Consider the following 71782-nt stretch of genomic DNA (forward strand, 5'->3'; position numbering starts at 1 on the left):
AGCCGGTAGTCCGCGAGCCACAGCTCCGGTCTCGTCTCCCCCGAGTACTTTGTGATAGTAGCCGGGGGTCGGAACCGGGTCGAGAACGGCGCCCGTCGTATGGCCCGGCTGAAGGCCTGCGGACCGGGCGGTTCGGGCGAGGGACTTTGATCCTCCCCACTGTCGTAGCGTCCTCCCCGCCTGGGGTGGTAGCCTCGGCGCACCCTCTCGTCGAGATGGGCCCGACGGTCGCGGTGATGGTGCTCGTTGCCGAGGTGACCCAGGGCCGCAGGCGCTGTGTTGCGCGTGCGCCCGGTGTGGACCGAGGCTTCCCGCATAAATCGGGAAGTCACGGCACGATGTTCCGAGGGGTACCCCTGCCTTCGGGAGGCGGAGCTCTCGGCCCGTCGGACCGCGGCGCCTTCCAGGAGATTCTTGAGCTCTCCCTGGATTCGCCGCCCCTCGGTGGTTGATGGCTCTAGCATCGCACGAAGAAGCATTGCTGCTGCAGCCAGGTTCTGGTCGACCCCACTGGATGCGGGTGGCGGCCTGACCCTGACATCATCGGCGATGCGGTGCTAGAAGCCCTGGGGTAGATGACGTGTTTCTCCGGCCGGAGGCTGGCCTGCCCATTCCTGCCCGACGTCCCGGCGGATCGGCTCAAGTGCTCCTGCCCCTCGTTGAGCCTGGCCTGCACCCCGCGGATTTGCTCGAGCTGTGGGTCGTGACCCCCCACCGGAACGGGGACCACAGCTAGCTCCCATGGGATGTCAACGCGAGGCACCGGCCTAGGGAGATCACCGTCCTCCGGCATGCCGAGATGGTTGCCTTCGGAGGGACCCCCTAGATCGACGTGGAAACATTCGCGGCTTGGGCCGCAGTCCTCGTCGCCGAGGCTGCGGCTACCGTCGGAACAGTCGGAAAGGCAGTAGTCGCATGCAGTCATAAAGTCCCGCATGGCACTGGGGTTGCCAAGTCCAGAGAAATCCCAGCAGAAGTCGGGCGCGTCGTCTTCCTCGGACCCAGAGGGCCCGTAGGTCGAGACGTCCGTCAGCCGGTCCCAGGGTGACCGCACACGATACCCCAGAGGGTTTGGACTCGCCTCTACGAGAGCGTCCGCCAAAGCGGGGTCGCTTGACGGTTCGAGGCTGAATCTGAAAGGCGTGAGATGGGAATCGGTCGGTACCTCTTGGTCGACGGGCGGTGAAGTCACGTCGGGGACTGACCGCACCGTCGTCTCAGGTACGAGGGTGACGTCCAGCAAGCCTTTCGCGAGCGCGCTGGCGTCGTCCGTTTGCTCGGAATCGGCGTGTTGCGGGGAGACGGCGCTCGTCTTCGTCTCAAACGCGAGGTCGATGCCCGACGCGCCCCCCCGTTGGGGCGCTGGCGCTGTCGCTGTCGACTCGCTCGACAGCCGACGAGGCGCTGCCTCCTGCCTGGCCTTGGTTGCCCCGCCTCCTCCTCCGTCGGCGGGGGAGAGGACGGGGTGAGCTCGAACGTTGTTCTTCCACCACGCGGGGAAGACGTCGTCGACTCCGCCGCCGGCAAGCGGGCTGTCGGCCGCCATTGTCGCTGTCGCACGGCGGTGGAAGGAGCATCATGTCGTAGCTGCTGTCGAGGGACATGAACTCAAGACTCCCGAAACGGAGCATTGTCCCGGGTTGGAGAGGTTGCCGGAGACTGCCCATCTGGAGCTTGACGGGATGCTGTTTGTCAACACGCACCAGTCCCCTACCTGGCGCGCCAACTGTCGGCGTTTCGAGACCGGGGGGTCCCTGGGCCGACGAGTGAAATGTTGCTGCGTGCCCCAGCCCAGATGGGTCGGCGCGAGGCCGAGCGCGAAGGGGGGAGAAAGGTGGCCGGAGACGTGCGTGAGAGAGGTGGAAATCCCGCGGCCTTCGTGTTCGTCCCGCGCCCAGGTCGGGTGCGCTTGCAGTAGGGGATTACAAGCGTCCACGCGGGAGAGGGAGCGAGCGGCCTCACGCGAGCGCCTGTCTCGTCCTCGTCCCCACTCGGCCAACCCCTGTAAGAGGGCCCTGGTCCTTCCTTTTATAGATGTAAGGAGAGGATCCAGGTGTACAATGGGAGGTGTAGCAGAGTGCTACGTGTCTAGCAGAGGAGAGCTAGTGCCCTAAGTACACGCCGTCGTGGCAGCCGGAGAGGTTTTGGCACCCAGTTGGTGTGATGTCGTGGCCGTCGGAGGAGTGCTGGAGCCTGGCGGAAGGACAGCTATCGGGGCGGTTGAGTCCTTGCTGACGTCCTCTTGCTTCCGTAAGGGGGCCGAGAGCCGCCGTCGTCAGGGAGCGTGCGGGGCGCCATCATTGCCTATCTGGCGGAGCGAGCCAGATGGGACGCCGGTCTTGTTCCCCGTAGCCTGAGTCAGCTCGGGGTAGGGTAATGATGGTGCCTCCTATTGACGTGGCTGGCTCGCGCCCTAGGTTGGGTGATGTGGAGGCTCCTCCGAGGTCGAGGTCGAGTCTGTCTTCCGTGCCCGTGGTCGAGTCCGAGCCCCTAGGTCGGGCGAGGCGGAGACCGTCGGCTGAAGCCAGTGCTGAGTCCGAGCCCTGGGGTCGGGCGAAGCGGAGTTCGTCGTCTTCCGGGGCTTAGCCCGAGTCCGAGCCCTGGGTCGGGCGGAGCGGAGTTCGCCGTCTTCCGGGGCTTAGCCCGAGTCCGAGCCCTGGGTCGGGCGGAGCGGAGTTCGCCGTCTTCCGGGGCTTAGCCCGAGTCCGAGCCCTGGGTCGGGCGGAGCGGAGTTCGCCGTCTTCCGGGGCTTAGCCCGAGTCCGAGCCCTGGGTCGGGCGGAGCGGAGTTCGCCGTCTTCCGGGGCTTAGCCCGAGTCCGAGCCCTGGGTCGGGCAGAGCGGAGCTTCCTATGGCGCCTGCGGGCGGGCGTGACTACCTGTCAGCCTCACTCTGTCAAGTGGCACCGCAGTCGGAGCGCCGCAGGCGGCGCTGTCTTTCTGTCAGGCCGGTCAGTGGAGCGGCGAAGTGACGGCGGTCACTTCGGCTCTGTCGACTGAAGGGCGCGCGTCAAGATAAAGGTGTCAGGCCACCTTTGCATTAAATGCTCCTGCGATTTGGTCAATCGGCGTGGCGATTTGGTCAGGGTTGCTTCTTGGCGAAGACATGGCTTCGGGCGAGCCGGAAATATGTTCGCCGCTGGAGGGGGGCCTTGGGCGAGGCGGAGATCCTCCGGGGTTGGCTGCCCTTGTCCGAGGCTAGGCTCGGGCGAGGCGTGATCGAGTCCCTCGAATGGACCGATCCCTGACTTAATCGCTCCCATCAGGCCTTTGCAGCTTTATGCTGATGGGGGTTACCAGCTGAGAATTAGGAGCCTTGAGGGTACCCCTAATTATGGTCCCCGACACAAACTTTTCGAGTATTTCCTCGGGCGTCATCTTGATGTACCTAGGATTCTCACGAATAGAGTTTACAAGATGAGGATCAAGGACAGTGAAAGACCTTAGCATAAGTCGGACGACGTCGTGGTCCGTCCATCTCGTGCTTCCATAGCTTCTTATCTTGTTGACCAGGGTCTTGAGCCTATTGTACGTTTGAGTTGGCTCCTCTCCCCTGATCATTGCGAACCTTCCTAGTTCGCCTTCCACCAACTCCATCTTGGTGAGCATGGTGACGTCGTTCCCCTCATGTGAGATCTTGAGGGTGTCCCAAATTTGCTTGGCATTATCTAAGCCGCTCACCTTATTGTATTCCATTTTTACCCTACACAAAGATGCTAAAAGAACAGTAGTAGCTTGTGCATTTTTATGGATTTGTTCATTAATAAACATGGAGTTATCCGAACTATCAAATTGCATTCCATTTTCTACTATCTCCCATATACTTGGATGAAGAGAGAACAAGTGGCTACGCATTTTGTGACTCCAAAATCCGTAGTCCTTTCCATCAAAGTGTGGGGGTTTACCAAGTGGAATGGAAAGCAAATGAGCATTGGAATTATGCGGAATACGAGAATAATCAAAAGAAAAGTTCGAGTTAACCGTTTTCTTTTTCTCCTCGTATTCGTCGTCCTTTTGAGAAGAGGAAGATTCGTTGCTGTCGTAGTAGACAACCTTCCTGATGTGTCTCTTCTTCTTTCCGTCCTTCTTCTTTTGTCTTGAGCCAGAGTCATTGACTTTGTCGTCCCTTGGCTCGTTGAAGATGGACTCCTTCTCATTGTCGTTGACCACCATCCCCTTTCCCTTAGGATCCATCTCTTCGAACGATTAGTCCCTTTCTTGAAGAGAACGACTCTGATACCAATTGAGAGCACCTAGAGGGGGGGGATGAATAGGTGATCCTGTGAAAACTTGAAACTTAAAGCCACAAACTTGATTAAGTGTTAGCACAATAAAATCAAGTGGCTAAGGAGAGCTCTTGTGAACCACAATTGACACAGTGAGAACAAGCACAAGAGACACAGAGATTTATTCCATGGTTCGGCCAAGTACAACACTTGCCTAGTCCACGTTGTGGCGTCCCAATGGACAAGAGTTGCACTCAACTCCTTTCAAGTGATCCAATGATCAACTTGAATACCACAGTGTTCTTTTTCCTTTACTTTTTCCCGTTTGCGAGGAATCTCCACAACTTGGAGCCTCTCGCCCTTACACTGAGATGACCACAAAGAAGCACAGATGTAAGAGTGGGAAAAGCAACACACACACAAGTCCACAGCAATACGCACACACACAGCCAAGACTTGAGCTCAAATGAATAACACAAGGTTCACCACTAACATGAAGCTCAAATCACTAAGAATGCCAATTGAGTGCGCAAAGACGGAGTGTGAATGATCAAGAATGCTTAGAGTGTGCTTGGTGTTGTCCTTCATGCGCCTAGGGGTCCCTTTTATAGCTCCAAGGCAGCTAGGAGCCGTTGAGAGCAATCCAGGAAGGCAATTCTTGCCTTCTGTCGACTGGTGCACCGGACAGTCCGGTGCACCACCGGACACTGTCCGGTGCAGATCTCTTTCCTATTCTGGCGCAGCCGACCGTTGACGTTTTGGAGCCGTTGGTGCACCGGACAGTCCGGTGCACACCGGACAGTCCGGTGCCCCCTTCTAACCGTTGGCTCGGCCACGCGTCACGCGCGGATTGCGCGGCCGACCGTTGGCTCGGCCGACCGTTGGCTCATCGGACAGTCCGGTGCACCACCGGACAGTCTGGTGATTTATAGCCGTACGCCGCCGTTCAATTCCCGAGAGCGGCCTTTTCACCAGAGCCAGCCTGGCGCACCGGACACTGTCCGGTGCACCACCGGACAGTCCAGTGCACTCAGACTGAGCAGAGTCTTGGCTGCTCGAGCCAAGTCTTTTCCATTTGTCTTTTCTCTGATTCTAGCACTTAGACCAATATGTTAGTACACAAAAACCAATGTAATAAGTCTAGAATCATACCTTTGTATTGATTTGCACTTTATGCACCATTTGGCATAGTTTAACACATAACTGTTTGTGTTGGACACTTAATCACCAAAATACTTAGAAATGGCCCAAGGGCACATTTCCCTTTCAACTAATTAGCTGGGGCAGAAGCTGAGCAACAGGTGGCTGTGAACGACAACAACGACTGCAACAATATTTACCAGCGGTGTGGCAACTTTCTAAATACTACGACGCAGCAAAGATTGAGCTAGGCCCTTGACGTCACTAGGCGCTCACCAACGACCCGAGACGCACATCGTTGAGGGCGGTAGAATTCGTAGATGGTCATCGACGCTGAGGCGGAATACAGAGGCACTCTCCAACCGGCGAGGTGATGTTCTGGCACCTTAGCTGCGATAGGGACCAAAATAGTTGGTCGATAAGCATTACGGTGGTACTACAATGCTGAAACACGCGACGGAACAGAGAACCCCTCACCATGGAACGCTGGCCACGACAGCAGCCCCACGGCGGCGATGGCGAACGTGATGGGGAAGGCAACAACACCTGTACTATTTTTGCGTGATAGCTCGAGCCAAACAGCTCACTAATGCGCAAGCCAGAGGCGAACGCGCGCGGCTAACTGGAGTGGACAGGGAAGGATGGTGCTATGCAAATTTTGCTAGCAAGGATGGTTATGGCTGTTGGCACCGAAAAGCAGAAGAAAGAGTCGACGCCGTCCTGCCAGAGCTTATCCTCACAAGGAACTCTCCAGGACGTTACCACGACACTTGAGGATGACACAACAAAGCAACTGCGTGCCATCATGCAAGGACACGATGATTTCATTCGGTGGCGCCATACAGAAGGCAAGTAGGCAGAGAGGTCATCGGTTGTGGATAAACTCTACACCCTTCTAGGCGTAGATATTTGAAGCACTGGTGTTACCCTCTATTACCATCTCGCCAACACCCATCCATATCTCAACCTTGGTCCGAATCATGACGCAAGAGAGCGACGTTGACGAGCTCTGCCCCTACTCATGCATTAACTACAGAAGTTTTAGTTTTCTGAAACAGAACCGAGCACTAACCGGCTGAACCCCATCTTTGACCCCCTTTAATCTCACGATTTCAAGTGGTGACAAAGATATCACCCCTAACTCAATTTGTTCACCAAACTATCCCCTAACTTTTTCTATAGGGACTGCAGCTCGAAACGTCATGGACAAAGCAAAGGAGAACTCCAAAGTCAGATGAAAAACAATGAACTTCAGCTTCAGTAAACGGAACCTAGTGCTGAAACTCCCAAAGTCTGACAGCACAACTACAAGCAATCTTTCTCCCGGTTCTTAGTAACAACAAGCCAACCTTGGTTCACAAAACATGTTCACAAAGCCAAACTCTACAAGTTTTCTGCAGAAGCCCTAAGTCAAATACTCACAGATCAAGAGTTATAATGCCCCGAAGTTGAGTAAAAACACTAGAATTCAGCTGCAGCTAACTGAACAAGAAACTGAACACACATGCCTGACAAAGAATGTTTGGGCACAGTTTACTCAATTTTTGTGCAACACCAAACAAAACTTTCTTAAGAAGATTTGATCACCATTATATGGTCTTCAACTTTGTTATATCGTTCCTAGACTAAAACATGATGGAATGGTCACAAAAGTGTTCCCAAACTGACACCACACACTGTAAATTCAGTTTTCAGGCAGCTGAATGAAATTCAGTCTCTGCAACTGAAAGTCCATCTTTGGGCAGTCTTCACACCACTTTGTGTGTGGGGTCAAGCCCAACTTACTTAAAGGATATTGTTCTCTAACACATGGTCTTCAAGCTTGCTGCAGAAACTTTGGTTCAAAAGCACCTAGAACAGGCACTACACAGCTCCAAAACTGCACTAAAAATACTGATTTCAGATTTTCAGTTCTGAATAGACTAAGTCACCAACCACCTGACAGTCAAACTTTGAGCAGCTGTTACACCACTTTTTATGTGGGATCATGTCCATTATCCTTTAATAAAGTTGTTCACCATTAGGTGGTATTTAGTTCATTTATAAAAACCTCAGTCCAAAACCTTATAGAACAACCACAAAAGGGCTCCAAACTTGGCACCATACAACAAATTTCAGATTTCAGAACTGAACCAAATGCAGTTAAAGCACTGTCTGTCAGTCCAACCTTGAGCAAGCTTTCTCTCCAACTTTTGTGTAGGATCAAACCAAAGTCACTTAAGGAGACTTATTCACCATCATATGGTATTTAATACCTCTATATATTCTACAGCCCAAAACCTCATGGATTAGGCACAATTGAGCTCCAAAAACAGCTATATATATTGAAATCTCAGTTTCAGTCACTGTTCCAAATCTGAAAACTCAAAAGTCTGTCAACCCCACTTTGGATCACCTCTTCTCCTAGTTGTATATAGTTCCAGGGCTGTCACACTTAATAAAAGTTGTTCTCCTATACGTATCCCACAATTTTTCTATAGTGGTCATTAACCAAAACCTCTTGGATTCCAAACTACAATAGCCCAAAGTTTGCTCCAATTGCTGAAATTCAGACTCCGAATTCTACCAAGTCTGAAATCGAGAAACTCTGTTAGCTCTACTTTGGACCAGTTTTTCTCTAAGTTCCAAATAGTTTTAGAGCTAGATGACTTAACCAAACTTATACTCCTCATGTAGCTCTATGACTTTGTTATAATGATCATCTTCAAAATGGTCCTAGATCAGAAGTTACAAGGGTCCAAATTTGACTAGTTTATATATTTTCAGAAGTTCCAAAATGAACCCAAAACTGAATTTTTGTGAATTACTCCAATTTTCTCTATAAAACTTGGAAATATCCAAATAAGAATTATTCACTATTCCAAGCTCTACAACTTTGGTATATGAACTTTTAACCAATCCTTTCTAGATTTTAAATTCCACCTTTGGGCAAGTTTAGGGCTTATAGATACTCAACCACCCTAAGTGCTTCACCACTTCTAATCCACATATCAAAAGCAAACTTATCCATCCTCCTAAAGCAAAGTTGCTCCTTAATCTCAAATCCAACTTTGGCTTATAGAACTCAGGTCCAAAGTATCCTTGATTTAGGAGTTGTTTGCTTACACTCAATTCCAATAAAGGTTTTCAAGCCTTAGGATTTTGCAGTTAATCCTTCGGTCCAAGTATTTCTTCCACTTGATCTATCTTTGAAAACAAATTTTCTATAGACTCTAGAAATTGCCTTTAGCACTTCAAGACTCAAAGTCAATTTGTTACTTGCTCAAGGGATGACCTGCTCTTGTTTAGCTTAGATCCTTAACTAGGTCCTCTACTCTGTAGTCTGCACACAACATCATCTTATTGTAAAATTTTTGATCTAGTGAATGCATTCTATGTGTAACAAGCAGTTAATGCAAGTGCAGATGATGACATACAAAAATTTTTAGTTATCGTAACACCAGGGGTGTTACATTAACCCTTCTGTTAGATGCACTAGAGCTAATTTTGACTAATTTATAGACATAGCTAAGAATTGGTCTTTATATCTAAAGAAGTCATAAATTGAATCACAATTCTAGGTAAATCCTAGACTATTATGTGATCGTCCTGATGTTTTCTTTTTGGCTATGAGAATAACTTTTTTTTGCTATGTCATAGAGTTCTATAAATTGAAGAGAACTCAAGACTTCTGCAGTTCTGTCACAAATGTGAGTCCACTCTTGTTTTTTCTTGCATAATTTATTTCATAATCTTTTCGTAGATCGGTACCTGCTAATAGCTGCTTAGCAGTTCAGTTGCTTCTCTAGAAAAAAAACTGAAATCAGATAAAGTAGAAGTTGTTTTTCACCGATCATTAGCTTCTTAGATAAGATCTATGCGAAACATGCAACTCTCAAGGCACAAACTGATAATCGTGCCCTGCGTCCCAGCCCTTTTAAGCCGCCGGCGGCCGGCAGCGTCTTCCTCTCCTCCTCCGCCCGCGGAGGCACAACGCACTAGCGCAGTGCGCAGAGGGGAGACGCGAACGCAAACGCGAGCGGCAGTCCCACGAAGGCGCGGAGCGAGCGAGCGACGGCCGCCGGCGCCGCGGCGGAGAAGCGAGCAACTCCGTGCCTGTGCGTCTGTGCGAGCAGAGAGCGGCGGCGGAGCGGAGAAGACGGAACGCTCGCGGCCTAAATCACGCTGCCAAATCTTTTTGATTCCAACTAACCCAATCATCTAATCGCACCTCCTACCGAACCCCTGCCATGGCATGCCACGTACGCGACCTGGCCACCCAATCTGTGGCCTGTGGCCTGTGGCTGTGGGCAGTAAGACGACAGGCATAAGTTTTGACTGTATTGTAGTTGTAGCCTTGTAGGCTTGCCGGCTGCGGCTGCTCAGCTCTACGTTGTTCCGGAACCTTCTGCTTCGCCCGCCGTCACGCGACCGCGAGCACCACCGCTAGCATAAACCGGCGACGAACCCAAAAGTCAGGCATCACTGCGAGCCAAGTATAGCAAGGCGCGGAAAGGCGTCGAGTGGAGTGGCTGCGGTGCCTGCCCGTCTATCTTCGGGGAGCGTCTGGGGTTGCCGGCGGGGAGGCCATGGACCGGGGTCGAAGCGAGAGCGGCCTGCGGTCGCACGGGTCCGGCAAGGTCTCCTCTCGGCCGGGGTCGGGGTCGCTTGTGTTCCCGGAGGAGCAACGGTGCAGGCACGACGAGTTTGGCGACCGCCGCAGCATGACAGATGCGACGGCTCCGCAAGGCGGCACGGCTGCGCCGACGTCAGCGCACAGCACCGCAGCCCGCACGAGAGAACCTGCCCTTGCACGGGAGCACCGCGCGAGGATGGGCCTCGGACAAATACTGTTCCCCACAACCACAAGACTGAACTGCACCAAAACGTGGAGCTCGGACACGGACTCTGGACTCGGACACGGACTCTGGACTCGGACACGAACACGGACACCGCGTGGAACAGGAGCTCGGACCCGGACTCGGACACGAACACGGACACCGCGTGGAACAGGAGCTCGGACACGGACTCTGGACGCTTCAATCCCGTGTGACTAGGTACTATATATTTAGCGTGTAATCCCTTCAGTTCGTAGTCTCTCTACAACGTCTGCAGTTCCGTCTCTCGTGTTTAACGGCAGTCTCTCTATAACTTTACTAGATTTCTTTGTTACAGCAAGATGTTGGAATACCAAAACGTCGTTGGGGGACGGTTGAAGTTGAAGGGTAAAGCGCTGGACGTGAAAGATTGTGGAGTAAAGAAAAAGAAGAAAAAGTACCAGCGTGAGGAGTCGTCTCAGACTGAATCTGATAAGAATGTAGATGAAGGGAACTCACATCTTGACTATGACCATCTCACACCAGCAGAGCGTCGATACATGGAACAGAAGCAGAAGATCGACATGCAGAAGATAGCCAAAGTCGCCAACAAGTCACACAAGGACCGCATGCAGGACTTCAACCAGTACCTGGCTAAGCTGAGCGACCACTACGACATCCCCAAAGTTGGCCCTGGCTAACATGGCCAATCTAGCTGTGTTACGCACAAATAATTGTATACTGTGTGGGTTCATCTAGTTTTCTGTTAGCATTTTATGTATCGTTTTACAATTGTTATAAAACGACTTGTTGCCACCAGCAGACAATATTTATTTTCAAAGGCTTGTTCCAAGTATTTTGATCCCGTGTTTAAGCCTTTTTTTGTTGCCCGATTTAGTTGCATTCATTTTATTCAAAATACGACCCGCTTTGATATTTCAAGGGAACTCATTTTCTTTCAATATATTGGCAGAGCTTAACAACAGATTAAAAACTAGAAAGTACAACTTCTGATGCAACATGAAGTTGGCTGAATCGAGGCCCACCTGAAGCAGTCTAAACCAAATCGAATTGATTGATGTTTGATGCAAAGAATTATTATTGAGTTTGTATATATTATTTCGATTTTCTCTGAATCGGAACAAACGCTCATGGACGTGAGAACCAATTGGAAATCCTTGCCCACCTAACCGAACTTGGCTAAATTGTCGAGCCGACTTCGCTAATCGGGCGTGAACCAATAGGATAGGCGCCTTTCCCTACTACTCTATAAGCACGGTGTGTAGGCGTCCACACCGTGCACCATGTTCTGCCTCCATCTCCCATCATCCAAGTGAGTCCTCCGTGAATGTCGCCCCTTTCCTTGAGCTCCAACACAGTCGCTGCGCCGTGCCGGATCCGTCCGCTTCCCCCACTCGCGATGGCAGCCCCAGCTATGCCCGCGCCGAGCCCTCACCCACGGATCCGAGGTTCTCCTACCCCTCTGCGTCGGATCCGCTCCTCCCTCCGCCCGAGATTGCCGTCATTAGTCCGCTCTGCGCCGGATCCGTCCTCTCCCCCCGCACCCCCTGGGTAGGTCGGCTTCCATGCACCCTGGATCTTGGTCCTCGACCACCCTCCATGGAAGGGGATCTCGTGTATCGCGAGCAGACTGATAGTCGCCTAGAGGGGGGGTGAATAGGGCGAAACTGAAATTTACAAATATAAACACAACTATAAGCCGGGTTGGCGTTAGAAATAAAAATGAGTCCGCGAGACAGAGGGTGCAAAACAAATCGCAAGCAAATGAAGAGTGTAACACGCGGATTTGTTTTACCGAGGTTCGGTTCTCGCAAACCTACTCCCCGTTGAGGAGGCCACAAAGGCCGGGTCTCTTTCAACCCTTCCCTCTCTCAAACGGTCCCTCGGACCGAGTGAGCTTCTCTTCTCAAATCAAAGCCGGGAACAAAACTTCCCCCGCAAGGGCCACCACACAATTGGTGCCTCTTGCCTTGATTACAATGGAGTTTTGATCACAAGAACAAGTGAGAAAGAAAAGAAGCAATCCAAGTGCAAGAGCTCAAAAGAACACGGCAAATCTCTCTCGCTAGTCACTAAAGCCTTATGTGGAATTGGAGAGGATTTGATCTCTTTGGTGTGTCTAGAATTGAATGCCTAGCTCTTGTAAGTGGTTGAGAAGTGGAAGACTTGGATGCCATGAATGGTGGGGTGGTTGGGGTATTTATAGCCCCAACCACCAAACATGACCGTTGGTGGAGGCTGTCTGTCGAATGGTGCACCGGACAGTCCGGTGCACACCGGACCTGTCCGGTGCCCCAGCCACGTCACCAATGTCGTTGGATTCTGACCGTTGGAGTTCTGACTTCTGGGCCCGCCTGGATGTCCGGTGGCGCACCGGACATGTACTGTTGAGTGTCCGGTGCGCCAGTATGGGCACGCCTGACTTCTGCGCGCGCTGCGCGCGCATTAAGGGCCTGTTTGGTTTGATGGCTAACTTGCCACACTTTGCCTAACTTTTGTGCCTAAGGTTAGTTCTTCAATTCGAACGACTAACCTTAGGCGAAGTGTGGCACATTTAGCCACGAACCAAACAGCCCCTAAATGCATCGTAGGTAGCCGTTGGCGCCGAAATAGCCGTTGCTCCGCTGTTACACCGGACAGTCCGGTGTACACCGGACATGTCCGGTGAATTATAGCGGAGCAGCCGCTGCCCGTTCCCGAGGCTGGCGAGTTCCGGAGGCCGCGCTGCCTTGGAGCACCGGACACTGTCCGGTGTACACCGGACAGTTCGGTGAATTATAGCGCGCCGGCTCTGGATTTTCCCGAAGGTGGCGAGTTCGAGTTCGAGTCCTCTGGTGCACCGGACACTGTCCGGTGGTGCACCGGACACTGTCCGTTGTACACCGGACAGTCCGGTGCCCCCAGACCAGAGGTGCCTTCGGTTGCCTCTTTGCTCCTTTGTTGAATCCAAAACTTGATCTTTTTATTGGCTGAGTGTGAACCTTTTACATCTGTATAATCTATACACTTGGGCAAACTAGTTAGTCCAATTATTTGTGTTGGGCAATTCAACCACCAAAATTAATTAGGGACTAGGTGTAGGCCTAATTCCCTTTCAATCTCCCCCTTTTTGGTGATTGATGCCAACACAAACCAAAGCAAATATAGAAGTGCATAATTGAACTAGTTTGCATAATGTAAGTGCAAAGGTTGCTTGGAATTGAGCCAATATAAATACTTACAAGATATGCAAGGATTGTTTCTTTCATTCTTAATATTTTGGACCACGCTTGCACCACATGTTTTGTTTTTGCAAACTATTTTGTAAATCCTTTTCAAAGTTCTTTTGCAAATAGTCAAAGGTAAATGAATAGGATTTAGCAAAGCATTTTTAAGATTTGAAATTTTCTCCCCCTGTTTCAAACGCTTTTCCTTTGACTAAACAAAACTCCCCCTAAATGAGATCCTCCTCTTAGTGTTCAAGAGGGTTTTGATATATCATTTTGAAATACTACTTTCTCCCCCTTTTAAACACAATAGGAAAACCAATTGATAATATTCTTGGAAACACGAAGTTTTTGAAATTGGTGGTGGTGCGGTCCTTTTGCTTTGGGGCTCTTACTTTCTCCCCCTTTGGCATGAATCGCCAAAAACGGAATCATTAGAGCCCTTGAAGTACTATCTTCCCCTTTGGTCATAAATAAATGAGTTAAGATTGTACCAAAGACGAAGTCCTTTTGCTCTCTCCCCCAAAGATGGAGAGTGACATGGAGCGATGGCGAAGGATGAGTTACGGAGTGGAAGCCTTAGTTTTCGCCGAAGACTCCAATTCCCTTTCAATATTCCTATTCACTTGAAAACACATTAGTCATAGCATATAAAAGAGATATGATCAAATGTATATATAAATGAGCTATGTGTGCAATTTTAACAAAAGAAGTTCATAGAATCAAGAATATTGAGCTCATGCCTAAGTTTGTTAAAAGATTGTTCATCAAGAGGCTTGGTAAAGATATCGGCTAATTGATCTTTAGTGTTAATGTAAGAAATCTCGATATCTCCCTTTTGTTGGTGATCCCTAAGAAAATGATACCGAATGACTATGTGTTTAGTGCGGCTATGCTCGACGGGATTATCCGCCATCTTGATTGCACTCTCATTATCACATAGCAAAGGGACTTTGGTCAATTTGTAACCGTAGTCCCGCAGGGTTTGCCTCATCCAAAGCAATTGCGCGCAACAATGGCCTGCGGCAATGTACTCGGCTTCGGCGGTGGAAAGAGAAACCGAATTTTGCTTCTTTGAAGCCCAAGACACCAAGGATCTTCCCAAGAACTGGCAAGTCCCCGATGTGCTCTTCCTATTGATTTTACACCCTGCCCAATCGGCATCCGAATAACCAATCAAATTAAATTTGGATCCCCTAGGATACCAAAGCCCAAACTTAGGAGTATAAGCCAAATATCTCAAGATTCGTTTTACGGCCGTAAGGTGAGCTTCCTTAGGGTCGGCTTGGAATCTTGCACACATGCATACGGAAAGCATAATATCCGGTCGAGATGCACATAAATAGAGTAAAGAACCTATCATCGACCGGTATACCTTTTGATCCACGGACTTACCTCCCGTGTCGAGGTCGAGATGCCCATTAGTTCCCATGGGTGTCTTGATGGGTTTGGCATCCTTCATTCCAAACTTGCTTAGAATATCTTGAGTGTACTTGGTTTGGCTTAGGAAGGTGCCCTCTTGGAGTTGCTTCACTTGAAATCCTAGAAAATACTTCAACTCCCCCATCATAGACATCTCAAATTTTTGTGTCATGATCCTACTAAATTCTTCACAAGTAGATTCGTTAGTAGACCCAAATATGATATCATCAACATAAATTTGGCATACAAACAAATCATTGTCAAGAGTTTTAGTGAATAAAGTAGGATCGGCCTTGCCGACTTTGAAGCCATTAGTAATAAGGAAATCTCTAAGGCATTCATACCATGCTCTTGGGGCTTGCTTGAGCCCATAAAGCGCCTTAGAGAGTTTATAGACATGGTTAGGGTACTCACTGTCTTTAAAGTCGGGAGGTTGCTCAACATAGACCTCTTCCTTGATTGGTCCATTGAGGAAGGCACTTTTCACGTCCATTTGATAAAGCTTAAAGCCATGGTAAGTAGCATAGGCTAATAATATACGAATTGACTCAAGCCTAGCTACGGGTGCATAGGTTTCACCGAAATCCAAACCTTCGACTTGGGAGTATCCTTTGGCCACAAGTCGAGCTTTGTTCCTTGTCACCACACCATGCTCATCTTGCTTGTTGCGGAAGACCCATTTGGTTCCTACAACATTTTGATTAGGACGTGGAACTAAATGCCATACCTCATTCCTAGTGAAGTTGTTGAGCTCCTCTTGCATCGCCACCACCCAATCCGAATCTTGTAGTGCTTCCTCTACCCTGTGTGGCTCAATAGAGGAAACAAAAGAGTAATGTTCACAAAAATGTGCAACACGAGATCTAGTAGTTACCCCCTTATGAATGTCGCCGAGGATAGTGTCGACGGGGTGATCTCGTTGGATTGCTTGGTGGACTCTTGGGTGTGGCGGCCTTTGTTCCTCATCCTCCTTGTCTTGATCATTTGCATCTCCCCCTTGATCATTGTCGTCATCTTGAGGTGGCTCATTTGCTTGATCTTCTACTTCATCAACTTGAGCCTCATTCTCATTTTGAGTTGGTGGAGATGCTTGCGTGGAGGAGGATGGTTGATCTTGTGCATTTGGAGGCTCTTCGGATTCTTTAGGACACACATCCCCAATGGACATGTTCCTTAGCGCGATGCATGGAGCCTCTTCAATACCTATCTCATCAAGATCAACTTGCTCTACTTGAGAGTCGTTAGTCTCATCAAACACAACGTCACAAGAAACTTCAACTTGTCCAGTGGACTTGTTAAAGACTCTATATGCCCTTGTGTTTGAATCATATCCTAATAAAAAGCCTTCTACAGTCTTAGGAGCAAATTTAGATTTTCTACCTCTTTTAACAAGAATAAAGCATTTGCTACCAAAGACTCTAAAATATGAAATGTTAGGCTTTTTACCGGTTAGGAGTTCATACGATGTCTTCTTGAGGATTCGGTGAAGATATAACCGGTTGATGGCGTAGCAAGCGGTGTTGACCGCCTCTGCCCAAAACCGATCCGAAGTCTTGTACTCATCAAGCATGGTCCTTGCCATGTCTAATAGAGTTCGATTCTTCCTCTCCACTACACCATTTTGTTAAGGGGTGTAGGGAGAAGAGAACTCATGCTTGATGCCCTCCTCCTCAAGGAAGCCTTCGATTTGAGAGTTCTTGAACTCCGTCCCGTTGTCGCTTCTTATTTTATTGATCCTTAAGCCGAACTCATTTTGAGCCCGTCTCAAGAATCCCTTTAAGGTCTCTTGGGTTTGTGATTTTTCCTGCAAAAAGAACACCCAAGTGAAGCGAGAATAATCATCCACTATTACAAGACAATACTTACTCCCGCCGATGCTTATGTAAGCAATCGGCCCGAATAGATCCATGTGGAGTAGCTCAAGCGGCCTGTCGGTTGTCATGATGTTCTTGCGTGGATGATGGGCTCCAACTTGCTTTCCTGCTTGGCATGCTCTACAAATCCTGTCTTTCTCAAAATGAACATTGGTTAGTCCTAAAATGTGCTCTCCCTTTAGAAGTTTATGAAGATTCTTCATTCCAACATGGGCTAGTCGGCGGTGCCAGAGCCAACCCATGTTAGTCTTAGCAATTAAGCATGTGTCGAGTTCAGCTCTATCAAAATTTACTAAGTATAGCTGACCCTCTAACACATCCTTAAATGCTATTGAATCATCACTTCTTCTAAAGACAGTGACACCTACATCAGTAAAGAGACAGTTGTAGCCCATTTTGCATAATTGAGATACAGAAAGCAAATTGTAATCTAAAGAATCTACAAGAAAAACATTGGAAATAGAATGGTCAGGAGATATAGCTATTTTACCAAGACCTTTGACCAAACCTTGATTTCCATCCCCGAATGTGATAGCTCGTTGGGGATCTTGGTTTTTCTCGTAGGAGGAGAACATCTTCTTCTCCCCTGTCATGTGGTTTGTGCACCCGCTGTCGAGTATCCAACTTGAGCCCCCGGATGCATAAACCTACAAAACAAGTTTAGTTCTTGACTTTAGGTACCCAAATGGTTTTGGGTCCTTTGGCATTAGACACAAGAACTTTGGGTACCCAAACACAAGTCTTTGACCCCTTGTGCTTGCCCCCAATATATTTGGCAACTACCTTGCCGGATTTGTTAGTTAAAACATAAGATGCATCAAAGGTTTTGAATGAAATGTCATGATCATTTGATGCATTAGGAATTTTCTTCTTGGGCAACTTAGCATGGGTTGGTTGCCTAGAGCTAGATGTCTCACTCTTATACATAAAAGCATGGTTAGGACCAGAGTGAGACTTCCTAGAATGAATTTTCCTAATCTTGCTCTCGGGATAACCGGCAGGGTACAAAATGTAACCCTCGTTATCCTGAGGCATGGGAGCCTTGCCCTTTACAAAATTAGACAATCTTTTAGGAGGGGCACTAAGTTTGACATTGTCTCCCCTTTGGAAGCCAATGCCATCCTTAATGCCAGGGCGTCTCCCATTATAGAGCATACTTCTAGCAAATTTAAATTCTTCATTCTCTAAGTTATGCTCGGCAATTTTAGCATCTAATTTTGCTATATGATCATTTTGTTGTTTAATTAAAGTCATGTGATCATGTATAGCATCAATGTTAATATCTCTACATCTAGTACAAATAGAAGTGTGTTCAACGGTAGATGTAGAGGATTTGCAAGATTTTAATTCAACAACCTTAGCATGTAACATATTATTCTTAGTTCTAAGGTCGGAAATTGTAGCATTGTAAACATCAAAATCTTTAACCTTAGCAAGTAATTTTTCATTTTCATTCGTAAGGCTAGCAAGAGAAATGTTCAATTCTTCAATCCTAGCAAGCAAATCATCATTAGCATCTCTAGGATTAGAAGTTGAAACATTACAAACATGAGAATCAACCTTAGCTAACAAATTAGCATTTTCATTTCTAAGGTTGTCTATTGTCTCATGGCAAGTGCTTAGCTCACTAGATAATTTTTCACATTTCTCAATTTCTAGAGCATAAGCATTTTTAACCTTAACATGTTTTTTATTTTCCTTGATTAGGAAGTCCTCTTGGGTGTCCAGGAGATCATCCTTTTCATGGATGGCACTAATCAATTCATTAAGTTTTTCCTTTTGTTGCATGTTGAGGTTGGCAAAAAGAGTACGCAAATTATCTTCCTCATCACTAGCATTATCATCATTAGAGGATTCATATCTAGTGGAGGATTTAGATTTAACCTTCTTTTTGCCGTCCTTTGCCATGAGGCACTTGTGGCCGACGTTGGGGAAGAGAAGTCCTTTGGTGACGGCGATGTTGGCGGCGTTCTCGTCGTCGGAGGAGTCGCTAGAGCTTTCGTCGGAGTCCCACTCCCGACAAACATGGGCATCGCCGCCCCTCTTCTTGTAGTACCTCTTCTTTTCTCTCCTCTTGCCCTTCTTGTCGTTATCCCTATCACTGTCACTTGATAATGGACATTTAGCAATAAAGTGACCGGGCTTACCACATTTATAGCAAACCTTTTTGGAACGGGATTTGTAGTCCTTCCCCTTCCGTTGCTTGAGGATTTGGCGAAAGCTTTTGATGATTAAAACCATCTCCTCATTGTCGAGCTTGGAGGCGTCAATTGGTTGTCTACTCGGTGTAGATTCCTCCTTCTTCTCCTCCGTCGCCTTAAATGCGACGGGTTGAGCTTCGGATGTGGAGGGATCATCAAGCTCGTTGATCTTCCTTGAGCCTTCGATCATGCACTCAAAACTTACAAAATTCCCGATTACTTCCTCGGGGGTCATTAGTGTATATCTTGGGTTGCCACGGATTAATTGAACTTGAGTAGGGTTAAGGAAAATAAGAGATCTTAGAATAACCTTAACCACTTCGTGGTCATCCCACTTTTTGCTCCCGAGGTTGCGCACTTGATTCACCAAGGTCTTGAGCTGGTTGTACATGTTTTGTGGCTCCTCTCCTTTGCGAAACCGGAAGCGACCGAGCTCCCCCTCGATCGTTTCCCGCTTGGTGATCTTTGTAAGCTCATCTCCCTCGTGCGCGGTTTTGAGCACATCCCAAACCTCCTTGGCGCTCTTCAACCCTTGTACTTTGTTATACTCCTCTCTACTTAGAGAAGCGAGGAGTATTGTTGTTGCTTGAGAGTTGAAGTGCTCGATTTGGGCCGCCTCATCCTCATCATAGTCTTCATCCCCTACGGATGGTACCTGTGCACCAAACTCAACAACATCCCATATGCTTTTGTGGAGTGAGGTTAGATGAAATCGCATTAAATCACTCCACCTAGCGTAATCTTCACCATCAAAAGTTGGTGGTTTGCCTAATGGGACGGAAAGTAAAGGTGTATGTTTAGAAATGCGAGGGTAGCGTAGGGGAATCTTACTATACTTCTTGCGCTCTTGGCGCTTAGAAGTGACGAATGCCGCGTCGGAGCCGGAGGTGGATGGCGATGAAGAATCGGTCTCGTAGTAGACCACTTTCCTCATCCTCTTTTTCTTGTAACCACTCCGACGCGTCTTGTGAGAAGAGGATTTCTCCTTCTTCTCTTTTTGGTGTGAGGAAGACTTCTTCTCCTTCCCTTTGGAGGAGTTCTTCTTCTCCTTCCTCTTGGTGCGGGACTCTTCCGATGAAGTGCTCCCGTGACTTGTAGTGGGCTTTTCGCCGGTCTCCATCTCCTTCTTGGCGTGATCTCCCGACATCACTTCGAGCGGTTAGGCTCTAATGAAGCACCGGGCTCCGATACCAATTGATAGTCGCCTAGAGGGGGGTGAATAGGGCGAAACTGAAATTTACAAATATAAACACAACTACAAGCCGGGTTAGCGTTAGAAATAAAAATGAGTCCGCGAGACAGAGGGCGCAAAACAAATCGCAAGCAAATGAAGAGTGTAACACGCGGATTTGTTTTGCCGAGGTTCGGTTCTCGCAAACCTACTCCCCGTTGAGGAGGCCACAAAGGCCGGGTCTCTTTCAACCCTTCCCTCTCTCAAACGGTCCCTCGGACCGAGTGAGCTTCTCTTCTCAAATCAAAGCCGGGAACAAAACTTCCCCCGCAAGGGCCACCACACAATTGGTGCCTCTTGCCTTGATTACAATGGAGTTTTGATCACAAGAACAAGTGAGAAAGAAAAGAAGCAATCCAAGCGCAAGAGCTCAAAAGAACACGGCAAATCTCTCTCGCTAGTCACTAAAGCCTTATGTGGAATTGGAGAGGATTTAATCTCTTTGGTGTGTCTAGAATTGAATGCCTAGCTCTTGTAAGTGGTTGAGAAGTGGAAGACTTGGATGCCATGAATGGTGGGGTGGTTGGGGTATTTATAGCCCCAACCACCAAACATGACCGTTGGTGGAGGCTGTCTGTCGAATGGTGCACCGGACAGTCCGGTGCACACCGGACCTGTCCGGTGCCCCAGCCACGTCACCAATGCCGTTGGATTCTGACCGTTGGAGTTCTGACTTCTGGGCCCGCCTGGATGTCCGGTGGCGCACCGGACATGTACTGTTGAGTGTCCGGTGCGCCAGTATGGGCACGCCTGACTTCTGCGCGCGCTGCGCGCGCATTAAATGCATCGCAGGTAGCCGTTGGCGCCGAAATAGTCGTTGCTCCGCTGTTACACCGGACAGTCCGGTGAATTATAGCGGAGCAGCCGCTGCCCGTTCCCGAGGCTGGCGAGTTCCGGAGGCCGCGCTGCCTTGGAGCACCGGACACTGTCTGGTGTACACCGGACAGTCCGGTGAATTATAGCGCGCCGGCTCTGGATTTTCCCGAAGGTGGCGAGTTCGAGTTCGAGTCCTCTGGTGCACCGGACACTGTCCGGTGGTGCACCGGACAGTGTCCGGTGTACACCGGACAGTCCGGTGCCCCCAGACCAGAGGTGCCTTCGGTTGCCTCTTTGCTCCTTTGTTGAATCCAAAACTTGATCTTTTTATTGGCTGAGTGTGAACCTTTTACACCTGTATAATCTATACACTTGGGCAAACTAGTTAGTCCAATTATTTGTGTTGGGCAATTCAACCACCAAAATTAATTAGGGACTAGGTGTAGGCCTAATTCCCTTTCACAGACCATGGTCGGGAGAGGAGGCGGTATCCGAAGCGCGAGGAGGACGTCTGGGTAGGTCTCATTCATAGGCACTTAAGAATAATAGCATTTATGCATGTTGCTAATTGCATATGAGAGCGGGTTGTTGGTTCTTTGGGATGTATCTGAGGACCATGCAGTTTCTGTCAGAGGCTATGGGGATTTACGCATGAAGGGTCAAATCAATGGTGCTCAGGGGATTCTGGTGAAGATCAACTAAATACTACTATTGATGACAGTGAAGAAGAAAGAGAAATTTGCTCTCTTTGTTGGGCTTCAAGAGAGGGCTCAACTATTGCGGTGGGCATACTTCTATGGTCTTGTCTTGCATTAATAACAGGTGAAATACTCTAATGTTATTAAGCTACAGCTGGTCTCAGGGAGTCGTAGGCTTCCTGTTTTTGTCTTGCATTGGTCTGCTGGGTCAGCAGTACATTCTAATAAAGGAGGGCATCTTTTTGTTTATGGCGACGATGATATGGGATCTAAAGAAGTTCTCAGGGTTTGCCTATTTTTTCTTACTCATTATTACAATTTCTTTTGCTTGCCATCTTAAAGGATGATGTGCACACGGTATGCCTTCTTAGGTTTGTCGCTTTACAAATTTGGTAAAGTGAATTCCTAGCTTCCTGAACTGAAATCATGGTCACCTGGCTGTGAGCCTGTGACATGTGTTTAGTGTAGAGACACAGTACTAGCTTGGCATGGCGATAGGGCAACACAGGTTTGCATGAAACATGATCAACCACGAGAGTTTCCTGCAAGTATAAGAACTGTTTCCTCAGACAGAACCCATGTTGTAGACCCAAACAATTCTGAAGATATTTTTTAGTTCAGGTCTCAGCATCCAAATAATGTATACATACCTATCGGAATCACTTCCCTGAACATGGAAGAACATAATTGTTTCCCAAATATTGCACTGCAGAAAACTCAGCCTCCATCGATGACAAAATTGCTCATTCTCTTGCAAGTTCTTAGCCTGGAATCAACTGCTGGATTAGAATCAGTGAGATGCATGTCACGAACTGATCTCAAACTTGATGGATCATTTGCTGATATGATTCTTATTCCTGATATTGGGGTTCCTGATAAAAGCAGAACTTCTGCACTTTTTATTTCGACAAATCCTGGACAACTGAATTTTTATGATGGTGGCTATCTATTTTTTGTGCAAAACTCAAAAGAGGGAAATCCTCTTCCTGAATCACACAAATTTCCAGTCGCAATTACTACCTTTGATCCCAACATAACGATCACTGGTCTTTATTCGCTAACCAAAACTGAATTTCCAAATATTTCACTGAAGGTGCATTCTGCTCAAATTTGGATATTTTACTCTATCTAGACATCATCGTTACTTATGTAAGACCATATCGCTGTGGATTTTCTGTAGAAATTTTGTGCTAGGAAAAATGTTGGGCATTTCATATCAGAGAACATGAAATGGCCTTTGACTGGTGGGGTTCCAAATGAGATGTCACTGAACGAAGATCATGCTGTTGAAAGAATATGAATTGCAGGCTACCAAGATGGTTCTGTGAGAATATGGGATGCAACATTTCCTATTCTAATGCCAATGTTTGTCTTGGATGGAAATGTTAGTCTCATTTGTATATTTGTAGTATTACTTGCATTATTCCTCATTGGTTTATACCTAATGGATTAACCCCAATCAAGCTATAACTATTCTTTACTATAGGTTGCTGATGTTAATTTGGATGGAGCTAATGCTTCTGTATCATCTCTAGCCTTTTGTCCATTAAGCATGACTTTGGCTGTTGGGACAACAAGTGGTTTGGTTAGATCTTGTCAGTCTTACGAATTGGTCGAAAGGGTGGTCATTTGTATCATTTTAGAATCTTTTTATACCATTTTTTGTAGGTGAAGCAGGCTGAGTTGTTGCGTGGCTCTGGTTCTGGTCTCACAGACTTACTTGGGAGGGGTTGGTCTCTCCGACTCCATTGCTGCTTTATAGGCACTTTTTTTCAAGCACACATTGTTGTGGCTGAAACCTTCGTAAGTTCATCACCAGTTTTATTTAATCTCTTGTCTCAATTATAAACTGTTTTTTCATTTGCTTCTATTACTAAACTTAATTTCACAATCGACCTTGTAACACTTTGAGATTCTGTTGTTTATTTCTTGTATTAGATATTCTTCTTAGTACTGGAATAAGGTCAATTTATCATTTTTCATCAGTAACTTCCTGAGAGACTGCTTCTTACATACAAACATGAAGAATCAGAGGAAATTCTTGAGCCTACTCCTCTTGAAGAGGAAATGGCACCAGTGGAAGATCCTGTTCTTGTACCACCTGTTAATGAAGTTGTTTCACCTCCTCCCAAGACTGAGGTGTCCCAATACTGGTGACTTACTGGTTGAGAAAATAACACATTAATATTATGGTCTAAATCTTATGTGCTTGATTATTCTAAAATCTGAAGTTGTGTTCCTGGTGTGGAAATAGACTTGTTGGGCTATTTGTGTGGGGTGGGGGTTGGCATGTTCAGAGCTGTTCCCGGTTGGAACTAGTGATTTTACTACTATTTTTGACGAATAATTTGAGTTCGGAGTCGTCGAATTTTGAAACAGGGAGTGGGTTTACATGTAATGTTGGCAAACGAGGTCTGAATTATTAATAAAGCCAGACTGTTTCGCTGATATTTTTAGTTCCAATCTCTACTTCTAATTATATATATATTTGTGAGATAGAATTATGCAATGTGTACTCACATAATATTTTTCATTGCATTTGTGTGGCCAGGGCGTTTGGAAACTTCAGACCACATAGATTTTTAGTTCAATCTTACTCATAGTGCGACAAGTGATTTACAAGGTGTGAACTAATTACACTTAAACATAATATATCTATGTTTTTTCTCAGACAAAATTATACTATGTGTTACATTTTCTTATCAAAAAATACAGTCTTGCGACAAACATAGCACACAAGAGAAATGATCTCAGCTTTGTCTGTACTTTTGTTGAAAGGCATGGCAAAACTTGGCAGTCGTGAGTTAATTATGTGATGGTTATCGCATGGTGTTGTGTAACTATGAGTTTATTATTATGTATGAGTTCATTTTATGTTTTGTAGTAAATGATAGGGAATTTTATTTGTAGTAAAAGATAATTATCTCTACTACTTCTTAAGAGCATAGCGTAGGCGTCCACACCGATGTGGTGCACGGTTCTGCCTCTCACCCCCAACATCCTCCGCTGTCGCAGCGGCAGGCCCCGTCCTTGGGGTGAGGGCACATGGCCTTGCAGACGAGGCAGTAGGCGGCGGCGGAGGGCAGACGGTGGTCTGAGCCCCACTTGACCGTCGGGCCCTAGAGATCGAGGCCCTCCATACCCCTGCAGCAGTCGGTCTCCGTCCGGACCGCCGGGGATGATGTCCGCCCGACAGAGGGGAAAGATAGGTAGGCGAGGGCTACGGAGGCGGAGACAGCAACGAAGACGACGAGCCCCGACATCCTCTGTTGTCACAGCGGCCGGCCCCGTCCTTGGGGTGAGGGCACATGGCCTTGCAGGCGGCGACGGAGGGCAGGCGGTGGTCTGAGCCCCACTTGACCGTCGGGCCCTAAGCTCGAGGCCCTCCATACCCATGCAGTAGTCGGCCTCCATCCGGACCACCGGGGATGATGTCCGCCCGGCAGAGGGGAAAGATATGTAGGTGAGGGCTGCAGCGGTGGAGACAACAACGAAGACGACGAGGGAAAGGACGAGGCAACCGCAACGTCTGGCATTGAATGGGAGGCGTGTGAGGGGGAAAGTGGGAAGAGCTGGCATTGCTGCGCTTGCTTCAGAAGACAGGAGGGAATCACAATCGAAATACTATTTAGTTCTATATTGCTGCTCTTGTCGTTCCGTATTTTAAATTTGTCGTTCTATATTGCCCTAGGAAGCAGTAGTATTCCCTCTTGTACCAAAAAACAAGTCGTTTTAGACAAGGTTTGAGTCAAACATATAAAACTTTGACTATTAATAACAATTTTGTTATTTTACTTTTGAAATCTAATAGTCGTATATATAGATTTATTTATCTTAAATAGTACTTTTTTGTAAAAGTATAAATATATTAAAAAATTATTTATATTTTAAAAAATATTGGTCAAACCTATATTTTGGAGACCACGACGCTGCTCTAAACGACTTGTATTTTAATACTGTAGAGACTAGCAGTAGTAAAAAACAAATTTTTATACAATTTTATCACCCACCACAATGCATGTTATAGTGATGTTTGTCGTTCCATATCTATGTTTCATACAATTTTTTTACTCCCGTCGCAACGCATGGGCACATACCTAGTTTTTAATGATGGCCACAATTTATGTATGATCTCAATAAAGATGATCTAGAATGTGTACAGGAAGCAATCATAGAACTTTTAAGACCATGGATGGGTGTATTGTTAGGGGTGATAATGTGCTGCAAATTTTACACTATAAAATTTAAAGATGGGATCGGATTAGGATCGGGTCCTATTCTATTCATTTTTGAACTAAAATTTATTTAGTGCCCTATTATTTTGTGAAGAAGCATTTGGATCACGATCCATTACCACCCCTATGTATTGTTGGTCACTCATTTTGATTCTTGAAAGACATCAAAGCGAGACAACACAATTAAAAACAAGGACCTTCTCCCCTTCAATTTATCTTCATGTTTGAACATAGATCGATGAGAAGGTTATTAAGATTGAAATTTGGTCTAAGCCTTAATTTGGATCCACAAGTCTATAACAACTGCTAATTTTGATCGAAAACATGAAAAACTTCTATGCAACGTAGTAGACGTGGCCAAAAAATGACTCGACAATGGATTCAACTCAAACATATATGATATTTGTCTGGTCGACTAATACCTGAGTATCTAGATTTGAAGCCCTTGGTGGCTTGAATTGTAAACTTTTGCTTTCTTCTATATTTTTTGGTAAAATAAAGTGAATTATATGACATAGGTCACATATCTCTCGATATTATTATTACTAGAACAGGAGGAGTGCTTTGTGCGCCCTCCTATTCAGGAACCTCTTGCGACACACACGCAACAATGTTATGTTTGTCTATTCTCACAAACACAAGAAAGGAACACAACTGATATCATACATATTTGCATTGTAACACCCAAATTCTGAATTTGGGATTGGTAGAAGAAATTTGAGCAAAGTACCATTGATAAGTGATTAAACTTTATAGTTCACCCTTTTTAAAGGTAAATAATCATAATAAAATAAATGAAGAAAACACAATGTAGTAATTTTGCATCATGTGAAAGTTTAACTTGTGCATAAAATTTGAAATCTGGAATTTGAAACTTGGTTTGATTTGAATTGGAAATAGGAAAGAAAGAAAGAAATATTATACAAAACAAAACAAAGTTATAAATTCATCACACTTTTAAGTATGTCCAAATTTTACTATTAATCTGAAAATAAATTTGCCACAAGTTGAAATTTAATTTGAATTGGAATTAGGGTTTGAAATAAGAGAAGGGAAGAACTAAGAAAAATAATACATAAAATAAAATAAAAATCAGAATAAACCTCCCTCACACTTATATTATTAAATTATACCTTTCAAACTGAGGACAAGTTATTCACAAAGTTTAAACTCAAACTTGAATTCAAATTGGATTTGAAAAATGGAGAAAAGGAAATAGGAAATAAAAAGAAAAAGGAACACTATGCCTTCATGGGCCGGCGGCCACCATTTCGGCCCACCTACGCTTACCTTCGCGCGGCCCAACTCCGATCTCCGGCGCCGACACGGCGGGACCCTTTCGTCAGCCACGCCTGCAGTTCTCGCGACCCACCGCGCCCGGGCGACTTACACGTGGGCCCGTTCGGTCAGTGTATCACCCGCGCCGCTGCTTGAGTCACTGGTTCTTCGGTCCCACTTGTCATCCCGCTGCTCGCGTCAACGGATCGCGCGAGAAGCTCGCCGCCATTGCCGGGCGCGGAACACCCTCCTTCCTCGGACTCTAGGAGATAAATGGAGTAATCCCCGTGACCCGTTCCTCCGCCCACAACCGCTCGCGCAAGCCTAGTTCCCCAAACGATTTTGCGCCGCCGCCAAGGCATAACATCATCCGCCATAGCTGACCGGCCAATTCACCGACGTGCGTGCCTCGGTGCTCGAACCGGGTGATCGCGACGTCGTCTCGGTGGTGTCCCCGGGTCTCTCACTCCCTGGATTGGCTCTACCCCGCCGGAATTGCTCGTCGTGCCTTGTCACCGCCGCGGATCCGCGCCACCGTGTGGTCAGCTCGGCGTACACCACTATCCTCGGTGAGTCCTCCTCCCCATGCTTCGCTTGAACCTCTAGTACGTTTACGGTAGCTCAGAGTTGGCCGAGGTACGTTAATTCGCGTGGTCGCCGACGATGGCTTTGGCACCGCCGCGGCGCGCCGGGGGTCGGGTCCTACGCTCGATCTCGGCCAAAATTAGTGGGGGCATTAAGTTCTGGGGATCGTCAATTGTGCGTGGGGGGGATTGAATCGGGTTGTGGCGCTCGTGCTGGCCGGAATTGGGAACTCCGGCGGGCGGGCCGCCGTGAGTGGGCGGCGCTTTCGTCGCGCGTCAGGTGAGTTGGGAGAGATGGCCGCGGGCCGTTGATCTTTTGTCGAACGGCTGAGATTAGAAGATAGTGTACCCCTTCGTCACATTGCTCGGTTACCGTCGATCTCTGATCTAATGGATGGGGTTAGATCTAGCATAATTAAATCGCGACCGTTGAACTCAGATCCGACGGTATAGATTAGGTACCGTTTCGGCCGTGTGTGGATCTAATCGGGGCCGTTCGTTTGCGATCCATCGGCCGAGATTCGCCCATACCCCTTCGCGGGGCAGTTTTTCTAAAGAACCCCTCGGGTTTCACTAAATCAACCCGCCGTCCATATGTTACTGTGCGCTGTGTCTGGGACGACTTACCCCGAGCCCCCTGACTTTTCTTATAATTGAGGCCCAGTCCAGTGAATAGGAAAATCATAGAAAATGATTTAGAAAATGATTTTTAGTGTTAAAATAAATCCAGAAACTTAATTAATTCATAACTAATTCATTTTAGCTCCAAATTGAGTCATTCCAATTCCTAAAATTTTGTAATAATATTCTCTACCATTTAGAATCACTGTTTTGACATGAACTCTGTCAGGAAATTTATTTATCATTTAATCATATTTTAATCACATTAAACCTTAGGAAAATCATAACTTGAATTCTACAACTCCAAAATTAATGATTCCTGTTCCTATGATCTTATTTTAATATGTAGATTATTAATGTGTATTTTGTTCTTATGTTTGGTGTAATGTTAATTTTGCCTATACCATGTTTGTTTGAATTGCTACGACTAGCAGTGAGGTCACGTGTCACCTGAAGATCATCCTGGTACCTGGATTCTCAAGGCCCAGGCAAGTTGTGCCCTTGATCACTTCTTTTTACCCACTCATGTTCTGATTAATCATAATGATCTGCATAGGTTAATTTTGATGGGACCCAACAGGTTACCTAGTTTGATTATCTTTATACCTTGTTCACCACTGAACTTTCTGGGTAGTACTTGCTAGTGCTATATGTGGTTTTGGGTATGGAGATACACTATTCATGGTTACACTTTTGTTATCAGTTATTATTTATTGTTCATATTGAGATCATTATGTTAATTGGAACATGGAGAACCACCCGGGAAAACAGTGCTACCACAAGGGTTTAATGGGACGCCCTTGGCTGATTAATTAGGAAAGCTAGTGGAAGACTACCTTACCCGAAAGGGGCAAGGGCAGTAGGGGAGAGGTCAGTGCGGGGAGGCCCTCGGGAGGATTTTGCTGCGATGGCGGTCCTGCAAGGGATTCCTGTACTGGATCTTCCTATAAACTGTAGCGGGTTTTCGGAAGCTAGTGGAACTTTGTAAAGGCCTCGTAGTGGATCCCTAGCCATTCACCTCGGAAGTGTCTAAGGGCCTTGCAAACCCTGGCGACATGGGATACACGACTTGTGGGTAAAGATGCGCAACCTCTGCAGAGTGTAAAACTGGTATACTAGCCGTGCTCACGGTCATGAGCGGCTCGGACACTCACATGATTAAATTATGGAACTAAATTCAATTTGTCATATGCATTGCATCGCAGGTGAAGTTGTTACTTTGGTTCTACTACTTAATAGGGTTTGGTATTTACTTATACTTAGTAATTGCTAATAAAATTTTGACCAACTTTAAAAGCAATGCTCAGCTCTAACCATCTCCTTTGGTAAGCCTTACACTTCACGTGAGCTCCCACCTTTGGCGAGTTCATGCACATTATTCCCCACAACTTGTTGAGCGATGAACGTATGTGAGCTCACTCTTGCTGTCTCACATACACCACAGGTCAAGACCAGGTACTGCAGGATGATGCTCATGGAGGATGCTGTGATGAGTTCGTGAGAGGTCTAGGTCGTCGTCTCCCAGTCAACTTTGGGTTGCTGGACCGTTGTCTCCTTATAATGTAATTATTTATTTTGTATAGAACTCCTGTGATATATAATGTTGTGACATTCGATCCTGTGCCACTATACATCATATGTGTGAGACTTGGTCCCAGCATACCTGGTGTTTATGTTAACCCCGGGTTTTGGACCCCTAAAATCCGGGTGTTACAGAAGTGGTATCAGAGGAATGTTGACTGTAGGACGAAACCTAGATAGAACTGGACAACCATTATTTACTTACCTTTGCTGCTCTAATTCTTTTCTAAACTTTTCTTAATCTTTTCTCATCTATTTCCGCTTACTCTGATTATTCTTATCTTTTCTTTCTAAGGACAAATGTGGATTTCACACTTTGAAATCCAGTGCCTAAAGTGACCTTTAGGAATAGGAGACCTAATCTTAGGAATAAAAACAAAACTATTTTTATAGATATCTATGAAGTTGAATGTTTGTTCTTATGATACTTGTCTGATTTGGATCTTTGTTTGAATGTGATGAGTTGTGGAGTAATGTCCACAATTGCATTTGCATATACACATAGGTATAAAAAAAATATAATATAATTATAAAATAACTAGACAACCTAGATTGTCCCCATTGGAACATATCTAGCTTAAGAGATTTATCTTATCCTAAAAAGATCTCATTCTAATTCACCTTATCTTAAAAGATTCTCCCTTATCTTAATAGATCCATCTTATCTTAAAAGATACTCACCCTATCTTGAAAAGATTGTATTTCATCCTAATAGGTCTAACTGGTCTCAAAAGATTCTATCTTAACTTTATGGATATATCTTATCCTAATAAGCGTACTTATCCACCCTAATCTAACAACCATGATCTAATGCAAATTAATTAGATCATATCTAGTCAAACTAGTCATACCAATCTAATCTAGATCCCATCTAACCTAACATGATCTAATCTAGTGTGTGTTACTTAATGCTGGTAGAAAGGATAAGGCCATACTCCTAAATCACTTAAGCCTAATTTGGAGACTTATATCAACCTGGCCATACACAACAACTCGACCTATATAACAAGTTACATAACTTACCCAATCAATAGAGTCTTAATGGATTGCATAATCTATCAACCACCACCTGACATCAAACCAGATTTTGACCTACATCATGTAGTCTATATCAACCATACCTATCTTAACCATATTCTCTAGCCCAATAATATACACTAACCTCGAATCAATGAGACAAGACCGGAGAAGATGATCAACTTCATCAAGAAAGGATGAGCATCAACTCAAGTCTTCAAGGATCAAGTGAGATCACCAAGATGAATCAAGATCCACAAAATCTTGGGGGAAGTCTTTCCTTACCCTACACTTTCTTACCCAAACCTATCTATACTTTAAAGACATCTTCTATCCTACATAATAAAGTGGACATACATATATACACCCATGCTTTCCTAACCACCAGTTCCACCAAGCTACATAAACATATATATAGATTACGACTATTTCTAAGCTCTAAGCGTTACTTTAGTTAGTAGTTGATAAGATACTATTTTAGTGGGAATAATAAGGTCTATTTGACCCCATGTGTTACTAATAAGATATGCATCATGCCGAGATTTTGTTTATGCATATGTGTTGAAACCATATGAACATACATCCTTTTCTTACAAATCTCGAGGACGAGATTATTTTTAAGGGGGGTAGGATTTGTAACACCCAAATTCTGAATTTGGGATTGGTAGAAGAAATTTGAGCAAAGTACCATTGATAAGTGATTAAACTTTATAGTTCACCCTTTTTAAAGGTAAATAATCATAATAAAATAAATGAAGAAAACACAATGTAGTAATTTTGCATCATGTGAAAGTTTAACTTGTGCATAAAATTTGAAATCTGGAATTTGAAACTTGGTTTGATTTGAATTGGAAATAGGAAAGAAAGAAAGAAATATTATACAAAACAAAACAAAGTTATAAATTCATCACACTTTTAAGTATGTCCAAATTTTACTATTAATCTGAAAATAAATTTGCCACAAGTTGAAATTTAATTTGAATTGGAATTAGGGTTTGAAATAAGAGAAGGGAAGAACTAAGAAAAATAATACATAAAATAAAATAAAAATCAGAATAAACCTCCCTCACACTTATATTATTAAATTATACCTTTCAAACTGAGGACAAGTTATTCACAAAGTTTAAACTCAAACTTGAATTCAAATTGGATTTGAAAAATGGAGAAAAGGAAATAGGAAATAAAAAGAAAAAGGAACACTATGCCTTCATGGGCCGGCGGCCACCATTTCGGCCCACCTACGCTTACCTTCGCGCGGCCCAACTCCGATCTCCGGCGCCGACACGGCGGGACCCTTTCGTCAGCCACGCCTGCAGTTCTCGCGACCCACCGCGCCCGGGCGACTTACACGTGGGCCCGTTCGGTCAGTGTATCACCCGCGCCGCTGCTTGAGTCACTGGTTCTTCGGTCCCACTTGTCATCCCGCTGCTCGCGTCAACGGATCGCGCGAGAAGCTCGCCGCCATTGCCGGGCGCGGAACACCCTCCTTCCTCGGACTCTAGGAGATAAATGGAGTAATCCCCGTGACCCGTTCCTCCGCCCACAACCGCTCGCGCAAGCCTAGTTCCCCAAACGATTTTGCGCCGCCGCCAAGGCATAACATCACCCGCCATAGCTGACCGGCCAATTCACCGACGTGCGTGCCTCGGTGCTCGAACCGGGTGATCGCGACGTCGTCTCGGTGGTGTCCCCGGGTCTCTCACTCCCTGGATTGGCTCTACCCCGCCGGAATTGCTCGTCGTGCCTTGTCACCGCCGCGGATCCGCGCCACCGTGTGGTCAGCTCGGCGTACACCACTATCCTCGGTGAGTCCTCCTCCCCATGCTTCGCTTGAACCTCTAGTACGTTTACGGTAGCTCAGAGTTGGCCGAGGTACGTTAATTCGCGTGGTCGCCGACGATGGCTTTGGCACCGCCGCGGCGCGCCGGGGGTCGGGTCCTACGCTCGATCTCGGCCAAAATTAGTGGGGGCATTAAGTTCTGGGGATCGTCAATTGTGCGTGGGGGGGATTGAATCGGGTTGTGGCGCTCGTGCTGGCCGGAATTGGGAACTCCGGCGGGCGGGCCGCCGTGAGTGGGCGGCGCTTTCGTCGCGCGTCAGGTGAGTTGGGAGAGATGGCCGCGGGCCGTTGATCTTTTGTCGAACGGCTGAGATTAGAAGATAGTGTACCCCTTCGTCACGTTGCTCGGTTACCGTCGATCTCTGATCTAATGGATGGGGTTAGATCTAGCATAATTAAATCGCGACCGTTGAACTCAGATCCGACGGTATAGATTAGGTACCGTTTCGGCCGTGTGTGGATCTAATCGGGGCCGTTCGTTTGCGATCCATCGGCCGAGATTCGCCCATACCCCTTCGCGGGGCAGTTTTTCTAAAGAACCCCTCGGGTTTCACTAAATCAACCCGCCGTCCATATGTTACTGTGCGCTGTGTCTGGGACGACTTACCCCGAGCCCCCTGACTTTTCTTATAATTGAGGCCCAGTCCAGTGAATAGGAAAATCATAGAAAATGATTTAGAAAATGATTTTTAGTGTTAAAATAAATCCAGAAACTTAATTAATTCATAACTAATTCATTTTAGCTCCAAATTGAGTCATTCCAATTCCTAAAATTTTGTAATAATATTCTCTACCATTTAGAATCACTGTTTTGACATGAACTCTGTCAGGAAATTTATTTATCATTTAATCATATTTTAATCACATTAAACCTTAGGAAAATCATAACTTGAATTCTACAACTCCAAAATTAATGATTCCTGTTCCTATGATCTTATTTTAATATGTAGATTATTAATGTGTATTTTGTTCTTATGTTTGGTGTAATGTTAATTTTGCCTATACCATGTTTGTTTGAATTGCTACGACTAGCAGTGAGGTCACGTGTCACCTGAAGATCATCCTGGTACCTGGATTCTCAAGGCCCAGGCAAGTTGTGCCCTTGATCACTTCTTTTTACCCACTCATGTTCTGATTAATCATAATGATCTGCATAGGTTAATTTTGATGGGACCCAACAGGTTACCTAGTTTGATTATCTTTATACCTTGTTCACCACTGAACTTTCTGGGTAGTACTTGCTAGTGCTATATGTGGTTTTGGGTATGGAGATACACTATTCATGGTTACACTTTTGTTATCAGTTATTATTTATTGTTCATATTGAGATCATTATGTTAATTAGAACATGGAGAACCACCCGGGAAAACAGTGCTACCACAAGGGTTTAATGGGACGCCCTTGGCTGATTAATTAGGAAAGCTAGTGGAAGACTACCTTACCCGAAAGGGGCAAGGGCAGTAGGGGAGAGGTCAGTGCGGGGAGGCCCTCGGGAGGATTTTGCTGCGATGGCGGTCCTGCAAGGGATTCCTGTACTGGATCTTCCTATAAACTGTAGCGGGTTTTCGGAAGCTAGTGGAACTTTGTAAAGGCCTCGTAGTGGATCCCTAGCCATTCACCTCGGAAGTGTCTAAGGGCCTTGCAAACCCTGGCGACATGGGATACACGACTTGTGGGTAAAGATGCGCAACCTCTGCAGAGTGTAAAACTGGTATACTAGCCGTGCTCACGGTCATGAGCGGCTCGGACACTCACATGATTAAATTATGGAACTAAATTCAATTTGTCATATGCATTGCATCGCAGGTGAAGTTGTTACTTTGGTTCTACTACTTAATAGGGTTTGGTATTTACTTATACTTAGTAATTGCTAATAAAATTTTGACCAACTTTAAAAGCAATGCTCAGCTCTAACCATCTCCTTTGGTAAGCCTTACACTTCACGTGAGCTCCCACCTTTGGCGAGTTCATGCACATTATTCCCCACAACTTGTTGAGCGATGAACGTATGTGAGCTCACTCTTGCTGTCTCACATACACCACAGGTCAAGACCAGGTACTGCAGGATGATGCTCATGGAGGATGCTGTGATGAGTTCGTGAGAGGTCTAGGTCGTCGTCTCCCAGTCAACTTTGGGTTGCTGGACCGTTGTCTCCTTATAATGTAATTATTTATTTTGTATAGAACTCCTGTGATATATAATGTTGTGACATTCGATCCTGTGCCACTATACATCATATGTGTGAGACTTGGTCCCAGCATACCTGGTGTTTATGTTAACCCCGGGTTTTGGACCCCTAAAATCCGGGTGTTACATGCATATACCAAAGTAGGACCACAACATATGTTCCATACAAGGTTCAACAATTCGGTCCATCCATATGTTACATCACACAGACATGTTTCACGTCTACCGGCCATCAAAGCTGGTTGTCGATATGTCTGAATTTTTTTGTATTTCAGCCCCTTATATGGAAAAAAATCACGTTTAGACCTCTAAAAAATATTCTCGTTTTTGGCGCCAAAAGTTGTGGCGCTGAGGTAACACAACTCGGCGCCACAGATCTTGGCGCCGAGGTGCGTCTTTTGCTGGCAACAACAGGCTGACGCGGCGTCGATGTGGCCGAGTTCGGCGCCATGATTCATGGCGCCAAGGTCTGGTCGGCGCCATAAAAGCAATCGAAGCTCCTGACCAGCTAGCTGACCTCAGACCAAAAGCACGGCGGCGGCGACGGAGGAGGTCACGAGCGAGAAAATGACCCCAAAAGTGTGTGTCCCATCCGTTCCACTGCAATGCCATTAGCATGATGGCTCTAGTACACTGGAGCACACGTGCTCCTCGGCCCCCGCGCCCGGATCGAACAGGGCTGGCGTGGCGTTGCATGCCCCCTCCTGCTCGTGCGCGGACTACGAGGCCGCCTAGGCAAGTCGCATGGCGCGAACAACCGAGCAAGATTCCTCGTGCTCCATCGCTCCGATTGCTTTCATGGCGCTGAGCAGGTGCCGATTTTGACAGGACCGCAGCGCCATGAATCATGGCGCCGAGCTCGACCACGTCGACGCCGTGTCAGCATGTTGTCGCCAGCGAAAGACGCACCTCGGTGCCAAGATCTATGGCGCCGAGCTGTGTTACCTCGGCGTCACACCCTTTGGCGCCGAGCAAAGGGTCCAAAAATGAGATTAAGTCATTTAGGGGTCTAAACTTGAGCATTTTTCAAGTAAAGGGTTAAAATACAAAAAATACAGATCTTTTATATCGATCTGTATTGATCGGCTGCCAGCGTACATGGGAAGACTCTGGAGGACTAGGCTGGAACATCCTTCGACCCAAATCCAACGATGGAGATTTACTAGGTGACGTGGCCTAGCTATTTTGCAAGAAAACGCACACGTTTTAGAATATTAAGGGTATGTTTGGTTATATACTTAATGTGTCAAAATTGTCACACATTTTCCTAAAGTTAGATGTCCAAATTATGTATCATAGTTTGCCACGCGTAAATAAATCTTGCCGCACTAAATTTTGCCACACTCTTACAAGCCATTGACGAGTGAGACATATATAGCAGGAGAAATTTTTTGTCACAAATGTGGCTACAAATTAAACACATGTCTAACTCGATCAAACATGCCTAATCTTAGCCGTAGTAAACTGTGGCAAGTGAGACAGCAAAACCAAAACTATTAACCCTTCTCTTAGATGCACTAGAGCTAATTGTGACTAATTTATAAGATATAGCTAAGAATTAGTCTTTATATCTAAAGAAGTCAAAAATTGAATCGCAATTGTAGGTAAATCCTAGACTATTATGTGATCGTCCTGATGTTTTCTTTTTAGCTACAACTTTGGTATAAGAAAGTTATTCACTATTCCAAGCTCTACAACTTTGGTATAAGAAAGTTATTCACTATTCCAAGCTCTACAACTTTGGTATAAGAACTTTTAACCAATCCTTTCTAGATTTTAAATTCCACCTTTGGGCAAGTTTAGGGCTTATAGATACTCAACCACCCTAAGTGCTTCACCACTTCTAATCCACATATCAAAAGCAAACTTATCCATCCTCCTAAAGCAAAGTTGCTCCTTAATCTCAAATCCAACTTTGGCTTATAGAACTCAGGTCCAAAGTATCCTTGATTTAGGAGTTGTTTGCTTACACTCAATTCCAATAAAGGTTTTCAAGCCTTAGGATTTTGTAGTTAATCCTTCAGTCCAAGTATTTCTTCCACTTGATCTATCTTTGAAAACAAATTTTCTATAGACTCTAGGAATTGCCTTTAGCACTTTAAGACTCCAAGTCAATTTGTTACTTGCTCAAGGGATGACCTACTCCTGTTTAGCTTAGGTCCTTAACTAGGTCCTCTACTCTGCAGTCTGCACACAACATCACCTTATTGTAAAATTTTTGATCTAGTGAATGCATTCTAGGTGTAACAAGCAGTTAATGCAAGTGCAGATGATGACATACACAAATTTTAGTTATCGTAATACCAGGGGTGTTACATTAACCCTTCTGTTAGATGCACTAGAGCTAATTTTGACTAATTTATAGACATAGCTAAGAATTGGTCTTTATATCTAAAGAAGTCATAAATTGAATCGCAATTCTAGGTAAATCCTAGACTATTATGTGATCGTCCTGATGTTTTCTTTTTGGCTATGAGAATAACTTTTTTTTACTATGTCATAGAGTTCTATGAATTGAAGAGAACTCAAGACTTCTGCAGTTCTAAGCCCACTCTTGTTTTTTTTGCATAACTTATTTCACAATCTTTTCATAGATCGGTAACTACTAATAGCTGCTTAGCAGTTCAGTTGCTTGTCTAAATAAAGTTGCTTCTCTAGAAAAAAACTGAAATAAGATAAAGTAGAAGTTGTTTTTCACCAATCATTAGCTTCTTAGATAAGATCTATGCGAAACGTGCAACTCTCAAGGCACAAACAGATAATCGTGCCCTGCGCCCCCGCCCTTTTAAGCCGCCGGCGACCGGCAGCGTCTTCCTCTCCTCCTCCGCGCCGCGGTCCCATGGCCCGCGGAGGCACAACGCACTAGCGCAGTGCGCAGAGGGGAGACGCGAACGCAAACGCGAGCGGCAGTCCCACGAAGGCGCGGAGCGAGCGAGCGACGGCCGCCGGCGCCGCGGCGGAGAAGAGAGCAACTCCGTGCCTGTGCGTCTGTGCGAGCAGAGAGCAGCGGCGGAGCGGAGAAGACGGAACGCTCGCGGCCTAAATCACGCTCCCAAATCTTTTTGATTCCATCTAACCCAATCATCTAATCGCACCTCCTACCGAACCCCTGCCATGGCATGCCACGTACGCGACCTGGCCAGTGGCCACCCAACCTGTGGGCTGTGGGCAGTACGAGTGTACGACGACAGGCATAAGTTTTGACTGTATTGTAGTTGTAGGCTTGTAGCCTTGTAGGCTTGCCGGCTGCGGCTGCTCAGCTCTACGTTGTTCCGGAACATTCTGCTTCGCCGTCCCGCGACCGCGAGCACCACCGCTAGCATAAACCGGCGACGCGCTATTAATCCAACCCAAAAGTCAGGCATCACTGCGAGCCAAGTATAGCAGGCGCGGAAAGGGGCCAAGGGGGCGAGTGGAGTTGCTGCGGTGCCCGTCTATCTTCGGGGAGCGTCTGGGGTTGCCGGCGGGGAGGCCATGGACCGGGGTCGAAGCGAGAGCGGCCTGCGGTCGCACGGGTCCGGCAAGGTCTCCTCTCGGCCGGGGTCGGGGTCGCTTGCGTTCCCAGAGGAGCAACCGATACTAGCCGATCGCGACGGCGGCGACCGCCGAGAGGTTGTCGTGAAGATCGATGGGAGCGGGAACGGGCACGCGCCGTTCTCCTTCCATGGAGCGGACGCAGGTGCTGACGGTGGCGGGGGGAAGGCGGAGAATGCGACCTCCAGCACGAACTCCACAGCGACCACGCCGCAGGCCGAGAGCAGGTCGATGTCGAGCGAGACCAACTATCCTATGCCACCGGCCAATGTGTGCCGGCGGGAGGGGAGCTACGAGTTCTGGAACAATGACGGCGGCAGCGCCGAGGCGTTCAGCTTCCAGAACCGTCCGCCGCAGGGGCCGCACTCGTCGTCCCCTTCAATATCGCCGCCGCTGCCGCCAGAAGGGGGCGGCATGGACCCACCCGCCCGGCTCAACGGCAGCTTCCACCGGAAGCAGGTGGCGTCCGACGGCGAGATGTCGCTCGACCTCGACCTGGAGATGGACGAGCTCGGGAGGACGGCCGCGCAGCTGCGCTCGCACCCATCCTTTTCCAGCTCGCTCGAAAGGGACGACCGCGTCTCGTTGCAGGAGCCACAAAAGCGGCACTCCGCGTCGTCCTGCTCATTCGATTCCGACACCGGCGACGGCCGAAAGCGCCGCGGCGACGACGGCGAGGTCGTTCGGTGCACGTCCTCCTCTAGTGCTGCGGGAGCGGGGCCGTTGCTGCGAGTCAACACGCGCTCCCGGCTCATGGACCCGCCGCCGCAGTCGCAGCGGGCGCCGGCACCTGCCGCGTCTTCTGTCGTCGACGAGGAGCGAAAATCTTCAGGCTTGCGGACTCCTACAAAGTCGGGCCGCCTCTTCTCCAGGCTTATGTCCGGCAACAAGTCCGGTCCCATTGCTGGCAAGTCAGGTCCCATGGACGACGAGGAGGACGATCCATTCGTGGACGAAGACATTCCCGATGACTTCAAGCGTGGGAAGCTGGACGCTTTGACGGTCTTGCAGTGGCTCGGCTTGTTCCTTATCATCGCGGCCTTGGCATGCAGTCTCAGCATAAAGATCTTGTCCACGAAGAAGGTGCTGGGTTTGCACCTCTGGAAGTGGGAGCTCCTCGTGTTCGTGCTCATCTGCGGCCGTCTCGTCTCCGGATGGGTCATCAGGATTGCCGTCTTCGGTGTCGAACGCAACTTCTTGCTGAGGAAGCGCGTGCTCTACTTTGTGTATGGAGTGCGCAGCGCCGTGCAGAACGCGCTCTGGCTCGGCCTGGTGCTCGCCTCTTGGCACTTCTTGTTTGACGAGAATGTCCAGCAGGAGACGAACTCTCCAGTACTGCCCTATGTGACGAAGGTACTATTCTGCTTTCTTGTTGCCACGCTCATCCGCCTTGTCAAGACATTGCTGCTGAAGGTACTGGCCTCCTCCTTCCATGTCTCGACGTACTTTGATCGGATTCAAGAGGCATTGTTCAATCAATACGTCATCCAGACACTCTCTGGGCCGCCACTAGTAGAAGAAAACCATGTGCTTGAGGAGGTTCATGAGCTCCAACGTGCAGGTGCAACTATACCAAAGGAGCTGCGTGATGCAGTACCAACCAAACATGTATCTGAGCAGAGGAACATTCAGTTATCAGGGGTCATGCCTGAGGGACAAGGTAGCAAGCAGCTGTCGAAAGAGAAAAGGGACGGGATCTCTATTGATGCACTTAACAAGCTCAACCAGCGAAATGTCTCAGCTTGGAACATGAAGAGGCTGATGAGGATTGTTCAATTTGGGACATTAACGACTATGGATGAGCAGATACAACAGGCAAGAGGTAAGGGAGATGAATCAGCAACACAGATACGAAGTGAATATGAGGCAAAGATAGCTGCCAAGAAGATCTTTAGCAATGTAGCAAAGCCAGGTTCCAAGTAAGTCTTTCTTTGTTATCTTAATTAGACGTTGCAGGTTCCATTTGTTGCAAATTGGTTTCAGTCATAATGTTCATAGTGTAACAGCAGCTTTCTCATTCAGATTATTGATTTTGAATGTGGGAAACATGAAGGTACATATACTTGTCGGACTTGATGAGATTCATGAGGCAGGAAGAGGCTGTTAAAGCAATGGATCTTTTTGAAGGGGCACAGGAGCACAGCAGGGTCAGCAAGAGGTCTCTCAAGAACTGGGTGGTAATGATCTTATCACTGCACTTCACAGTACTATGGTGTCGTAACAAGCTCTGGATATGACTTTCTTAACATTGCCATATGGATTCTCTGTAGGTGAATGCATTTAGAGAGCGCAAAGCTCTTGCCCTTACACTCAATGATACGAAAACTGCAGTAAACAAGCTGAACCAGATGGCTAACGTTATTGTGGGGATCATTGTGTTTGCTCTCTGGCTTCTTATCCTGGGAATAGCAACAGCAAATTTCTTTGTCTTTCTCACTTCACAGATTCTCCTGGCAGTTTTCGTGTTTGGGAATACGTTGAAGACGCTCTTTGAGGCAATTGTCTTCTTGTTCGTGATGCATCCCTTTGATGTCGGTGACCGCTGTGAAATTGAAGGTGTTCAGGTAGTTGGGATCTCTTTGCTCTTACTCTTTAGTCCACCAAACATTTCATCGCGCTCGCTGGCTTAGGTTTTTCACTGCCTTGATTTCAGTTGGTTGTTGAGGAAATGAATCTCATGACAACGGTGTTTCTCCGATCTGATAACCTGAAGATATATTATCCGAACAGTGTACTCGCAACAAAACCAATTATGAATTTCTACAGAAGTCCTGATATGGGCGAAGCAATTGACTTCTCCATTCATGTTGCAACTCCTGCCGAGAAACTGGCCCTGATGAAGGAACGGATACTGCGGTACGTTTCAGTCTTCATCAGTTTGTCCTGTTCAATCAGACTGACTTCCCAAGAGAGAGCCTGATCGTAGAGAGGGTCAGCCCTGGCTCAATTTAAAGAGAGGGCTTTTATGCGGAAACCTTTCAAAGTGAACATGTTCTGAAAAATGTCAGTGTAAAACCAACAGATAATTTTCAAGTGGAGTCTCTCTCTCTCTCTCTCTCTCTCTCTCTCTCTCTCTCTCTCTCTCTCTCTCTCTATATATATATATATATATATATATATATATATATATATATATATATATATATATATATATATATATATATATATATATATATATATATATATATATCCATACATAGTTTGCTGCTAGGCCTTACAATTCATCAAAGCATACATGATTTGTTCTGTTTTGTCACACTGAAACTAATTTAATAGTTGTGATTGTATTCGCAGCTACATTGACAACAAGAAGGAACATTGGTACCCGGGCGCGATGGTTGTACTCCGGGACGTCGATGATACCAACAAACTGAAAGTGTCAATATGGCTGCGACACACACTCAACTTCCAGGACATGGGCACGCGTTTCGTGAGGCGAGAGCTAGTGCTCCAGGAGATGATCAAAGTCCTGAAGGACCTCGAGGTTGAGTATCGGATGCTTCCACTTGATGTGAACGTTCGCAGTGCGCCTCCAATCCAGTCCACAAGGATGCCTACAACATGGAGTTATTCGTGAAGCCAGTGACCAGGAACCGGACCATTTGGCCGTGGCATTCCGGATGAGGACTTGCTACGTTCCTCCATGGATTTGGTGGGTTTAAGCTGCAAGATCTTGTTGGCAGCGCAAATGGCGTGATGGTGGTGATCTTGGTAGCAAATCGAGCTAGAGATTAGCATATTACTATATTAGCATGTAGAGAGCTGTTAGTTGTGCCTGCACTCGTCACTTGTGCAGAATGGATGGGATGGAACGCATGCCGGATGCGACAGCGGCAACGAAGATGGTGGGCGGATGGCAATAATGTAGTGCTCTGTTGATCTGTTGTATACTTGTATCTGTGAGTTGTGACGAGAAACCTGTTGTATACGGAGGTCCTGAACTTGCAGAATTCAAATTGGCAATGTATTACAGATTCTCCAGCCTCTGCATATTATGCGGCCTCTGCATATTATGCGGGTAAGGCTTGACACTTAAAGATACATTTCCCCACACCTCGTACAGTGCGGGAAGCCTACGGTACTGGGTACGCATTTAATGTAATGTGACGAAATACCTTGTATTGTATACGAAAATCTGAACTTCTTGCACAATCAAAATTCAGAAAAGTAGGTTTGGCGAGGTGAACCTTACACTTCTCATTCGAAAACCTAAAAAAAACAGATGTTTTTCAGTTTCATCTAAGAGCTTAATCTGTCTATCCACCATGGTGGTGAACTCATCCAAACTTAAACAGCAGAAGAACCGAGTGGTTGCATGAGCATTTACCACTTAGATTTATTAGCTTACTACAAGTATCAAACCCAATTTCAAGTTCTAAACATCTAATGCCGGGATAACAATTCTCCATTATGAACCATCCCCCGAATTACGAGCTTCAGAACATCTAGATAAAATAGGGATTAGATCTATGCCAGATAAAGCTCTCACCAAATTCCTAGGCCATGTACATCTCACTAGCTCGAAGCCTCCAATTTTCAGTAGCAACAGCGATCGTCCACTCTACAGAGTTGCCGCTGCATCCTGGAGCTCAAACCCTCTCTCCACCGCGTAGTCCACGAAGCTGTATAAAGGCAGCACCCGATCGCCGTACTTATCCGAGAACCTGTCAGCCTCTGTCTTGGCCTGAGCCTTGAGCTCCTCCACAATGCCGAGCGCGCGGTCCATCCCCAGCGAACGCAGGACGCTGGCGTTGCTCCTCATCTTGCCGTTTCCCGATGCGCTCCGGATGTCGTCCACGAGCTCGTACAGGACGCCGATGGTGCGGCCGTAGCGCCGCAACGCGGCCTCCTCGTCGGGCCGGGCCCCACCGAGCATGGCGCCGCAGGCGGCGGAGCACTCGGCCATCTCGCCGAACTTCTTCGTCAGGACCTGCATGACCTCGGCCTCGCCAAGGGCGGTAGCGCCGGCCAGATCGAGGAACTGACCGGCCGCCATGCCGGTGGATCCGACCGCACGAGCGAGCTCCGCGAGGACGCGCATGAGGACGGCGTGGGGGACCGGGTCCGGGCACGGGGTGTGGGAGATGACGTGGGTGTAGGCGAGCGGGAAGAGAGCGTCGCCCGCGAGGACGGCCATGTCGGTGCCGTACGCCGCGTGCGTGGATGGGCGCCCGCGTCGCGTGGGGGCTGCGTCGAAGCAGGGCAGGTCGTCGTGCACGAGCGACGCCGCGTGGAGCATCTCCAGCGCGGCGGCGGCGGGGAGTGCGGCCGCGCGCGGGGCGCCGAGGAGCTCGCACGCGGCGACGCAGAGCACGGGGGGCGCCCGTTTGGCGGCTCCCTCCTTGCCGGCGCCCGGGAGCACCGCGTACCGCATGGCGGAGTGGATGCTCTCCGGAGGCTGCATGGGCATCGCGGCGTCGAGTTCGGACTCCACATCGGCGATCAGAGAGGTCCAATAGCGGCGCAGGTCGAATGACGCAGAGGCAGCGGGAGCGTCAGAGGACGCCCGGGCAGTGAGCAAGCGGCGGGAGTAGTTGGAGTAGGGGACCTTGGGGACGGGGAGGATGATGAAGAGGGAGGAGAGAGCCATGGCGGTGGAGAATTTGGGAGGATTGGGGTTAGATGTGGTTTGCAGCACTTGGGTGCGCGGTGACTGCGATGTCTGAGTCTGACGGATGAAAGTGGAAATGCAAACTGTGAGGACAGATTTAATATTGTAAAATGCATATGTATACAATTTTATGTTATAAAATATTATTACAAAAATAATAAAATATTGTATAAATTGCTTTATATATTATTTGCCCTTTATAATAAAAAGTTTGAAAATTTTACTGAATTTATTTCTGAATCCATACTGAATTATTTGAGAGCACATAGAATATATTTTATATTTACTTTTTTATGAATCTTTATAAACCCAATGTTAAAAAGAATAATACAAAATTTATATAGTATATTCTATCTTATTTATTCGCATTCAAAGAAAAACAACAAAAAAAACCCAATTATCCAATAAATATCATTTTCGACCGTTTTCATCTATGTCTCTAGTCATTGGATATGTTTTTCAATGGTCTTTTAAACGTGAGCGGTGAGCCAATATAAAAGTATTTTAACGTATCTCATTATAAAAGCTCGAACTTTTATATCAATGTTATTAAAAAGGTTTTGTAACATACAACAATCCGTATTTTTTTCATATATATCATTCTTGTCACATTCATAAATCTGCATAACATAACGTACCCAATTTAAAATATTAGCATATAGCACGTGTTAACGTTAGGATCTAAAAAGCGGCGACCATGACGCGAGGGAGATGTCGATGGCGGCAGAGCAAGTGAGGTGAGCGGGGTTGCGAGGGATGGGGAGGGGAGGGGAGGGGAGGCAGGGAACGATAGGGTCACGGGATATGAAGGGGATGGGGGATAATCTAAATAATATTAACCATCATATTTGAGTTAGTAAAGAAGAAGTAGGTTACAATTTGTTAGGTGAGTTTTGCAAAGTTTAAACTGGTAGATTATATAGTGGTATAGATGCACGTGAGTAGGGACCGATATCGAGCCTGCTGGACTCGTTATGGCTCGTTACTGTAATGAGCTAACTCGGCTTGGCTCATTATGGAGCTCGAGGTAGCTCATTAGGCTCGCGATCCACACAACTAAATACAAAGATCTATATATATCTCTACCACTTAAGACTATAGTGTAGGCGTTCACAGTGCACGGTTCTGCCCCCTCCCCCCCCCCCCCCCCCCCCCACTCCGACATCCTCCCCCTCTGCTCCGCTCCCCATTGCGCCCTCCTCACCCTCCCAGCTGCGATCCCCATCAACTGCAATCTCCGGAGGGGACGCGCCGGCGCCGGAGCTGCCGGGGGCAGAGCTGGCGGCCATCTTCCGGGTGCGGACCTTCTCGGCGACCCGACGTGGTCGTAGCTCCACCCACGGCCCTGCGCCGACACGGCGTGGCCGGGCCTGTCGTGCGAGCTCGCGCCCGACGACGCGCGCGTGCTCCGCGCCACCCGCCTCCACCTGGGCCCCGACGTCGCAACCCCGCCCTGCACGCCCGGGGCCAGGCTCGAGCCCGCCTCGCTGCGCGGCCCGCCGCACCTCCGTATGCTCTCCATCTTCGGCTGCTTCGGCACCGCCCAGGGCCCCATCAAGTTGCCGCCCGCGCTGTTCACGTCATCGTCCTCACTCGAGCAGATCGTGCTCAATTCAACCCCGGCCTCACCGGCCCCATACCGGCGATGTTGGTTCTTATTTCGGTAAATATTGTGTTATCTGAATAATCTGCAGAGAGGAGCTTGACTATGAGGTTAGGGAAGAAGGATAGCTACTACTATACTAGCAGTGCATGTTTTACTCTGCAGGTATCCAGAGTAGTGTTTGAATCAGTGCAATCGGTCAGTTTTGACTACTACTACTACTCTGCCATTTACTAGAGCTTCTTGTTGTATGCAGTGTATGGTTCTTATTTTGGTAGCAAAACTGTAATTTGAGAAAGCTTATAAAACAACAGTAAGACATGCCTTTGGTTGATTATTCTTTGCGTTTGTAAGTTCGCTATCAAGATGGTTCTTTGCATTTGTTCATACATGCTTTTGGTTGATTCAGGTTTGGCTATCACATGTCTGAAGTTGTAAGCCTGTAACTCATATTTTTCTCAAACAACCTTTTTCCAATCCTAGGCTGCCGAACAAGGAGAAGAAGTGTTCTAGGCAAAAGTGTTCCAATTGGATTAATTCTGGACTAGAAAGAGCGAAAGAGCCGGATGCACTAAATCCAGGCCTGAAACAGTTCCTGGCTTGGAACTATTCCTATGCTGTCTAACGGGGTCGAGCTGTTTCCAAATATATATTATCTATTGCTACTTCCTTCACATATCATTACTTTATGTGTTCTTGCTGATTACATTTGGCACCACTGTTGGTAAGATGGTACCACCCACAGTTTTATTGAGAAAGGCTTTTTAAGATGGTTGTGGTTGTACAAATTGGAAAATAAAACTACACTAACTAAATTTTCCTTTTCTTCTTGTGCTTCAGGAAGCTTGATTACATTGATGGCGTTTGTCCCACCAATGTCACTGTACCGCATAATCTATGAGCTCTCTCCATCTTCATCATCGGGACTTTTTCAAACTTCTCCGGTGTACATATGGGAGACTAGAGTGATCCTGAAACTGTAAGAGATCATATTTGTGTATGTTCTATAAAGGATAGATATTATAAATATTGTGAATATAGAAACGTAGTAACACCGGGGCAACTAACTATTTTATTAAATCATGGTTTGTTCTTGTTCACCCGTCTCATACATTATTCTATTTATTTATTATCTTAGTTGTATGTTTACAAAAAATGAAGCATTGATCCAACAAAGAACTAACCATGGTTTTTCCCCTTCTGTTTGCCCTCGTGCAGTTCGACTACCTTCAGCATGCTCAAGCTCGTCAAGGAGGTCAGCAGGCAGCAACACCCTGGTTTCTTCTTGTTCACCCGTCTCATACATCACTATTTTTATTTCTTATCTCAGTTGTATGCTTACCAAAAAAAGAAGAATCGATTCAACAGTGAACTAACCATGGTTGTTCTTTTTTCCTACTTTTCGCACTCACGCAGTTCAACTACCTCATCCCACCGATGGGGATGAATGTAGCATCCCAAAAATTCAAATCTTAGAATTTTCTCAAACTCGCTCTAAATTCAAAATGAATTTCAAATTTCATTTCAAAATGTTTGTTTGCGAGTTGATATCAGCAAATAAAATATAGTGGTCTATATTCTCTCCAAAATCCTCCTCAAATATCCTACAAATATTTCCCCAGTGACCCCCTCAAATTGTTTCCAGAAATACTGCCCAGATATTTCCCTAGTGATCCCCTTCAAGTTCTTTCTAGAAATATTGCCCAGATGTTCCACCGATATATCTCCAAGTATTTTCCTCCTGAGAAATACCTTCAGAATCATTTTCCATGTCCCTACAAATATTTTCTTCAAAACTTTCCTCATGCCCATACGTATATGTACGCCTCCAGTGTCATACGTTGAGCTCTACAAGCTAATTAGACTCATATAAGACAAATCCATGCTAATCTCCCACTAATCCTCTCATCCTCTCACTAATCCTCTCATCCCTCCCCCCATCCCCCACTATTCATCGTACTATTCATCGACACTATTTACCATCGTTACTATTCATTGTTACTATTCACCAACACTATTCATTGTTATTACTATTTACCGTTACTATTTATCGATGATATCTATGTTATCTTTTTCGTCGTCACTATTTATCGTTACTATTCATCATTACTATTCATCATTACTATTAATCGATCATCCGATCACTCCAAATTTCAACTACTCATCCATCGTGCTGTCCAGTCCACCTAAGACCAGCCAGACCCATATTCCAGTCATACGAACTCCGGTGACTGTGATTTTCCTTCCAGTGGGAACTCCCCGTCTGGTCACCCATCCCAGGTTTCTCCAAGTGAGCACGCTTAACTTTGAGATTCCTTCAAACTAAGCTTTCAAACTCAGATTCCAATAATTCTTGTTTCTAAATTCTTATAAAACTATTCCCTATCCAACCATGTCATCCCTTAAGCCTGGTTCATATTCCAGAAAACTCCCAAAATACTCTTGTCCCATATTCTGCCTATAATTTCCCTGTTCAGACTAAGTCAGACGATTCATTCGTCACCATTCTCACCAACAGTGAACTTCATTGTGCTACACCACATACACCCAGCTACCCTCTCCCTCTCCACACACACTCAACACCCTCAGCCAAGGCAAACACCCCACCCACTCAGTTACTCCGCTCTGCCGGCTACACGCATAGTGTCGCTTCGCCTCTAGTTCACCCTCCTGGTAAGCACCTCTGCTCCACCACTAGTAGTATCTCAACACCACATGACACAGATTCTACTCAAGACTCTACCCATCCATATATCGCTATTCTGACCACTATACTAAATATCTGTTGATATATTTGCTGGTTTGTATGTTTGCTTATTCACGTTGCATAGTTATCGAAGCATTCGTGCTGTCTCGTGGAGGCCAGATCTGCAAGTCTACGCCAGGCAGTGGAGCTAGAAGCCAGTTCCACGAGCTCCCCTTCCCTATTCACCGGATAAGCACGACAAGCTCACTGGATCCCTTTGCTGCAAAAATTACCTATGATTTTTCAACCACAACCCTCAGCCTGTTATTTTATGCATGATATGATTTTGAGACAAGTTATTATGGCCACCTAGCCGCTTGCCGCAATCAATCCTTGATATATTTGTTACAAATTATTTGAGAAAAGGTGTGAGTTTTCAAAAGAAAATGCTTTTCAAAATGTGTATGATGAAGGGTTTTCACCCTTATCACCTTTGAGTAGGGATGATCAGGGACTCCCTGGTTTAGGCGAGGGCCTAAGGTGATGGCTCAGCTGGTTTAGGAGTGAGCAGAAGGATTGTCCCCTCACATAAGGACTGTTTTGTCATCCTTCACTACCTGTACTCATGATAAGTACAACCACTCGAGATTGTATGGGCAGTCACTCAATCTGAACTCGTACGGTCCAAACCCCAGGGTTATGAAGGCTGAGGAGCACTGGGAGGATAAGGAGGGGGAATGTTTTGTCCGATTTGGACAGGGCGGTGGCCTGACTCCTTCCGGTATAACCCTTAAGGTAAGGACGTGCGAGAAAAGAAAGAGATTCGGCATTCGGGTCTCACGATGGTGAGATCGCAGAAACCGGACTAGTGGGTAAAGTGTACCCCTCTGTGTACAGTTCAAACCTATTCGAATAGTCTGTGTCCACAGGAATGGACGAGTCTAGTGTGGTATGGCAATTAGTGTTTTGTTTTCAAAAAAGGGTGTGTTTGAGAAAAGTGGTTTTTAAAAGGTTCGGCGGTTGAGCCGTGAGCTATGGTGGACGGAAAGTCCAGTAGCTGTTTTTAAGAAATGAAAACCAGTGGGAAACTGCTGAGATACTTGGATGGTTTAGTCCAGGGGATTTTGTTCTATATTGAAAAACTTGCTGCTCCTTTTGGAGAGGATGCACTTTGAAACATACAAAATGTTTTACAAAACAACCCTGCATAAAATATTGTTGTTTTTGGAAAATATCGTGAGCTCCACATATTCCATGCATTATATCTGATTTCCCCATTCCGCGGGTGAAGGTGGGCTGCTGAGTACGTTTGTACTCACCCTTGCTTATTTGTTGTTTTTCAGAAAAGGAGATCGGGTAAGAGTTACGACTGTTCCCAACCTTGTCTGTGGCTGTTGGACCGCTGATTTGCTTCACTGCGTATATCGGGCTGCTTTAGCCCCACTCTGATGATATGTCCTGAGTTGTGGACCAACTCTTAAAGTTGATCGCCACCTTTATAGGTTTGTCTCGTTTAAGCAGATCTTGAACTATCTGATATATAAATGTGTTTACTAGCCTCCTGGGACTAGTAATTATATCACATTTGAGTCCCAGAGGATCTGGGGCGCTTCAATGAACAAGTGCAGCGCGAATGGACAAGTGTAGCGCGAACAACGTGGACAGCGGCAACGTACACAAGGCGGGCATGGTGATGAACGGGTTGCATATCATTGTGTACGCATCCGAGACGTTGGGGTGTGCGGCGATCATGTCCACAGACGGTTGATGAGCAAGATGCTCGAGCGCATTGGGGATTCATCGTTGATCAGGTTCGGCACATACACATGCGGTGCGTGCGCCGTGTCGTGCACGCTCAAGTGGGACATGTCTACTATCATGTAGTACAAGGGCCTACCCCTGCATCAGGCCATCGACTACTATGTCAAGGGCACGATGCAGAATATCCGAAGACAACTATTATCAATAATTAGCCAATATAAACTATTTACAAATCTTTACTAATGTTTAACAAAATAGCATATCCCTATATCATTGTTTTTGAGGAAAAAATGGCGTATTAGTATTGACACGTCGCGTATCTATAGGAAGTCTTGTAATTGATTAATAACATCTTGTTGACCATAGGTGTAGCTATTAGACAATATAGGGGTCTAATATATGAACATGATGGCGTTTAGTTGCTTCTTCTACTTTGTTCTAATTGATGAATAAAAAATGAATGGGTCTTTCCTCCTTTTCCTCCTAACGGGAGAGCACATCTCACGAAGTAATCCAAAATTAATTACTACTAATGCTTTTATCAGCGGTGTTCGTGTACCGTCGCAACGCACGGACAACTAACTAGTAAATATATATAATCGAAAAAAGAATCATATTTTGAGTGTTTAACTACAAACGCAAAACCTTTATAATATTATTATCATATTATCGTCCTAGCTTCTAACTTTCAATATTAAATTGAATAATCAAATATGTATTAACTTACAGATTTACAAACCCTTATTATAATAAGATAATAACAAGCATCATATAAAGCAATTCATCATTCATTCCACAAATATGTAACATTTCATTGCACAACACTAACATCATATGTTGCTAGAAAACAAAGTTCACGAAACCATAACAAATAATCAAATATTAAATATGCAATATAGGTATGTAGCCATGCAATAATGCAATAATGTAAATATTTAAGCACATGGCACATCCACACATGTCCATATCACAGATCATAACTACGAGAAGACAAGACTATATGAGAGATGAGACAACACCAGCGATTAGACAAACTTGTGTTGTGGCTTGGCTCGTTTGGCACGCGAGCTAGCTCAGGAGCTAACCCGAGCTGGCTAATTAGAGAACCGAGCTAGAATGCTATCTTAGCTCGTTACAAGATTAAAACGAGCCAAGTCGAGTCGAGCTACTAACGAGCCGAGTCAAGTGAGTTATCGAGCCACGAGTATTTCGTCCAGCCCTACACGTGAGCACTGTAGCACTTTGAGGGTTTAATAGCTTAGTATAAGAGTGCAGTTCGTTAAAATGTTCAAAATACATCCTCTCTCCTAGCTTTATTCTCTGCATGCACTACATACCGCTTTAGAGTTCAGAGTCTCCCACCCATCTAACAATGCTCTAGGGCTAAGCCCGCTTGCGGTGGTTGAACCTAAGTTTATGTACATCGTTCTTTAACTCATTCACAATAATATTGATCCTATAGGTGTACATTTGGATCGCACGGTCTGGCCTAATCCAAGTTTGAAAAGGTCTGTTCAGTTTAGATTTGGGCCGAGCCGATCAATAAATATTATAGGCCGTGCCGAGCCACCCCACAGGCGTAGCCTTCGTCCCACGGCCTGGCACGTAAATGATTAAATGTGTCGGGCTCATTTCGGATGGTCCGAAATTATAAAAAAACTCTGAAATTTAGTTTGTGGCCCAAAATTCATATTTGAGCCTAAAATTCAAAAAAGATTTAATAAAAGATAAGACAAACAAATTTGACCGAAAGAAAACTTAATGTTTCTATTAAGTTACGGGAGCTGTGCAATAATTATCTTGTTAAGAAACCCTTTTTCAAAAGGGAAAAAAGTATACGAGCTACAAATAGAGTTCTTAAGTTTAGTTTATTGTTTGATGTTCATAACAAAAATAAAATTACATTTCATACAATAATTGAAAGCTGTAAAAAATATGTAACAAGCATCATCTCCAGATTTGCGTTCTTTATCAAGTACAAAAATGTGAAATTAAATATGTTTTTAATGGATACATGGGTCTTTTCGTGCCTCCATATAGGCCATTTCGTGCCTCCCTTGAACGGTCCGTGCATGTACCCGTCCGTGGGCCCCGACCTTGTCCTAAGCATAACCCGTTAAATTGGCTCGGGTCGGCCATACAATAAAATATTTTAGGTTGTGACATGCCTTGGCTCTACTTTCCTTTCGTGTTTCGAGCCACACCATCAGGCTCGACCCAAATGTACAACTATAATTGATTCTATGGAATAATTCTAGTACCCTTTCATCTTCTTAAATCTTGAATTTTATATATTTATCTTTGAAGCAATGTAGCTTCACTTCTTTTATTGCTAATGTAGCCTTATATTAACCTAAATCCTCTTTCTAAACTTCATGTGCAAATTTCAAATCATTGAAATAATTTAGAGACATTTGGATCGAGAGTTTCATAGATTATGTTGGGAGTTTGATCATTTAATTGCAATTTTTTCTTCTCTTGTTGTTGGATCCTTTATGTAAATCATTATAAAAGGTTCATGCATAACACCACATATTTTTCTACTCTTACATTTTACAATGCAAACACATCATCTTTTTCCAATAATCATAGTTAGTTCCATTAAATGAGGTGGTTTGCCAACATGATTAGTAGCCATATTTTCCATTGTAAGTTGTTAAGACTTAAATTAATGGTGTCGTCGCTCTGATACCAATTGAAAGAACCCAAGATAGCTAGAGGGGGTGAATAGCCTACATTTTTTAAAATATATTATCAATAGAGCCAAGTTGATGGGTACGAAAGTGTATACTTGCTCTAGTTTTAATTTATGCTAGCTTCTAACCACTCTAGTAGTTTAGTAAAATGACTATATTTAATGTAGCAAGCTACTTACTATCAAGAGATAAAACTCAATAATAATATTTACAAGGCTAAAAATACAAATATGATGCAACAAGTAGATGTAATTGTAAAAATAGGTATGGAGTGAAAAACACAAAAGAAAAGAGATGAAATTAAATATGTCCCTAAGGTTAAGTTTCTTTTTGGCAACCTATGTCCTCTTTATGGCGAGTCCAAACTAGATGATTTACACACTAAATTACATCACATGCCAAGCCCACAATAGAACATCATAAGAATCACCCTAGAGAGACACTTCAATAAGCCATGATTTCACTGTTGGAACTTGCTATCCGGGGCAAGATGATCCAACGGGGGAGTGTAAAGAATGCAAACGAGGTTTAACACGAGATGGCAATTGCTATGTTGATCTCCCCTCTCAAGGGCACTGTATGGGGGTATTTATAGGAGCCTGAGTGCCCAACGTCTCGATGTAAGGACGCATGTGCCCTCAGGCACCTGGACTATCCCCGGAATATTCCCATAAGGGAGGGTTACAGACTGTCATTACAGAAAAACCATTACAAATCGGGCCCGTAACACACTTCTCCACTCGGGACCTGTTACGATGGGCCGAATCCCACGTGGGCCTCCAGGTTGGGTGAGGACGTGGGATGGGGCGACCTCGTCGTAGGCCTTCATCTTGTAGTGTAGAAAGCGAAGGGCAGGTCGCGCCGGTCGTTTTGCCTCCGTTGGTGCAGCGAGGTTGACGAAGGCCTAGAGCGAAGGGTAGCGTCATCGCCTTCGCCCCAACATTTGCCCTCCGAGAGACCAGTTCGACCAAGTCATCTGGTGCCGAAGACGTCGCTAGATGGTGGAGACGCTGCCCTCGCTCGAGGTGGTTCCGCGGGGGTTTTTTTATGTGACCGTTGACGGACGTGTACTGTTGGACTGCGGGTCGGTTTCTCTTACCTTTCTGTGCGCCGCAAAACCCTAGCTTCCTTTTGAATATCGTTCGCCCGCTCGCCTGCCCTCCTTGCTCCTATTTGTCAGAGATCTGGCCCGCGTCAAGCAGACCGCTCGCCGCCGTCGACGGTACGTAGCCATGCCATCTTCTTCCTCGTCTGTTGCAAACACGCCACCGGCCGATTCATCATACGAAGATACCTTGAGCAATGTGGCGGCGGTGGAGCTACATCCGGGTGATACGGTGGAGTTCGGCGTCTTGAGGATTTCCTCGGTCTGTGTGCAGGATATGCAGCAGCTGGGGTATTTTGGCGGTGGAGTTGGTCGTGTCCTGGGGGCGGAGGAGGTTCCTGAGCCCGAGGGCGAGTTAATCGTGTTTGAGGCGTTTTTCACCGCTGGGCTTCGCCTGCCTGCCCATCGCTTTGTGGCGGAGGTTCTGCAGAGATTTGAGGTCCAGGTCCACCAGCTGACACCCAACGCCGTGGTGGCCCTGTCGAAGTATGTCTGGGCGGCGACTTCGTATGGCGGTCAGCCCTCTGTTGAGGTCTTCGCCAAACATTAATGTCTGCATTGGCAAAAAAGAAAAATTGGACACAAGATTGCATAGTTTGGATCATGCACGTTTACGCCAAGGACCGGAAAGATTTCGATGGAAGTCGTGGAGTTGGTTCTCTGTGCCCGTAATAAGTGGGGCAACTGGTGGGATTTCTGGTTTTATGTTTTCGAGAGCGAAGTCGAAGGCCACCCAGGGCTCCCCGTGGCTATGATGTGCTCCCATTATTATATGGTGTACCCGCAATTTGAGGTGGCGGAGGATGATGAAAATGAAGGAGCCCTTCGGTGCGCTGTTCGCATGAGTAGCGGGCGCGATTTAGTTGAAGAATTCATCAGTTATGGGGTGTGGCCCTTGGCACATGGCTGGGCGCTGAGCGAAGTATGCCCTCGCGAGATGCCCTCCCTAGGCGGGTAGCGAGTGCGAAGTCCAGCCTTCGCGTTGGATCTGCGTGGCCGGGATCCAGCCGCATTTGTTCGTGAAGTGGAGGACAGTGCGGCGAGGATTGTGGGGCGCTATATGCCGAGGACAGAGGGTCTGCGGAGCTGGGATATCCGTGGGTCCAACGTTATATTGAATCGGGTCTTCAAATTAAACTGCTTGCCATACGGTGGCTATCCTGGGGATGACGCTGCCGACCGCCGCGGGAAGAGACCGGTGGATGTGACCGAGGAAGGGCCTTCGCAGGGGGCTGCCCCGGCCACTAAGAAGAGAAAATTAGGTACTGCAGTGGGGGAGTGGGGGTCTCTGATAGTTTTGTTGTGGATTTGATGGGGATGTGAGCATCCCTCGGGGGAAGGATGTCTTCGCCCGAGCTCCGGGAGTCTTTGGCGCGAATGCTGGAGGTTACCGGGGGTCGATGGCCCAAGAATGTTCCGATTCCCCACGCGGCTGGCGAAGACTTCTTTACGTCTCGCATGGCTCGTGACTTGAAGGTTTTTCCATACGGACGAAATATTGCTGTTGTTGTATCAACAATGATGGAGAGGGACCGTCAAGACGCTGCGCAGAAACGCCAGGCGGTCGTCAGGATCGCGGATCCTATGCGCGAGGCGAAGAAGGCGCGGGGGAGCACGAAGGCTGCTGCCTCTGGCAGTAGCAAACCGGTGCCGGCTGCGAAATCGGCTGCCCCCAGGCATAGCCACCCCCGGGCTAGTGCGAAGGCTGCCGCCTCTGGCGGGAGCAAGCCACCCCCGGGCGGGCTCGTGAAAGGACGAAGGCCGCCTTCGCTGGCGCGACATATTGCCGACTTCGGCACGGACATCAGTGTCGATGATTATTTTGTTGGTAAGTTTTTTTTTGGCTCAACTAGGTCTTTAACCAGTATCATGGTGCAGGGTCGGGTGAGGGGCAACTGGCTGTTGTCCCGCCTCCGGTGGCAACCACTTCGCCAACGGCGGTGGTGGGGGCGAAGGGTGCCGCGCGGGACCCGTGGGCCACTTTCTGCGCAAGCGGCGAGATTCTGTCGGCCGCTGCCGCTAAGGATGTGGCGGGCTCCATGTCTCAGTGACTGAGGGAAGCGTCGCAGCAGCTGTCACAGCAGCTGAAGCAAGTAAGTTGTGTTGGACTTCGATGTTTGTTGTTTTTATGAGGATTCGGGTCGCGTCGGGTGCCTTGACTGTGGACGTTGCTGCCGAGGTCGAGCGTCTCCGGGCACAGCATGCGGATGCTGTGCGGGAGAAGTCGGCTGCGGAAAGCAAAAACCACAGGCTGTCGGAGAAGGTGGCCGCCATGGAGGCCGAGAAGACGGATCTCCGCCGCCAGCTGGCGGAGGAGAGGAGGGAGGTGAACAAGGCCATCGCTGATGCGCAGGCTGCGCAGGCCGAAGCCAAAGTGGTGCGGGCGGAGGGCAGTCTCGCCTGTCAACGTGCCGAGGAGCTGGAGGCGAGGTTCAACGCCCTGCGTAGCTTCATGGACAAGGCCGAGGCCTTGACGCGCGCGGAGGTCGAGCGGACGCACGCGCAGTGCATGGACGCGTACCGCAAGTTGGGTGCGCGGACTGCTGACTTCGAAGTGCCCGGCCAAGAAGCGGGCCTTCGCTTCCTTGAATGGTTACAGGAGGAGCTGCTGGTGCTCCCGACCATTGTGACGGGTTTCATGTCCTTCGCCTCCCTCGTCACCTGCAAGGGGCCATGAATGCTTTGTCCCGTGAGGGGTGCAGGCATTATGAGGTCTTCGACCAAGCGGACGAAAACTTTGAACGTGAAATCTTCAAGGTCGAAGACCCTGTGCTGAAGCAGTCGGTGGGGGCACTCTTCGATAGGATGTGGGGTCCGCACGGCCGAGAGGCAATGAGGGAGCGGTCCGACCGGGCAATAGAGCAGGTAAAAGCTGTTGTTTGTGTGGTTATATGTGTGGGTATGTGTGGTTTTGCTGAATGAGTGTGCTGTTGCTGCAGATGGCGCATGCCGAAGACATCGAGGACCTTGGTGGTCTGGACGGCGCGCTGCCCGAGGCTGCGGAGGTCGATCCGGTGCCGCCCTCGAATGCCGGTGAAGGCCCCTCGACGACCCCCGCGCCCACTGCGGCCGGCGAAGACCCCGCATCAGCCCCTGCGCCGACGGGCGAAGACGCCTTGAAGGTGGTGGCCGAGCCGGCAGCCGAAGACCCCACAGCCGCGGCCGGGCCTTCGTAGGTGGCTGAATAGGTGTTGAGGAGTTTGTAAATTTTGTCTGTGTGACACTGAACCTCGGTTGCTGTGTAGGTTCTGGGGTTTGGGCCTGCGCACGCAACCGCTACTGACAATGCTATTTTTGTGGCGGCTTCGACCATGGCTGCTGATGACGATTCGTTTGGCTCTGTGTCTAATTGTTTTGAGTCTGATGATTCTGGGAGTTCGATTACGTGGACAGAGGAGTCTTCATATGAGGACTTGGATTATTTTGTAGTGTTGGATGTGGCTGCAGCGGAGCCTTCGCCGCGCGCGGAGGGTTCCGAGGAGCTCCCGGGCGCGAGTACTGGGTATAGGCAGCGAAGGGCGGTGGCGAAACAGAGAGTGAGTGGATTGTCGCGAAGCGGTAGGCGTCATCGTAGTGAGATGGAGAGTGGGCGTCTTCGCGTGGACGGGACTGGTAAGTGAGAATTGTTGTCCTCGCCGATTGGGGTGAGTGTAGGTGAGGGGGAGCTGCGAAATATTTTTGAGGGTGAGGAATTGAGGATAATGCTGTTCAACTACAGGGAGATGGGTATCATCCCGAAGGTTGAGCCAATATAATATATGATGCCCTCGTTGTGTGTATGTAACCATAATTTGTATGATAAGGCTGCGCGCCTTCGTTGATCCGATCACGCCCGTAGGCGACTTCTGCACGGAGAGTCTTTTGGGAACGACTTCGATCTTTACGTACTTGTTGTGTTGTTTCGGCTGCGCTCGTAAGCGACTTTTGCACGGAGAGTCTTTTGGAAAAGACTTCGATTTTGCGCACCTATTATTCCGGTTGTACCCTTAGACGACTTTTGCACGGAGAGTCTTTTAGAAAAGACTTCGATTTTGCGCACCTATTATTCCGGCTGCACCCTTAGGCAACTTTTGCACGGAGAGTCTTTTGGAAAAGACTTCGATTTTGTGCACTTGTTGTGCTATTCCGGCTGCACCCTTAGGCGACTTTTGCACGGAGAGTCCGGCTGCACCCTTAGGCGACTTTTGCACGGAGAGTCTTTTGGAAAAGACTTCGATTTTGCGCATTTATTGTGCTAGTCTGGCTGCACCGTTAGGCGACTTTTGCGCGGAGTGTCTTTGACAAAGACTTTGATTATCGCACTTGTTGTGCTGTTTTGGCTGCACCCATAGGCGACTTTTGCGCGGAGTGTCGCACGCGAGGGTGGTCAGCGCTGCCCCTCGCGGTGACTTCGGTGTGGTCGAATGCCGAAGACCGTCGATGCGGTCTTTTTCGACATATTGTGTCTTAGTTTTTGCGGGGGATTTTTGCGGGTATATTACATGGCTCCGCCTCATTAAAAACCTCACCCCTGGGGAGGAAAAGAGTGCGGGCCGAAATGATACTGTTGGTGAATTACAAGGGCGTGTTAGCCCTGAGGATTCAAACAAAAAAATTGCGGAGATTATCGATATTCCAGGAATGCTCTAGGTCCTCGCCGGATGGCGTTGTTAGCCTGTACACGCTGGGGGATGCCTTCGTCTTGATGATGAAAGGACCCTCCCACTTTGGCTCCAGCTTGCCCTGTGACTCTGTCCGAGTTGTCCGAACGAGTACGAGGTCCCCTTCATCGAATTCTTTTGGGACGACTGTGTGGTCACGCCAGGCCTTCGTTTGAGCTTGGTATTTGTTGAGAGCCTGCTGGGCGAAGACACGGTCTCCGTCGATGAGGTCTTTGGAGGTTGGTCCGTCTACATCGGGGACGGTTGAAGCGCTTGTCCGTGGTGACCCATGTTTGATTTCCTGCGGGGTCATGGCCTCTGATCCGTATAGCAGGCGAAAGGGAGTGAATCCAGTCGCCCGGCATTCGGTCGTGTTCAGTGCCCAGACTGCTTCAGGTAGCAGGTCGGCCCATTTACCCTTCTTGTCGTCGAGAAGCATTTTCTTGATGGCAGTGAAGATCTTGCCGTTGGCACGCTCCACGACGCCGTTAGATTGTGGGTGATATACTGAGGCGAAGGCGAGCTTGGTGCCAATGGAGAAGCAAAAGTCCCTAAAGTCCTGGCTGTCATACTGTTTGCCATTGTCGACTATGAGCTCAGACGGGACTCTGAATTGGCAGATAATGTTTTGCCAGAAAAATTTCTGGGCAGTCTTCGACGTTATTGTGGATACTGCCCTTGCCTCGATCCAGTTAGTAAAATACTCAACGGCGACGAAGGTGAACTTGAGATTCCCTTGGGCCGTGGGTAGTGGCCCGACAATGTCTAGCCCCCGGCGTTGAAGTGGCCATGTGTGGGCGATCAACTTTGTGAATTGCAAGGGTTTGCCCGAATGGGGAGAGAACTTATGGCAGGCTTCGCACGACCTCATGACTCGATTTGCGGCGCAGATTATAGCGGGCCAGTAGAAACCTTGACGGAACACCTTGGCAGCGAGGGCCCTAGGCCCCAAGTGAGAGCAGCAAGTGCCACTGTGGACTTCACGCAGGATCTGGAGGCCTTCGGTCTCTGTGACACATTTGAGCATGGGTTGACTGATCCCTTTCTTGTATAGCTGGCCCTCAATAAGTGTGAAGTCCTGACTTCGGTGTTTGAGGCGCTTGACCTCATTGACATCACCTGGATGGTAATATCCTTGCAAGAACAGGGTTATTAGGGCCCGCCAGTCTTCGGTCATGATGAGGTTGACAATGCGATGGCCCTCGGCGTTGGTGGTTACTTGCAGACCCTCTGGGCTGCGGACGGCTGGTGTGCCAGTGATGTGGTAGAACACGTCGGAGGGCAGGGCTTCGCCTCTGGCTGCTGCTTTGGCTAACGCGTTGGCTTCTTCGTTTCCAGCGCGATCCACATGCTGCAGGGTGAAACCCTTGAATTGCTTCTCAAGACTGCGAACGGCCGTAAGATACTGTAGAAGTGCAGGGTCTTTTGCTGAATAGTCTTTTTCGATCTGGCCAACAACGAATTTGGAGTCTGTCTTGATTATGCAGGTGGTCACGCCGAGTGCTTTTAGCTTGCGAAGGCCCAGGATAACTGCTTCATATTCTGCTATGTTATTTGTGCACCTGTCGGATTCCAGAGCGAAGCTTAGGTGTGCTGCGTATCTGTGCTTGACGCCGGTGGGTGATGTGATAATTGCAGTCGCGCCTGCCCCCGCATGGCACCATGCGCCGTCACAGTGGATGGTCCACACCTTCTCTTAGGGCTCTTCTTGTTGTCGTGCCGGCCCTGTCCAGTCGATGATGAAATCTGCGAGGACTTGTGACTTAATTGTTGTCCTGGGCTCGAAGGTGATGTGGTATTCAGAGAGTTCGGCTGCCCATTTGGCGATACGGACGGATGCCTCCGGATTCCTGAATAATTCGCCGAGTCCCCTGTTCGTGGTGACCCGCACCTTGAACTCTTTGAAGTAGTGGCGCAACTTGCGTGATGCCATGACGACTGCGTAGGCAATTTTTCCCAACTCCGTCATGTTGCATTTGGAAGTCGTGAGGACTTCGGAGACGTAATAAACTGGACACTGCCGAGTTGTGCCCTCTCTGTCCTGCTCTTGGACCAACGCTGCGCTGACTGCGTGTGGCGAAGTTGCGACGTAGAGCAACATAGGTAGCGAGGGGTCGGGGCTTGTAAGGGTTGCCAACTCTGACAGGTGCTGTTTGAGTGATGCGGAGGCTGTCGCTTGCTCTGGTCCCCATGCAAAGTTTTTTGCGTCGCGTAGCGTCTTGAGGAAAGGTAGGCTTCGCTCAGCGGACTTGGAAATGAATCTGTTGAGGGCGGCCAATCTGCCTGTCAGGCGTTGGACATCTCTGGTTGACAGCGGAGGCATCATGTTGATGATAGCCTGGATCTTGGTCGGGTTGGCCTCGATCCCGTGGTGCGACACCAGGTAGCCTAGTATCTTCCCCTAGCGAACTCCGAAGACGCACTTCTCGGGGTTTAGGTGAAGTCGTGCTTCTTGCATGTTCGCGAATGTTTCTGCAAGGTCGGCCAGATGATCCTCTTTGTTTTTGCTGGCGACGACGATGTCGTCCACATACGTAAAAATGTTCCAGCCTACTTGGCTCTCGAGCACCGTCTTGATGAGGCGAGAGAAGGTGGACCCAACGTTCTTTAGTCCCTCCGGCATTCTGACGAAGCAATATGTGCCGAAGGGCGTGATGAAACTGGTACTGGCCTTGCCTTCCTCCTTCATATATATTTGGTGATAGCCAGAGAAGCAGTCAAGGAGTGACATGACTTCGCATCCGGCAGCACTATCGACGATCTTGTCGATCTGAGGCAATGGGAAATTATCCTTGGGGCAGGCCTTGTTGAGGCTAGTGAAATCGATGCACATCTGCCACTTGCCACTCTTCTTTTGCACCATGACTACGTTAGCAAGCCACGTAGGGTAGGCGACTGGTTCGATGAAATTGGCCTCAAGCAGGCGGTGTACCTCGGCTTTGGTGGCTTCTGTTTTTCCATCAGACATTTTGCGCAGCCTCTGCTTCTTCGGCCGCACCGAAGGGTCGATGCCCAGACTGTGTTCGATGATAGTGCGACTGACTCCGACCAGGTCGAGGGCAGACCAGGCGAAGACGTCCTTATTTCTGGAAAGACAGGAGATGAGTCTCTCCTCGGCTTGCGAAGTCAGGTCTTCGCTTATGATGACCGTTTGCTTGGGCATTGCCTGATCAAGGGGAACTGTCTTCGTTCCATCGTTGCTCTACAGCTGTGCCTTTTCATGCTCGTTGGCAGTTGGGCGGGTAGCCTCGGGGAATTCGCGCTGCGTCGTAAGGCAGTGTACGTTCCGTTGCCCTAGAACAAAGTCTCTTTCAATGTTGCGCGCGATCTGCTGGTTGCCATAGACTGTGATCACGCCTTGCGGACCCGGGATTTTCATGCACAGGTAAAGTCCGTGAATGGCCGCTTCAAACTTATTGATGGAGCCCCGACCCATTATGGCGTTGTACGGGTATACCATGTCGACGATGTCGAAGGTGACCTGCTCACTTCGTGCATTGGGTGCTACACCGAAGGACAAGGGTAGCTCTATTTTGCCCACAGGAAAGGTGCCCTTGCTGCCAAAGCCATATAGGGGGTTGTCCGAAGGCTTAAGTAAACTGTGGTTGATGCCCATGCGGTCGAAGGCGTGGAGGAAAATGATGTCCGCCTGGCTGCCGTTGTCAACTAAGACTTTGTGCAGGTCCCAGCCTACCATGCTGCAGTTGATTACCATGGCGTCAATGTGGGGTGCGCTGCGCAGGTCGACATCTCTGGCGTCGAAGGTCAGCGGCACGTGGGACCACTTCGTTTGCACGACTGGGCCGGTGACGGCGACGTGGTTGATGCTTCGGTAGTGGTCCCTCTTCTGTCGCTTCGTGTCGAAGTCGACGCTGGACCCCCCCAGTGATCATGTGAATGACTCCACGATACGGCTGATCAGCGAAGTCTTCTTGTTTTGGTGCTTGGGGGTGATTTGGGTGGTGGATGTTTGGCTGATGCGGGTGCGGAGGCGGGAGTGGAGGTGGTACGACTTGTACCTACTGGTGGAGTTGGTATGCGTGGTTAGGTGGATGCTGAGCGTGGCCGTGGTTGTATGGTTGTGGGAGGTGGTGTTGATATGTGTGCGCGACAACTCTTGGGTTGTCGGCTGGTTGCGCCCGAGACATCCTGTCCCTGGTGGCCTTCGTTTTCGGGCAGTCCCTCGTTGGGTGCGTGCAATCTTCGCCGTGAAACAGGCAGTAAAATCTGCGCGCCTGCTGCGCCCGTCCTCAGCCCCGACCACGAGTGCCATTGCCACGGCCCTGGGGGGATAATCTTGACGTCGAGGGGCCTCACCCGCGGGGTGCTGGTTGGCAATGTTATGCACCTGTTGCTGATTGCGGCTGTCCCGACCGGAGTCTGACTGTGAAGGTCTTGTCCATGTTCGGCTGGACTACGGAAGGTCCTTGGGTTTCCTCTGGGACTCGACCTTGCGCTGGTGGAGCTCTTCGGATCTGGCATATTTTTTAAACAGCTGATAGAGATCTTGGAGGTTCTTGGGTGGGTCCCTGATGTAGTGACTGTAAAGGACGCCAACCCGAAGGCTGCTGATGGCGTAGTGAATGGCAATTTGGTCGTCGACCGAAGGCAGTTGTGACTTGAGAGTCAGGAACTTGCGGTAATACTCCCGCAGGGTTTCTTTCTCCAGTTGCTTGTAGAGTGATAGTTCGGCCAAGGCATCGGTGTCTAGGCGGTACCCTTGGAAGTTGAGCAGAAATTTGTCCCGGAGACTTCTCCAGGAGTCAATGGACAACGGGGGCAACCTGGTGTACCAGGTTAGGGCCGGACCTTCGAGGGCGATGAAGAAGGACTTGTCCATCGTGGTGTCGTCCCCTCCGGATGATGCAACAACGACTTGATAGCTCATGATGTACTGTGCTGGGTCGGTGCTGCTGTTGTACTTGGGGTAGGTCCCTGCCCTAAAGTTGGCGGGCCATGGTGACACTTGCAGTTGCGGCGCCATGGGAATCCGCTCATCAAGGTAGTTGATGCCTTGGAATGCTACGGCGTGCGGGATGACGGGTCCGTGCTGAGGAATGAATAGGTCTCCGATTGGCGCGCGCTGTTGGAGGGGCGGGCTGCGCTGCAGATCATGCTGGCCTTCGCGCTGCATGAGCGCAATCTCTTGCTCAAGTTCCTGAGCCCTCTGCTCCACGTCTCGTATTATCTGGCGCACCTTGGCCTGCGCGGAAACACGTTGGTGCTTGGCCTCGAGGACTTCTTTCTGCTTCTGGAGGTTGCGGTTCTTGATGCGGAGGGCCCGCAGCTGTAGCTGTTCTTCCGCTGAAACGCTGATGACTTCGCCGTCCTCTATGGCGTCCTCGCCCTCTAGCGGAGCCGGAGCTGCAGGTGCGGAGGCTGCCCTCGGGAGTTGGTTGGTCGTTGCGCTGTCTCTTGCTGACGGCGTCGTCTTCGCAGGCTTCTTGGTGGGTGGTGTCTGCAAGGGCCTTGCCCTTTTTCTCGAATAGCAACGCTGCCTTCGCTGCTTCGTCAACGGATGGGGCTGCCTTCGAGCTAGCTCTCTTGGGTACCATCGCAGGTGGTTTGTTCGTAGCACGAACGGTGGGCGCCAAAATATTGGAACTTGCTATCCGGGGCAAGATGATCCAACGGGGGAGTGTAAAGAATGCAAACGAGGTTTAACACAAGATGGCAATTGCTCTGTTGATCTCCCCTCTCAAGGGCACTGTACGGCGGTATTTATAGGAGCCTGAGTGCCCAACGTCTCGATGTAAGGACGCATGTGCCCTCAGGCACCTGGACTATCCCCGGAATATTCCCATAAGGAAGGGTTACAGACTGTCATTACAGAAAAGCCATAACAAATCGGGCCCGTAACACACTTCTCCACTCGGGGCCTGTTACGATGGGCCGAATCCCACGTGGGCCTCCAAGTTGGGTGAGGACGAGGGACGGGGCGACCTCGTCGTAGGCCTTCTTCTTGTAGTGTAGAAAGAGAAGGGCAGGTCGTGCCGGTCTTTTTGCCTCCGTTGGTGCAGCGAGGTTGATGAAGGCTTGGAGCGAAGGGTAGCGTCGTCGCCTTCGCCCCAACATTCACTATAGTTGTTTTTCACGAATCTTACATGAGGATTAAGAACAAGAGCCACTCACAATGATGATCGAAGCTAGTGACAATATCCAATAGTCACTAAACGATCTTTCACTGCCTCCAAGCCATCTCGGTGGCGTCAACCACCAAGATTACAAGAATCTCACACCTCAATATCATCACTAGTACTAATTGATGCAACAACTAATGCAAATCACTAGAGATTAGTCCCAATCTCACTTTGAATAAGTCAACATCAGTAGAGATGAGAGGAAGTTGTTTTCTTAATCTAACTAGGGTGTATGTCAAGTTGGGAAGCCATGATAGCTGCCCCAAGTCTAGACAAACTATATTTATAAATTCCCATGAGGCAACTAGCTATTGGTACCTTTGTTGTTCACAAATCATGGGAGTCAAACCATCTAACACCAATAGTTGGACCATCAACCACCGGCCCGAAGACTCTAGAGCTTACCATGTGTACTAGTCATTTAAATGTTACCGTTGTCACTCCAACTGCTATGGAGACACTTGGTTCGACACGTGTCTAACAATCATGGGACCATCATTGGCTAGGGTATGAGGCCCTCCATAAAGTGACCAGAGAGCTCCTAGTAACGTTGGACTGGTCTGATGGTCCTTTCGGACTAAACCTTATAATCTAATGATCCTATATGAATTTTCCTATGTGTCGACCAATGGAACTGCTCTGATGGACACTATTTTTGTCCTGTCTAATGCGACCTAAGTTGATACCATCATACCAAAACATTGGAGCCCAACACTCTCCTAAGAATTAATATATGGCTATAGGTAGTATCTGGCTAGTCTGACACCCATCGTCGAACAAACATTTAGTGTGCGATAACTCATATGGACACAATGCTAGGGTTAACAGTTAGAATGTCACTATATTGGTCTGACACTCTATCTGTTAGTGCCTGACGCCTATTATAGGCACCCTCTATCCCTTTTTCTTCCATAATTTCTCATGTGCTAACTCCAATACGCCCTCACACATGTGCATATGAGTTAGCATATTTACTATCGTGTCTACGATGGAGTTTCTTGACTTCGATTTTAATGCATATACATGGATTGAATTTACTTATGGGTCTTTTGAATATATGCCCCTAGTTCAACACCCGCTACTCAGTTTTGTCCCTCTAGTAGTAAAAGCGCCTCATGCATTACTACTAGAGAGGGGGTAAAACTAAGCAGTGGTGTTGAACTAGGGGACAGATTTAAAATCTCTTTGCTTTATTGGAACTTGAGTGGCCATTCTAAAATTTTGAGTTTCCCACTTTATAGTTTGACTATTCTAAATCCAACCATGCACTCTATCGCCGTCAGGCAGACGCGGGCGGGCGCCGCCGCCGACAGGCAGAGGGGAGAAAGGCCACGTTGGGTGGGGAAAAGGAGTGGGAGGGGCGCCACCGCCGGGGGAGGAGAGGGAAGGGGGGGATGCTGCGCGAACGGGAATCCGAGAAACAAAAAACTCTATGTGCAACAATGGTGGAGGGCTCACCGGAGAAGAAACCCTTGCTGGAGCCAAGGAGAAAAACGCCGATTGGGGATGAACCGTCGGTCGGATCGACAAATCGAAGGCACCGGGACGACGCTCTCGATGAGACAAGCGCAGTGGTACCCTTAGATTCTACCGACGACGCACAGATCGAAAGTAATTACTCGCCGCAATTAGAACCGTCTCGAACTTCGGTGAGCAATTTCGGGAGTTTCGGATCTAAACTGGGGAAGGGGTTTCAAAATTTGTAAAGGGCTCGATGAGAGGATTCTAGCCATATATATTGCTAGGGTTTGAGGATATTTTATTTTTCATAATTATCCCATTTTTAAAAGTAAAAATAATTCCAGAAAAAGGCTGAATTTGTTTTTAATGCCCGGAAAATATCTCAAAGGCTTCAAAAATTATAGGAAAATTCCTAGACATGATTTGACACCCAATGAATTCAAAAACGTATTTAGAACTTTTGAAAAAGTTTTTAAGTGCCTCAAATAAATAGATTTGGAGTTCAGAAAATAGAAAAATATGAAAGTTTACGGAAAACTTCTACAAGACATTTTAACATGTTTCAAACACTTAATGCAATTAGAAACACTATACAACAGCATGAATGCAACAACCATAACACTTTTAGAGCTCATGCCATCATAGAACAAAGTAACTCTCTATTGTTTTATTAAAGGAAAAAGAAAAGTGAAGAAAGGAAAGGGTAACACCTGATTTTTTTAGTACAGAGCAAAGAAATTTTTATACCCCAAAAATTAGGGTGTTACAGTAGTATCCCTCTTAAAGTTATGGTTTTGCTCTTCTAAAGGTCTAACCTTCCACTCATTTTACCGAAGGTAACTAAAAAAGCTATTAGAGTGAAGTGTGTATGTGAAATAGGGTTTCTTAGATATTTCACTGGTAACACTCCTACACTATGGTTCAACATATTCTCCACTCTTTCATTGTCTTCTTGTCTATCCCCAACGACAAAAACCTCAAATTTGTGGAAGTTGACACTACATCGGAACTGTAGGAAATGGTGGCGCCTAAGACGGTGGGTGAATTAGGTCTTCTAAAACATTCTCTAAACTAGGCCAAAATTAAATCCCTAGAGCAAAACCTATGCAAATAAACAATCTATAATGTGCAAACTAGATTCTGTCTAAGTGTTGCTATCTCTACCGTAATGGCTAAGTTTCAATCTTCAATAATCTAACTATAAAGACAAGATTGAAACTTAAATACTCAATATAAATGTGGAAGGTAAAGATCAATGTAAATATGCAAACTTTTGTGCATAACGCTGATATTTTTACCGAGGTATCCGGAACCACGCAAGGTTCGAACTAATCCTCGTTGGTGCCCCTATGCAAAGGGCAGCCTACGCGAGGGCCAAGCACCACGGTCGAGTAACTCCATAGAGAGTCGTGGGTCTTCATGCACAAGTGGTGCTCCGCTTCTGTCTCCTCTCGGACGCTCTCCGCTGTCTCCACTTTCGAGCTTTCGGCCGAAACGCCGTGGGCCTCGTTCGCTCCGGTACACGGTGGCGGTCGTGACACAAACACGGTTGTCACGGTCTCGCAAGACTCTCGCCCCACTCGGTACAAGTACAACGGCTCACGCAGGAGCCGAGGGGTTGTGTGGTTTTTCTAAACTCACTCAACTAACTAGGATTCACCTAGAGCAAGTGCTAATGCGGTCAAACTAACCTAAGCACTTCGCAAAGCACCTACATCGAGTGATTCTATTAAGCACTTGGGTGTTGAGCACTTGGAAATGTCTACAATATGCCTTGGTATGTTGCTTGGGCTCCCACACCTTGAAATGGTCGGTTGGGGGGTATTTATAGTCTCCCCCACGATTATAGCCGTTGGACAGAAGTAGTAGCTTTCTGTCGACGGACGCACCGGATAGTCCGGTGCCCACCGGACATGCACTGTTCACTATCTGCTGCCCTGCCACGTCAACCGACCGTTGGGGTCTGTAGCAGTCGACCGTTGGATCCGACTGTTACCCAGACTGTTAGTGCACACCGGACAGTCCGGTGCTACAGCCCGAGAGCGCCCGTTGTGGGCCTCTCTGCGCAGACTGCCCGGTGTCCCACCGGACAGTCCGGTGCACACTGGACATGTTACTATTCATTGTCCGGTGTGCCACCAGTGCGCTGGCTGACTGCCCACTTCATGGATTTCTTTGTTGTTTCTTTTGGGCTTCTTTTCCTCTTGAGCCTTGGACTTCTACATATCTTTTATGACTTCTTTTGAGGTGTTGCATCCTCGTGTCTTAGTCTAATCCTCTTCGCATCCTGTGAACTATAAACATAAACACTAGCAAACATATTAGTTTATAAGTTATGTTGATCATCAAACACCAAAACCTTTTGATGGCCCGGGGTCCATTTTACTTACAGTCTCCCCATTTTTTGTGATTGATGACAACACAACCAAAGAAAGCAAATATAACAAACATTTGAACGAAAATATGCAATCTACTTGCTAGGGTGCATGGGTGTCCCCTTAAGTTGAGATTATGTACTTAAGCCTCCCCTAACTCCATAATTCACTTACTTCTTATTTTAGACCAAAGAACCAAAACTGAGAGCACCTAGAGGGGGGGGGGTGAATAGGTGATCCTGTAAAACTTAAACTTATAGCCACAAAACTTGTTAAGTGTTAGCACAATTATTGCCAAGTGGCTAGAGAGGAGTCTCAACAAAGCACAGTACCACAAGAGATCAAACACAGAGAGAACACAGTGGTTTATCCCGTGGTTCGGCCAAGACCAACGCTTGCCTACTCCACGTTGTGGCGTCCCAATGGACGAGGGTTGCAATCAACCCCTCTCAAGCGGTCCAAAGACCAACTTGAATACCACGGTGTTTTGCTTTGCCTTTCAATATCCCGTTTGCGAGGAATCTCCACAACTTGGAGTCTCTCGCCCTTACACTTAAGATTCACAAAGAAATACGGAGTAAGGGAGGGAATGAGCAACGCACACAAGACTTCAAAAGATCAGAGCAACACGCACACAAGCAGCAACAAGAGCTCGCAACACAACTCAAAGAGTTCACAACTCCACAAGAGCTCTATATGCTATCACAATGAAACGAATGCGCGAGATCGATGTCTTGGTGCTTAGGAATGTTGTAGGAATGCTTGGTGTCCTCCTCCATGCGCCTAGGGGTCCCTTTTATAGCCCCAAGGCAGCTAGGAGCCGTTGAGAACAAATCTGGAAGGCCATCCTTGCCTTCTGTCGTCGGGCGCACCGGACAGTCCGGTGCACACCGGACACTGTCCGGTGCCCGATTTATTTCCATAAACAGCGCAGTCGACCGTTGCTGACTGTTGAAGATCTGGGAGCCGTTGGCGCACCGGACATGTCCGGTGCACACCGGACAGTCCGGTGCCCCCTTCCAACCGTTGGCTAGGCCACGTGTCTCGCGCAGATTGCGTGGCCGACCGTTGGCCCGGCCGACCGTTGGCTCACCGGACAGTCCGGTGCACACCGGACAGTCCGGTGAATTATAGCCGTACGCCGTCGGCAAATTCCCAAGAGTGGCCTCTTCAGGCCGAGCCAGCCTGGCGCACCGGACACTGTCCGGTGCACCACCGGACAGTCCGGTGCCCCAGACCGAAGCAGCCTTTTGGCTGTACACATCCAACTCTTCTTCTTTCTTCTTCTCTCTGTTTCTAACACTTAGACAAGTATATTAGTACACAAAACCAATGTACTAAGGCTTAGAAACATACCTTTACTTGTGATTTGCACGTTGTTCATCCATGGGCATAGATTCACATTTAAGCACTTGTGTTTGCACTCAATCACCAAAATACTTAGAAATGGCCCAAGAGCACATTTCCCTTTCAATCTCCCCCTTTTTGGTGATTTATGCCAACACAACATAAAGCAACTAGAACAAGTGCAAAATCACTTCAAATAAAATAAATTTGAGTTTTATTCAATTTTGGCATATATGGATCATCCTTTGCCACCACTTGGTCTGTTTTTGCAAATCACTCTCAAATCTCTATCTCTAAGTCAAACACACATGTAGAAGCATAAAGAGAGTCATTCCAAAAGAGATTGATCAAAGATTTCAAAAACTCCCCCTTTTTCCCATAATTAACATTTCTCCCCACAAGAAGCCAACTTTTGATAAAAGAGACAATACAAGAGTTTTGACAAACAAAAAGCTCTATTCTACTATTTTCAAAATTTCACAAGTGGTAGCTGATCCATTTATTGCTTTGGCCTTTATTTTCTCCCCCTTTGGCATCAAGCACCAAAACGGGATCAATCTTGGCCCTATAACCCCATTGCCTCACCAAAATCTCCAATTAAGAGCAAATGGCAATAAGAGTTCATTAGATGGACTTGGAATAAGTTACCCTCTCATCGGAGTGCAGTGGAAGTCTTTCATGGTCCAAGTCCACCTTTCCCTTTCAATTCGCTTTCGAGACTAAATCAAGCAAACTCAACCACATAGTTAGTCTCAAAGGGTCAAGTTGTAACACATCTCCCCCTAAACATGTGCATCACCTTGCAACGGACTTGTGAGGTCCAGGGAGTGTTTATACAACTTGAGCACCACAATAAGCAACAAAATGCAGAATGAACATGATCAAAAGCATAAACACATGTATGCTACAATTCAATCCAAGTTCCGCGAATCTAAGACATTTAGCTCACTACGCAGCCTGCAAAAGGTCTTCTCATCTAGAGGCTTGGTAAAGATATCGGCTAGCTGGTTCTCGGTGCTAACATGAAACACTTCGATATCCCCCTTTTGCTGGTGGTCTCTCAAAAAGTGATGCCGGATGTCTATGTGCTTTGTGCGGCTGTGTTCAACAGGATTTTCCGCCATGCGGATAGCACTCTCATTATCACATAGGAGTGGGACTTTGCTCAGATTGTAGCCAAAGTCCCTGAGGGTTTGCCTCATCCAAAGTAGTTGCGCGCAACACTGTCCTGCGGCAACATACTCGGCCTCAGCGGTGGATAGGGCAACGGAGGTTTGTTTCTTAGAGTTCCACGACACCAGGGACCTTCCTAAGAATTGGCACGTCCCCGATGTACTCTTCCTATCGACCTTACATCCAGCATAGTCGGAATCTGAGTATCCAACCAAGTCAAAGGTAGACCCCTTTGGATACCAGAGCCCAAAGCAAGGCGTAGCAACTAAATATCTAAGAATTCGCTTCACCGCCACTAAGTGACACTCCTTAGGATCGGATTGAAATCTAGCACACATGCATACGCTAAGCATAATATCCGGTCTACTAGCACATAAATAAAGTAATGACCCTATCATTGACCGGTATGCTTTTTGATCAACGGACTTACCTCCTTTGTTGAGGTCGGTGTGTCCGTCGGTTCCCATCGGAGTCTTTGCGGGCTTGGCGTCCTTCATCCCAAACCGCTTTAGCAGATCTTGCGTGTACTTCGTTTGGGAGATGAAGGTGCCGTCCTTGAGTTGCTTCACTTGGAACCCAAGGAAGTAGTTCAACTCGCCCATCATTGACATCTCGAATTTCTGCGTCATCACCCTGCTAAACTCTTCACAAGACTTTTGGTTAGTAGAACCAAATAT

At 47.4% G+C, this 71782-nt stretch overlaps 3 protein-coding genes across 3 annotated transcripts; 2 read left to right on the forward strand and 1 right to left on the reverse strand.

Annotated features, from left to right (window-relative positions):
* Nucleotides 1-9119: 9119 nt before the first annotated feature.
* On the forward strand, nt 9120-11013 carry LOC103653895 (protein FAM32A-like). Its single transcript, XM_008680704.4, has 2 exons — nt 9120-10400; nt 10519-11013. The coding sequence occupies exon 2, from the start codon at nt 10523-10525 to the stop codon at nt 10859-10861; it is 339 nt and encodes a 112-aa protein (XP_008678926.1). The 5' UTR covers nt 9120-10400; nt 10519-10522; the 3' UTR covers nt 10862-11013.
* A 26710-nt stretch (nt 11014-37723) lies between these two features.
* LOC103653893 (mechanosensitive ion channel protein 6) lies at nt 37724-42544 on the forward strand. Its single transcript, XM_008680703.4, has 5 exons — nt 37724-40426; nt 40561-40684; nt 40778-41071; nt 41161-41363; nt 41802-42544. The coding sequence occupies exons 1-5, from the start codon at nt 38448-38450 to the stop codon at nt 42082-42084; spliced, it is 2883 nt and encodes a 960-aa protein (XP_008678925.1). The 5' UTR covers nt 37724-38447; the 3' UTR covers nt 42085-42544.
* An 89-nt stretch (nt 42545-42633) lies between these two features.
* LOC103653897 (heterodimeric geranylgeranyl pyrophosphate synthase small subunit, chloroplastic) lies at nt 42634-44207 on the reverse strand. Its single transcript, XM_008680705.4, has one exon. It carries the CDS (start codon nt 44095-44097, stop codon nt 43069-43071), a length of 1029 nt encoding a protein of 342 aa, XP_008678927.1. The 5' UTR covers nt 44098-44207; the 3' UTR covers nt 42634-43068.
* Between the last annotated feature and the right edge of the window lie 27575 nt (nt 44208-71782).

The sequence above is a fragment of the Zea mays genome, chromosome 4 (assembly GCF_902167145.1).
Source record: "Zea mays cultivar B73 chromosome 4, Zm-B73-REFERENCE-NAM-5.0, whole genome shotgun sequence".
In the NCBI taxonomy this organism is placed as follows: domain Eukaryota; kingdom Viridiplantae; phylum Streptophyta; class Magnoliopsida; order Poales; family Poaceae; genus Zea; species Zea mays.

Excerpts from the sequence above, each read along its gene's own strand:
- LOC103653893 (XM_008680703.4), top strand. The coding sequence starts at position 38,448 with ATGGACCGGGGTCGAAGCGAGAGCGGCCTGCGGTCGCACGGGTCCGGC. Across the intron at positions 40,685-40,777 it reads GGTCTCTCAAGAACTGGGTG|GTGAATGCATTTAGAGAGCG; the intron begins GTAATGATCTTA and ends GATTCTCTGTAG. Across the intron at positions 41,072-41,160 it reads GTGAAATTGAAGGTGTTCAG|TTGGTTGTTGAGGAAATGAA; the intron begins GTAGTTGGGATC and ends CCTTGATTTCAG.
- LOC103653897 (XM_008680705.4), bottom strand. The coding sequence starts at position 44,097 with ATGGCTCTCTCCTCCCTCTTCATCATCCTCCCCGTCCCCAAGGTCCCC.
- LOC103653895 (XM_008680704.4), top strand. The coding sequence starts at position 10,523 with ATGTTGGAATACCAAAACGTCGTTGGGGGACGGTTGAAGTTGAAGGGT.